This window comes from Elephas maximus, chromosome 26 (genome assembly GCF_024166365.1).
Source record: "Elephas maximus indicus isolate mEleMax1 chromosome 26, mEleMax1 primary haplotype, whole genome shotgun sequence".
NCBI lineage: Eukaryota > Metazoa > Chordata > Mammalia > Proboscidea > Elephantidae > Elephas > Elephas maximus.
The window spans coordinates 31,665,758-31,737,846 of record NC_064844.1 but is presented as its reverse complement, the minus strand read 5'-3'; positions in this window follow the sequence as shown (position 1 = coordinate 31,737,846).

The window sequence follows — 72,089 nt, the reverse complement described above, 5'->3', positions numbered from 1 at the left end:
GCACTGAAAACTCTATGGAGCAATTCTACTCTGCCCACATGGTGTCACAATGAGTTGGAAACAACTACACAGCAACTAAAAACAGCAACAAATGAGAAAGGTATCTCAGTGTAGTTTTAATTTGTATTTATTCTATTGTGAGTGATTTAAGCATGGTCAGGAGACTTTCATTTTTTTTTAATTTTTTAAATTTATATTGTAATTAAGGTGAAGGTTTACAGAATAAACTAGCTTCTCATTAGACAATTAGTACATGTATTGTTTTGTGACATTGATTGTGAAACCCACGACATGTCAACACTCTCCCCTTCTCGACCTTGGGTTGTCCATTACCAGCTTTCCTGTCCCCTCCTGCCTTCTCGTCCTTGCCCCTGGGCTGGTGTGCCAATTTAATCTCATTTTGTTTTATGAGTTTGTCTGATCTTCAGCTGAAGAATGAACCTCAGGAGTGACTTCATTACTGAGCTAAAAGGGTGTTTGGGGGCCATCCTATCTGGGTTTCGCCAGACTCTGTCAGACCAGTAAGTCTGATCTTTTTTTATAAGTCAGAATATTTTTCTCCAGCTGTGACAGGGATCCTTTATTTTGATCCCTGTCAGAGCAGTCGGTGGTGTTAACAGAACACCTTTTAGTTGCGCTGGACTCAATATGATGGAGGCTATGGTAGTTGTGGTCCATTAGTCCTTTGGATTAATCTTTCCCTTGTGTCTTTCTTTTTCTTCATTATCCCTTCCTTCAGATGGGTGAAACTAGTGGAGTATCTTAGATGGCTGTTTACAAGCTTTTAAGAGCCTGCACGCTACTCACCAAAGGTAGAATGTAGAATATTTTATTTATAAACTATATTATTACACCAGTTGAACTAGATGTTCCCATGGTCCCCATAGCCCTCAGCCCAGTAATTCAGTCCCTCAGGGAATTTGGATGTGTGTGTGGAGCTTCCATAACCTTGCTTAGAGGAGCCATTCACATTTTTTTTTTTTTTTAGAAATGCTTTCAGGCAAATGTTTACATCAGCACATTTTTTTAATTTCTTTTTTTTTTTATTGTACTTTAGACGAAGTTTTACAGAACAAACTAGCTTCTCATTAAACAGTTAGTACACATATTGTTTTATGACATTGGTTAACAACCCCATGACATGTCAACACTCTCCCCTTCTCAACCTTGGGTTCACTATTACCAGCTTTCTGGTCTCCTCCTGCCTCCTAGTCCTTGCCCCTGAGCTGGTGTGCCCCTTTAGTCTCATTTTGTTTTATGGGCTTGTCAAATCTTTGGCTGAAGGGTGAACCTCAGGAGTGACTTCATTACTGAGCTAAAAGGGTTTACAGGGGCCATACTCGTAGATTTTCTCCTGTCTTTGTCAGAGACTGGTCTTTTTTGTGAGTCCAAGTTTTGTCCTATATTTTTCTCCAGCTCAGTCTGGTACCATCTATTGTGATCCCTGTCAAAGAAGTCAGTGGTGGTAGCTGGGCAGCATCTAGTTGCACTGGACTCAGTCTGGCGGAAGCTGTGGTAGTTGTGGTCCATTAGTCCTTTGGACTAATCATTCCCTTGTGTCTTTAGTTTTCTTTATTCTCCCTAGCTCTGGAAGGAGTGAGACAAGTGGAATATCTTAGATGGCTGCTCACAGGCTTTTAAGACCCCAGATGCTGCTCGCCAAAGTAGATGTAGAACATTTTCTTTATAAACTATGCTTTGCCAATTGAGCTAGATGTTCCCCGAGACCATGGTCCCCACAGCCCTCAGTCCAGTAATTTGCTTCCTCAGGCAGTTTGGATATGTCTATGGAGCTTCCACGACTTTGCCTTCCCCATTATTGTGAACTGTCTTACCCTTCACCGAAGTTACCACATGTCTATTGTCTATTTAGTGTTTTTCCTTCCTCACCCCTCCTTTCCCTCATAACCATCAAAGATTGTTTCTTTTTGTGTGTAAACCTTTTCATGAGTTTCAATAGTAGTGGTCTTATACAATATTTGTCCTTTTGTGATTGACTTATTTCGCTAAGCATAATGCCTTCCAGATTCATCCATGTTGTGAGATTCTTCACAGATTCATCATTGTTCTTTACTGTAGTAGAGTACTCCATTGTGTGTATGTACCTGTCTTAGTCATCTAGTGCTGCTGTAACAGAAATACCACAAAAGGATGGTTTTAACAAAGAGAAATTTATTCTCTCACAGTCTAGTAGGTTACAAGTCCAAATTCAGTGTGCCAGATCCAGGGGAAGGCTTTCTCTCTCTGTCTGCTCTGGGGGAAGGTCTTTTTCCTTAATCTTCTTCTGGTCGAGGAGCTTCTCAGGCACAAAGACCCCAGGTCCAAAGAACACACTCTGCTCCTGGTGCTGCTTTCTTGGTGGTATGAGGTCCTCAGTCTCTCTGCTTGCTTCTTTCTTTTATATCTCAAGAGATTGCTTCAAGGCACAATCCAGTCTTGTAAATTGAGTCCTGTGTCACTAACAAAACTGCCTTCTCTCCTTCCTCATTAATATCATGGAGGCAGGATTTACAACTTTAGGAAAATCACACAATACCGGGAATCATGGCTCAGACTGATTGATACACACATTTTTGGGGGGACATAATTCAAACCATGACAGTACCATAGATAGTTTATCTGTTCATCTGTTGGTCTAGGTTGATTCCATCTTTTTGTGCTTGTGAACGATGCTGCAAAGAACATAGGTAAGCATATGTCTAGTCTTGTGATGGCTCTTATTTCTCTAGGATATATTTCTAAAAGTGGGATTGCTGGGTCATACGGTATTTCTATTTCTAGCTTTCTAAGGAAGCGCTATATCATTTTTTCAACATGGTTGTACCATTTTGCATCCCCACCAGCAGTGCATAAGAGTTCCAATCTCCCTCAGGCTCTCCAAATTTGTTATTTTCTGTTTTTTTGATTCTTGCCAGTAATGCCAGGGTGAGATGGTATCTTATTGTGATTTTGATTTGCATTTGTCTAATGTCTAGTGATTGCAAGCATTTCCTCATGTGTCTGTTGGCCACTTGAATATCTTCTTTGGTTAAGTGTCTGTTCATTTCATTTTCCCAATTTTTAATTGGATTATTTGTCTTTTTGTTTCAGAGCTGTTGGGTTTTCCTGTAGATTTTAGAGATTAGACCTTTGTCGGATTTATAATGGCCAAAATTTTTTTCCTAATTGTAGGCTGTTTTTTTGACTATTTTGGTGAAGTCTTTTGATGAACATAAACCCCTCCCCTAAAAAACAAACCTGCTGCCATTTAGTCAATTCCAACTCATAGTGACCCTATAGGACAGAGTAGAACTGCTCCACAGAGTTTCCAAGGAGCTTCTGGTGGATTCAAACTGCCGACCTTTTGGTTAGCAGCTGTAGCACTTAACCACTATGCCACCAGGGTTTCCTTTGATGAACGTAGGTGTTTAATTTTTAGAAGATTCAGTTATCTAGCTTATATTCTGGAGTTTATGCATTGTTAGTTATGGTTTGTATCCTATTAATGTCATGTATTAGGGCCTCTAATGTTGATCCTGTTTTTTCTTCTATGATCTTTACAGGTTTTGGCTTTATATTTAGGCCTTAGCTCCATTTTCAATTAGTTTTTGTGTATGGTGTGAGGCATGGGCCCTGTTTTTTTGCAGATGGACGTCCAGTTTTTCCAGCACAATTTGTTAAAAAAGACTGTCTTTTCCCCATTTGATGGACTTTGGGCCTTTGTTGAAGGTCAGGTGATCATTGATAGATGGATTTACATCTGGGTTCTCAATTCTGTTCCATTGGTCAGTGTATTTGTCATTGTACTAATACCAGGCCATTTTGACTACTGTAGTTATATAGCAGGTTCTGAGGTCAGGTAGTGCGAGTCCTCCTACTTTATTCTACTTCTTCAATATTGCTTTCCTTTACCGGGGCCTCTTCTCTTTCTATATAAAGTTAATGATTAGTTTTTCCATCTGTTTAAAGAATTCTGTTAGTATTTGGACCGGGATTTCATAGTATTTGTAGATTGCTTTGGGTAGAATTGCCATTTTCACAATGTTGAGTCTACCTATCCATGACCATGGTGTGTTTTTCTGTTCATGTATTTCTCTTTTGGTTTTTTGCAGTAGTTTTTTGTAGTTTTTTTTGTATAGGTCTTTTACATCTTTGGTTAGACTTATTCCTAAATATTTTAATTTTTAGAGGCCATGGTATGTCTTTCTGATTTCCTTTTTGTTGTTCTCTTTTTTGGCGTATAGGAATCCAACTGATTTTTGTATGTTTATCTTGTATCTTGTACCTCTGCTGAATCTTTCTGATACCTCTAGTAGTTTTCTCATGAAGTCTTTTGAGTTTTCTACATATAATATCATGTCATCCTCAAATAGGGACAGTTTTACTTCTTTCTTACCAATTTGGTTGCCCTTTCTTTCTTTTTCTTGCCTTATTGCTCTAGCTAGGACTTCCAGCACAGTGTTAAATAAGAGTGGTGATAAAGGGAACCCTTGTCTTGTTTCTGTTCTCAGGGAGCATGTTTTCAGCCTCTGTCCATTAAGGATGCTGTTGGCTGTTGGTTTTGTATAAACGTCTTTTAGTATGTTCAGAAATCTCCCTTCTATATTTTATTGAGTTTTTTTAAATCAGGAATGGGTGTTGGACTGTGTCGAATGCCTGTTCTGAATAGATTGAGCTGATTCTTTTATTCATGTGGTAGATTATGTTTATTGACTTCCTAATGTCGAACCATCCTTGCATACCTGATATGAATCTTGCTTGGTTGTTGTGTATTCTTTTTTTGATATGATACTGAATTCTGTTGGCGAGAATTTTGTCGAGAATATTTGCACCTCTGCTCATGAATGATACTGGTTTGTAATTTTCTTTTTTTGAGGTATCTTTGCCCAGTTTTTGTATCAGGGCTATGGTAGCTTCATAGAATGAATTCGGAAGTATCCCTTCCTTTTCTGTGTTCTGAAATAGGTTGAGTAATAGTGGTGTCAAGGATTTCATTTTATTTGGATCCCTAATCAACAGCCATGGAAGCAGCCATCAAGAAATCAAAAAACACATCGCATGGGGTAAATCTGCTGCAAAGGACCTCTTCAAAGTGTTGAAGAGCAAAGATGTCACCCTGAAGACTAAGGTGCGCCTGACCCAAGCCATGGTATTTTCAATCACATCATATGCATGTGAAAGCTGGACAATGAATAAGGAAGACCAAAGAATTGACACCTTTGAATTGTGGTGTTGGTGAAGAATATTGTATATACCATGGACTGCCAAAAGAACAAACAAATATGTCTCAGAAGAAGTACAGCCAGAATGCTCCTTAGAGGCAAGGATGACGAGACCGCATCTTACATACTTTGGACATGTTGTCAGGAGGGATCAGTCTCTGGAGAAGGACATCATGCTTGGCAGAGTACAGGGTCAGCGGAAAAGAGGAAGACCCTCAGTGAGGTGGATTGACACAGTGGCTGCAACAATGAGCTCAAGCATAACAATGATTTTAAGGATGGCTCAGGACCGGGCAGTGTTTCGTTTTGTTGTGCATAGGGTCGCTATGAGTCAGAATCGACTTGACGGCACCTAACAACAACAACAATAGAGGTGTAGGCTGTTCTCTGAATGTTTGGTGGAATTCTCTAGTGAAGCTATCTGGGCCAGGGCTTTTTTTTTGTTGTTGTTGGGAGCTTCTCTTTTTTCTTACGTTTTCTGTCTGTTCTCTTGTTATGGATCTGTTTGGATTTTCAACATCATTTTGTGTTAGGGTAGGTAGTGTGTTTCTAGAAATTTGCTCATTTCCTTTAGGTTTTCAAATTTGTTGGAGTATAGTTTTTCATAATACTCTGTTATGATCCTTTTAATATCAGTTGAGCTTTCTGTGATGTCCCCCATTTCATTTCTTATTTGGGTTATTTGCATTCCTTCCTGTTTTTCTTTTGTCATTTTGGCTAGTGGTTTGTCTATTTTGTTGATCCTTTCAAAGAATGCTTTTGGTTTTGTTGATTCTTTCAATTGTTTTTGTATTCTCTATTTTTTATTTCATTTATTTCTGCTCTGATCTTTATTATTTCCTTTCTTCTAGTGGCTGTAGGCTTCTTTTGCTGTTCTCTATCTGTTTGAGTTGTGTAACTAATGTTTTAATTTTATCCCTTTCTTCTTTTTTGATGTTTGCATCTATTGCTATAAATTGACCTCTAAGTGCTGCATTTCCTGTGTACCAAAGGTTTTGGTATGACATGTTTTCATTCTCATTTGATTCTAGGAAATTTTTTTTTTCCATCTTTGATTTCTTCTATTACCCAGTAGTTTTTAAGCAAGGTGTTATTTAGCTTTGATGCAAATGATTTCTTTTCCTTGTTCTTCCTGTTGTTAATTTCTACTTTGATGGTGTTGTAATCAGAGAAGATACTTCTTATCATCTCAGTGTTTTGGATTTTGTGTAGAGTTGCTTTGTGGCCTAAGATGAGGTCTATTCTGGAGAACGTTCCATGTGTTTGGAAAAGAATGTGTACTTTGTGGCTGCTGAGTGGAGTGTTCTATATATGTCGTATGACTTCAAGTTGACTGATTGTCTCCTTTAGATATCCTTTATGCTTGTTGAGTTTCTTTGTAGATGTTCTGTCCTGTACCGAGAGTGGTGTGTTGAAGTCTCCTACTATGGGTACATTTAGGCCATTTATGTTCAGTGTAATTTTTGATAGGTGTGAGTTTATTGCTGTCATTTTGTAGCACTTATTTTTGTGGTGCTGACCTTTTCTTTGTTCCTCTTACTCTCCTGTGCTGAATTATTGTTTGTGTATTTTTTCCATGTCTTTTGTTTTTGTAGATTTTGTTTTTACTGTGACTTTGCATTTTTATGAATAGATTGTTACTTTCTTTGTGGTTACCTTGAAATTTACCCTTATCTTTCTAGGTTTGAGCCAGTCTATTATTACTTGGTATCCCCTTGCCTTCCTCTCCATTAAAAAAAAAGAACCAAACCCAGTGCCATCCAGCCGATTCTGACTCATAGTGGCCCTACAGGACAGAGTAGAACTGCCCCATAGAGTTTCCAAGGAGCGCCTGGTGGATTCAAACTGCCGACCTCTTGAGTAGCAGCTGTAGCACTTAACCACTACACCACCAGGGTTTCCTCCTCTCCATTAGATAGTTCTATATGTATACTGTTTATTCTATTTTTATTGTTCTGGTGTTGTTGTCATTTACAGATTAACCTCTCTGGTTACCTGTTGTAAATCTTTTGGTTTTGCATAATCCTTGAGAGTTCCTTTCCTGGGCTAGTATCTGGCTGGTGCAATCTTGTGTTCTAGATTGAGGCTCTCATCTGATGTTTATTCTCAAGCCAAAGGACTCCCTTTAATCATTCTTGTAAGCCTAGTTTGGTTTTTACATATTCCCTAATTTCTGTTTATCTGGAAAAGTCCTCATTTCACCATCACATTTCAGTGAGAGTTTTTCGAGATATGTATTATTCTTGGTTGGCAATTTTTTCCTTTCAAGGTTTTATGTTTGTCATCCCGTTGCTTTCTTGCCTGCATGGTTTCTGTCAAGTAATCAGAGCTTAATCTTATTTTTTCCCAATTGTAGGTTAATTTTCATTTATCTTGAGCTGCTGTCAGTGTTCTTTCTTTGTCTTTGGTTTTAGTGAGTGTGATTATGATAAGCCTTGGTGATTTTTTGGGGGGGAGTCTCTCCTATATGGGGTTTTTTGGTCTTCTTGGAAGATCAGCTTTTCATTTTTCATCATATTAGGGAAGTTTTCTGTCAGCAATTCTTCAGTGATCCTCTCTGTGTTTTCTGTTTTCTCCTCCATTCTAGAACTCTGATCACTCACAAATTTTTGCTTTTGATTGTATCTCACATAATTCTCTGGGTTTCTTCATTGTCTTTTTTTTTTTCTGATTTGTCCTCAAAGTGGTGTCCAAGTATTTGTCTTCAATTTTGCTGATCCTGTCTCCCATTGTCTCCCATTGTTTCAAACTTGCTCCTCAGCCTTTCTGTAACAGTGTCCATTCCTGATATCATGTTTATCTTTTAGATTTTTAATTGTTGTTTTTGTATGATTTCCAGTTGTCAATTTCTTTTGACATTTTGTTCCTGTATTATTTTTCTGAATTCCTCCATTTTTTTGTTTGTATTTTCCATGAATTTGTCTGGCTTTTCCATGAATTTGTCTATTGTTTCCTCATTTTTGCCTGCTTTTTGCTTTAACTCTTGGGTGGCTCTGAATATTAGAGATTTGTATTTCCTTTTAGGTAGTTCCAGTACTTTTTCTTCTACTGGAAAGTAAAGTCATCTGGTGTTTTGTTTTGGATGCCTACTGGAAACATCCTGTCCTTTTTTCTTTTTTTAATGTTTTGATATTGCCTGCTGTCTTCAGGACATACAGTAGTTATTTTCTTTGTTTACTGATTGTAGATTTGTTTGTTTAGTCTTACTTTTTCATTTTATTTTGTTACGTCCGAGTAGGCAGGCTGTGCATTCTTTTGTGTTTGTATGCGGGCACGATACTTTTCACCTCCCTGTGCAATGGGCAGGGCCAGTCACTCAGCCGTGGTGCACCAGGGCAAATGCTGCTGAAGGGGGGTGTTGGAATGGGTTGTTTGTGGCATGCAATGGGACTGACAGGGCAGGCTGGGCATCAGTGCAGGGCAGTTTCCTGTAGGCTGTGCCTGTGCTACTCAGGGGTGTGATGTTCAGCACACAGTGCAGGTAGGCAGGAAAGAGGGGGGAGGTTGTGATATGTGGAGCTAAGTTGGGTATGGGCAAGAAGAAAGGGAGGAGAGAGAAACAGGGGCCAAAAAGAAAACAAACAAACAAAAATGTTGGAGGAGCCTGCTGCTGGAGTGGAGAGACAAGAAACTGTGAAATAAATAAAAACAAAAAGGAAAAGAGAAAAAAAATACATAAAAGATATGCCCCTGGGATCCCACTGGTGACAGGGGAAGTGGCTCCCAGGCATCAGGGCTCAGCTTGTTTATAAGAGGTGGAGATGGCACTCAGCGGCAGATCCTGAGGATACAGAAAGAAAAGAATAAAGTAGAGATAAGAAACTGAGAAATGAAGAAAAACAAAAAGGAATAAAAGAAGATAAATAAATAAAAGAAAAAGAAAAAAGAAATGGCTCCATGTATCCTACCAGCAACTGGGGAAGTGGCTCCCAGGCTCAGGGCACAGCCCATGTAGAAGGGATGGAGATGGCACACAGGACCGGGTATTCAGGAGACAGGAAAAGAAGGGAAGTAGCGATAGATGAGAAACTGAGTAACGAAGAAAAAGAGAAAGAAAAAATAAAAATATAAAAAAAGAAAGGCCCCCAAGGATACCACTGACGTGACTGTGCAGACCAGGGAAGTGGTTCCCAAGTCGTGCAGTACAGCCCAGCTAGAAGAGGTGGAGATGGCACACAGCACCAGGTATTCAGGAGACAGGAAGAGAAGGTAAGTAAAAAGAGATGAGAAACCAAGTAATGAAGAAAAACAAACAAAAAAAGGACCCAGGGTCCCAGTAGCATGGTGACGCAGACCAGGGAAGAAGTTCCTTAGCTGAGCAGCTCCTCACAACCTGTCACGAAGAAGCAAAGATGGCTCATGGAGCCAAGTGTTCCAGAAAAAAGAGGAGTAGGAAGCGAAAGGCAGAGAAGAAACCAAAAGCCGAAAAAACAACACCAGCAACAAAGAAATGGCAGCAAAGGAGCTGGCTGCTCTGGGTGGGGCGAATCTAAGCTGCACAGAGCCGGCGTCTCCCAGCTGAGTGACTGCAGCCTGCTGAGAAGCGGGGGAGGCCGAGCAAGGGGAAAAAGAGGGGGCGTGTGAAAGCATGGCTCACTGGTTACCAGGTTCTCTGTCTTCTGCTGGAAGCTCCTTGAAGCTGCTTTCCCGTACTCCCTGTCCGTCAATCTCTGACAGGCATCCCAGATGGCAAATCCATGTTGTCTTAGCTGGTAGAGTACCTCCACTCATATCTCTCCTTGCTGTCTGTTCTCTGTCAGCTTCTTATTCCATTTGTTACTTGGTTGAGTTCTTTATCTCTTCATTTGACTCATGGAGTTCCAAGATTGACGTTTGCCTCTGTTTTACTTAGTTTTTTTTTTTTTTTCTTTTTTTGGTCTTTGCTGTGGAGGGACGGTATGGTGCTTCTGTCTATAGCACCATGTTGGCTCTGCCCAACCGCCGTACACATTTTTAATGTAATTTGTTTTTATAGCTCTAGTTTAACTTTCTATAAGATTTTGGACAATTCCTTCTGTATTTTCAGAATAACTTTATGTATTAGAGATATAATCCTTTAACTGACTAATATTTTGAATAGACAGCTAATATGCTAAATTTTAAACTGAAATTCAAAATGTTCTAGTAGGGTGAAATGTTGGACTGAATCTTAAACTAGACAAAGGTTAAGCCTTGTATATCTCATTAAGCACAGAATGGGAAAAACCTGGTTTGGCAGGAGTTCCATGAGAAATATTTAGCAAAATTAGATCAAACAAAATCTCAGTATTAGATTAGATAGTGTGGCCTGGTTAAAAAATATGTGTATTTTGGGGTATTTTGTTTCTATTTTCTCGGTGGCAAATTCTAAGAAGGTCCATAATGATCATGCCATTTTGAGGTGGGCACTGAGACCTCGATACCATATAAGAGTATAAATAATAGAAGGAATCAAAAGCTTGAAAGAGAACTTAATGCAGAGGCATGATAAAGAATTGAAAATATTTAGTGGATTGTTACATAAAAGAAAATTTAGATATGTTCCCCATTGCCACACAGCGAAATCAAGACTAGTGGCTAAAACTTTAAAGGGAACCATGTTTTGACTAAAACATAAAGATTATCTTGCCATCAATATACTTGAGGCATATGGCTCTGTTTCAGCCACAGGATGGAACAAAATAAAACCCTGGAATGTACTCTTGTGGAGTTGTTACAAGATAGGGATTGTTAGGTTAAGAGAACTCTAAAGGTATCTTAACCACTCACAATCTCTGATTCTCTTGAAGCTTGTCTGAAGAAATAGGTTCTTACCACAGGGGACTCTGAGCAGCCAGGGAAGGTTAGGGAGAACAGAAAGGACTAGATAACAGAGGAGAAACAGGTGGTAGAAAGTGAAACTGATGGAAAATACACCTCCCTTAGGTCCACAGAGGTAACTCCACAAAGATATACCTTTCTGGTGGTCCATCAGGAATGTAAATAATATATTCTTCATGCTTCCCACGCCTATTTTAAAAGATGGCTCATTTTTGCAAGGCTAGTCCGTAGAAAGAAGAATAGCTATAGAAATAGAGCATTTAGGAGATGGACTGATATTAAGAAAAGAGACTTGTCTTGAACTTTCTGTGGGGCAAGACGCTCATAAAACTTTCCACCTAGAACTTTGCTCTAGTTTAATATCAATATCAGAACAGTGTCTCCATTACCATCAAAAGGCTTATATACCAGAACAATTTTAGTTGCTTTGACCAAAGAGGTATCTGTAAGCTAGTCAAAGATATAACTCTTTTATAAGAAAGTGTTCTTTTGGTTAAATAGTAAGCAGAATTTTCTTTTTCTTCCTTCATGTGAACCCTCTAATAGGATTTTTTCCCCAACACAGTGAATGAATTTGCTGGTATTCTATTTTTTGATACGAATAAATTGAAACCGAATACTTTTTTGTTTAAGGGTAACAGAGAAGATGACAATAGCTTCTCTCTGCTAAATAGCTCCATCACAATTAGGAAGACAAAAGAAACCATAGCTTTAGCAGATCATTATAATTAAATTTGATACCAATTACGCTGTCAAAAAATGAATATAATTGAACTCAAGTCAGCAAGCTCTGACTATGTTATTTATACAAAGATACTTAAAATGCAGTTTAATCAATTTTATGAAGCCTGGTCATAAATAACAGAGTTGGATCTGGCTGAACAATTCCTCCATCTAGAATTGAATTGTGTTTTCCTTTGATGTCCTGTACAATTAGGTCATTTTCAGTGCTGTGGCTTTCAGTTTTTCCCTTAAATGTTGACACTCTCATTGTGAGAGACCTAATTTGACATATTTCCAATTATTCTTCTCTTTCATGTTATCCTAAATATGTGTGACTAGCATTCAATAAATATCCTAATTAGGGATACAATGGCTTAAGCCTACTCCTGGTTGGAGGGAAGCACATGACCCTTGAAGTGGCCTAACTCAAACATCACTGACATAGAGAATGAGCTGCCCTCCCGGAAGCTGGGCCACCTACACCACTGTCCGTGTTCAGGGGCAATCTGTGTATAAATATACATTCATTCATGAAACACTTTAAGAATATAACTTTCAACAAGCAGCAGAAGTTATTATTATTATCCTTTTCTGCTGAGTTTTGACTGGAACAAATTACAAGGAAAGGATTTGCCATAATCTGCCACTAAACAAATGCTATTTCTGAAGCAGTATGGTTGCATCTGGCTGATTTTAAATTGTGACAGGTCATATGATTCTGACAGAGCACAGTTGTCTGGCTAGATCATTAGTGCTTATTATTAACTTTGTAAAAGAAAAGAAACATTCTTTAATGGATAGACTTACAGGCCATTAATATAATGCCTACCCTTAGTCCTAATGAATGAGATACATAAAAGTGAAGAGAAAGATATTTTTCCAAAAAGTAAAAAAATGCCACTTTCCACTAATGCTATTATGAAGAATTGAGTGTCACAAACCTCCAAATACATTTTTGTTACTTAACTGATCAAGCAAATGCATGACAACATAGCTTAATGCATATTTTATATCTGCTCAGTTGGTTATAACAGCAGTTTCAAATTTTTCTTGCTTTATATGCAACCAGATTTTTTTCTTTGTCAGGTGGAGAAACCAAACTATAGTTTAATATGATCTTTACAGGAGTGAGAGCCATGAGCAAGGCCCTGGACTACGTGCTGGAAGGCCCTGCTGACCAGGCACTGCAAGATGCCATTGTCAGTCAGCTATTCACAACCTCTCATCTTGTTCTCAGAGATGTGACTTCCATTCCATCAGAGCCTATCATTTGTTGACTTCCTCATAACCCACCACCTGGACTTGCAATGGAGAAAAGGCTGAAACATTAATGAAAATTTAAGGGTGACAAATTTCATTTCAAACCCACTGCTACCAGAGACTGCCATGTTGTGTTCAGCAGGTTTCTGAAGCTGGGTCAGCTGTTTTCAAGTGGTGAAGAGGATCAGAACACATTAGTGAGAGTAGCCAATGACATGGAAGTGAGGAATAGTGGTCTGTGTTCCTTGAAGGTACAGTAAAACCTGTGCAAGCTGAGCCTGTGTAAGGTGGAAACTTGTCAGAGAAGGAAAACTCAAATATCTTCCACTAAAACAAGCTATATAAAAGTGGTAAAACTGCACCCTGTCAAAGGCAGAACACTATTGAGACCTGGAAAAGGAAGACAGTTCCATCAAGTTCAAGCTGTCACAGGTTTCACTGTAGTATCATAGAGATTATTCCTGCCAGATTAGAGAAATGCGGAGTCAGAAGTGAAACAACACATCAAAGAAAATTGATGATGTAGGTTTTGAAGATATATCAAATTTCGAGTTAACTCTTAATAAAGGTCACAGATGGATAACTGGCAGGTAGGGTCGACAGGAGGACATCCAGGCTAAAGCAGAGTGAACACCTAGCATTTACTATGACAATCCTCTGGCCCTTCTAAGTGTATTCTCTGTCGTGAGCTGGTGCTTTTGAAGCGAAGGCAAAAGTTTCTATGCTTATATGAACCACTTAGCTTCAGAAGAAAAAGAATAACACAACATAAGGGAAACAAGGAAAACCGAAATTTCTCAAGAGAAACAACAAAGGAAAAGGGCTAAGAAGTAAAATTACAAAAGTAACTCAAAGTGTATGCTATGCTAACCCAAACGTATAAAACGTGTGATTTCCCTATGAGGCACAGAGATGCCTTTGTTGACTGGTATAACTGAGCGTGGTTTTCAGCATTTAAAAAATGGCTTGGAGTTCCAAACAGTGCATACTTCAGAATACCAAAGTTAGAGTACTTTACATAGCTTAAAGTAAGAGAAATAGCATTGGGTTTGGATTTGAATGGAAGTGATTTTTACTCTTTATTATGCCTTATACTATCTTGTTGGCACTGAAAATTAAGTAACCTTCCCAAGCCTCAGGTTCATCAACTGAAAATGGGGATAATATTACCTGACTCCTAGATTTGTTGTGAGGATCAAATGAAATGGTAAATGTAAAACACCTAGTTGATATTGTTGTTAGGTGCTGTTGAGTCAGTTCCAATTCATGGCAACTCTATGTACAACAGAACGAAACACTGCCCAGTTCTGCGCCATCCTCACAATCGTTGCTGTGATTGAGCCCTTTTTTGCAGCCACTTTTTTATGCCAATACATCTCATTGAGGGCCTTCCTCTTTTTTGCTAATCCTCTACTTTACCAAGCATGATGTCCTTTTTTAGGAACTGGTCCCTCCTGATAATGTGTCCAAAGTATGTGAGACCAAGTCTTTCCATCCTTGCTTCTAAGGAGCATTATAGCTGTTTTTCTTCCAAGACAAATGTGTTCATTCTTTTCACAGTCCATGGTATATTTTATACTCTTTGCCAACTCAATAATTTAAATGCATCAATTTTTATTCAGTCTTCCTTATTCATTGTCCAGCTTTTGTATGCATATAAGGAGATTGAAGACACCATGGCTTGGGTAAGGCACACCTTAGTCCTTAAAGGGACATCTTTGCTTTTTAACATTTTAAAGAAATCTTTTGCAGCAGATTTCCCCAATGCAATGGGTCATTTGATTTCTTGATTGCTGCTTCCATGGGCATTGATTGTGTATCCAAGTAAAATGAAATCCCTAACAATTTCAATCTTTTCTCCCTTTATCATGATGTTGCTTATTGGTCCAGTTGTGAGGATTTTTGTTTTCTTTATGTTGAGGTGTAATCTGTACTGAGGGCTGTAGTCTTGGATCTTCATCAATAAATGCTTCAAGTCCTCTTTTCACTTTCAGCAAGAAAGGTTGTGTCATCTGCATATTGCAGGTTGTTAACGAGTCTTCCTCCAGTCCTGATGCCATGTTCTTCTCTATTTAGTCCAGCTTCTCAGATTATTTGCTCAGTATACAGATTGAAAAAGTATGGTGAAAGAACAGAGCCCTGACACATGCCTTTTCTGATTTTTAAACCATACAGTCTTTCCTTGTTCTGTTCCAGGGACTTCTTCTTGGTCTATGTACAGATTCTTCATGAGAACAATTAAGTGTTCTGGAATTTCCATTCTTCACAGTGTTATCTGTAATTTGTTATGGTCCACACATTTGAGCGCTTTTGCATAGTCAATAAAACAGGCAAACATCCTTCTGGTATTCTCTGCTTTCAGCCAAGATCCACCTGAAATTAGCAGTGATATCCCTCATTCCATGTCCTCTTCTGAATCTGTCTTGAATTCCTGGCAGTTCTCTATCAGTGTACTGCTGTAACCATTTTTTAATTCTCCAGCAAAAATTTATTTGTGTGTGATATTAATGATAATTTCTGCATTCCATTGGATTACCTTTCTTTGGAATGCACACAAATATGGATCTCTTCCAGTTGGTTGGTCAGGCAGCTATCTTCCAAATTTCTTGGTATAGATGAGTGAGCACTTCCAGTGCTGCATCCATTTCTTGAAACATATCAATTGGTATGCTGTCAATTCCTGGAGCCTTGTTTTTTGCCAGTGTCTTCAGGACTTCTTCCTTCACTATCATCAGTTCTTGATCATATGCTACCTCCTGAAATTGTTGAACATCAACCAGTTCTTTTTTGGTCAGTGACTCTGTATTCCTTCCACCTTCTATTGATGCTTCCTGTGTTGTTCATTATTTTGCCCACAGAATCCTTTAGTATTGCAACTAGAGGCTTGAATTTTTCTTTCCATTCTTTCAGCTTGAGAATAGTTGAGTGTATTCTTCCCTTATTTCATTATAATTATATTCACATTTCATTATAATGCTTTGCATTCTCAAACCACCCTTTGAAATCTTCTTTTCAGCTCTTTACTTCATCATTTCTTCCATCTGCTTTAGCTAATCTACATTGAAGAGTAAGTTTCAGAGTGTCTTCTACGTTTGTTTTGGTCTTTGCTTTCTTTCCTGTCTTTTTAGTGACCTTTTGCTTTTTTCGTGTATGGTGTCTTTGATGTCACCCCACAGCTAATTTGGTTTTTGTTTATTAGTGTTTAGTATGTCAAATTTTTTCTTGAGATGGTCCGTAAATTCTGGTGGGATATACTCGAGGTGGTACTTTGGCTTTCATGAACTCGTTTTAATATTATTCAGCTACAACTTGAATTTGCATTTGAACTGCTGAAAGTCTGTTCTTCAATTGGCCCTTGGCCTTGTTCTGGATGATGAAATTGAACTTCTCCATTGTCTCTTTCCACAGATATAGTCAATTTGATTCCTGTGTATTCTATTTGGAGGCTCATGTGTATAGTCTCTGGTGTCATATTTTCCAACAACTGACTCTTCTTTATTCCCAAGTTTCACATTCCAATCACCAGTAATTATCAATGCACCTTGATAGCATGTTTGATGAATTTTAGATTGAAGAAGTCAATGATAGCATTTTAGTTTGTTATTTGCCACACTTTCCAAGGGATTCACTTGAAAGTGGGCAGTTTCTTTTGTTAGATTATTTCACTTTCTGCTATGATGTGGTTACCACTATACTGTTTCTTTAACTGACATACTTCTTTAGCTGAAAGTACTTTCTTCCAAATCCTTCCATATGAGACCTACTCCTTGAGAGCTTTCATTTCAATTTTTCTTCTTGCAGAGGTAAGCCTCTGTTTAATCTGCATTCAAAATCATGGGCTAAATGCCTTGCTCAAATTATAGTTTGTTCCTCTTTCTGAATATAGTGAATTTCTTGGATTTTTTAAATCTTATTTTAAACTATAGCAAACTTTATCATAAACCTATTATACTTGTTAAGTGCCAAACCTTATTTATTCTGAAGTACAATTTTTTTTAATACCATTTGACAATTCTATACTCCAAGATTCTATATGTAACACACACTCATCTAAGATAGTAACTCTTCTTATATTTTATTTTAGGGCACTCTATGATAAAAAATTAACATCTCTTTGTCTTCAAGCAAAGGAGCTTCGTTACTTTCCAAAAGCTCAAACTCATGCAACTAAACAGGAACTTTAGAACTGATGTCAATCAGTGATTCAAAATACTCTGTTAGGAAACAATTCCTTTATATATTTCTCCCACATATCTAAAGGTATTGTGCTTTCTCTGTACATAAATAATTCTATTTACATACATAATTTTATTAGATAATTCTACTAAGCTACCACAAACTGCATAGTCTGTTGACTTTCCAATAGTGAGGTTAAAGTTATAAATACTAGAAGACATAAACTGGAAGGACCCTGAAGTTGATTTAATCCATTTTAGAAGCAGCCAAGGTCCCAGAGTTTCAAAGACTTGCTCAAGGTTCCACACTGCCCATTAATACGATATTCTTTTCTTGAACCAGATTCTGTAACCCCCAGCCCAGCATTGTTTCTACATTACCTCAGATTTGAGTTGATCCACGCTGTTTCTCTCACATTTGTGAGATGACTGGCTGAGGTTGTCATCGTTTTTCTAAAGATATGTCTATCTACCCTCTTTAGCTCAACACAATCCATGTAATATTTTTTCCTGATGTCTCCTTTATTTCTGTCAGCCCTGGAAAGATGAGAAAAAATGCCAGGACCAGGCATTGCACTGACCCCATTGGAAAGCTTTTTCATCATAAACAGTAAATAGTTTTTGAACACTCACTGTAATTATGGCATACTTTGTCATTTTCTTTTCTCTCATTTCTGCTGTGTGTCTCCCTCTCAATTTGTATACCTCTTCTTTTTTTTTTTCTAGAGAGTTTCTTTTGCTTAAAATTTTCTTAGTTTTCTTACCCCCAAAGGAATAATTCCCCTGTGAGCCTGGTCTTATGTACAGGCATTTGCTTGTTGGGAAATGCAAACTTCACAGGCTGGCTGAACTTCGCATAGTTACTCCGTACTAGACTCCTCCATGATAGCAAGATAATCAAACTGCCTCTTACAAGAGAAATTTTATTTATTTAATAACAAACAAGAATTCCTATAGTTGTGTTACTTTCCATAAATAAATAATTTAAAAAGGAAACAGTCACAAATTTTCTGCTTTAGTTATCTAGCGCTGCTATAACAGAACTATCACAAGTGAATGGCTTTAACAAATAGAAGTTTATTCTTTCACAGTCTAGGAAGCTAGAAGTCTGAATTCAGGGTACCAGCTCCCAGGGAAAGCTTTCTCTCTGTGGCAGTTCTGGGGGAAGGTCCCTGTCATCAATCTTCCCCTGATTGAGGAGCTTCTCTGTGTAGGGACCCTGGGTCCAAAGGACGTGCTCCATTCCCAGCATTTCTTTCTTGGTAGTATGAGGTTCCACTCCTCTCTGCTTGCTTCTCTCTTTTATATCTCAAAAGAGATTGACTAAACATACAACCTAATCCTGTAGATTGAGCACTGCCTCATTAACATAACTGCCTGCAATCCTGCCTCATTAACATCACAGAGGTTAAAATTTATAACACATAGGATAATCATATCAGATCACAAAATGGTGGACAAACACAATATGGGAGTCATGGCCTACTCAAGTTAACACACGTTTTGGGGGACACAGTTCAATCCATAACAGTTACTCTGGCTATTGTATGTATGGTATAAATGCATATGCAAAGAAAAATCAGTTTAGTGAAAAGCAGAATCAAGCATAATGTCTACCATAGGTTTTAACGCATTGTGAAAATTGTAGTGCTATTTACTAAGACAAGAGAAGGAAAAGATTTTTGGGGGGTGAGTGTCAAGAATTTCACAATGCTTAATGGACACTCAAGTGAAGATGTCAGGTTGACTGTTGGATCTGTGGCACTGGAACTCCAAAGAAGGGATGAGAGTCATCACTGTATAGATGATATGTTGCAAATATTATGGTGTTTTTGATTTTATGTGTCAGCCTTCCTAGGTTATACCATTCACTTATTAATCAAACCATAATCTAGTTGGCGTTGTGAAGGTATTTTACATACGTGGTTTGCATCTACAACCAGGCGACTTTAAGTAAATGAGAATAACCTCAATAATATAAGTAGGCTTATTCCAATCAATTGAGGACCTTAAGAACAAAACCTGAAGGTTCCTGGAGAAGAATCTTTAAATCTTTGTTGAGCTTCTTTCTAGATATTCTGTCCTTTACTGAGAGTGATGTGTTGAAGTCTCCTACTATTATTGTGGAACTGTCAATTACTCTTTTCAATGCTGTTAGAGTTTGTTTTATGTATTTTGGAGTCCTGTCATTGGGCGCATAGATGTTTATTATGCTTAAGTTTTCAGGATGTATTGCCCCTTTAAACACTATATAGTGACCTTCTTTGTCTTTTATGGTGGATTTTGTTTTAAATTCTTTTGTCTGAGATTAGGATTGCCACTCCTGCTCTTTTTTGGTAGTTATTTGCTTGGTATGTTTTTTTTTTCCCATCCTTTGATTTTTAATAATTTTTTGTCTTTGTTTCTAAGGTGTGTCTCTTGTAGATAGCATATTGATGGATCCTGTTTTTTAATCCATTCTGTAACTCTGTGTCTCTTTATGGGTGCATTTAGGCCATTTACATTCAGTGTAATTATTGTTAGGTGTAAGTTTATTGCTGTCATTTTGTAGAGGTTTTTTTGTGGTGCTAAGATTTTCTTTGTTCCTCTTACTTTCCTGTCCTGGGTTCCTTTTTTTTTTTTTTGTGGATTTCATTTTAATTTCTTTTGTTTTTGTAGATTTTGTTTTCATTGAGACTTTATGTTTTTCTTATTTTGATGAGTAGGATTGTTAACTTTCTTTGTGGTTACCTTGAAATTAACCCTAATCTTCCTAGGTTTGAACTTGTCTATTATTACTTGGTATCACCTTGCCTTCCTCTCCATTACAAAGTTCTATACCTACACTGTTTATTCCTTCTTTAATTGTTCTTGCATTGTCGTCATATACAGATTGACATCCCTGGTTCCCTGTGGCAATTCTTTTAGTTTTGGAGGGTCCTTGAGAGTTCATTTCCTAGGATGGTATCTGGCTGGTACAATCTTCCATCCTATATTCAGGCTGTGGTCTGATGTTCTTTGTTCTCAGACCGAAGGACTCCCTTTAATAATTTTTTGTAAGTTTGGCTTGATTTTTACATATTCCCTTAATTTCTATTTATCTAGAAATGTTCTAATTTCGCCACCACATTTGAACAAAAGTTTTGCAGGATATATTATTCTTGGTTGGCAATTTTTTGTCTTTCAAGGTTTTATATATTTCATCCCATTGCCTTCTTTCCTGCATGGTTTCGGCTGGATAATCAGAGTTAGTCTTATTGTTTTTCCTCTGTATGTGACTTTTTTTTCCTTTTCTTTTTTCTTGAGCTGCTCTCAGAATTGTCTTTGGTTTTAGCAAGTGTGATTATGATAAGCCTTGGTGTTTTTCTTTTGGGATCTATTCTTAATGGGGTTTGTTGAGCTTCTTGGATGGTCAGCTTTTCATCTTTCATATTAGGGAAGTTTTCTGCCAGCAATTCTTCATTGATCCTCTCTGTGTTTTCCATTTTCTCCCCCTGTTCTGGAACTCCAATCACTCACAAATTTTTGCTTTTGACTGCATCCCACATAATTCTCAGGGTTTCTTTATTTTTCTTAGTTCCTTTTTCTGATATTTCTTCAAACAGCGCTGTATCCAAGTGTTTGTCTTCAATTTCACTGATCCTGTTTTTTTCCATCATGTCAAATCTCCTCAGCCCTTCTATGGCACTCTCCATCTCTCCATTTCTGATATCTTTTTGTTTATCTTTTGGATTTCTACCTGTTGTTTTTGTATGATTTCTAGTTGTGAATTTATTTTGACATTTTTTCCTGCATTATTTTCCTGATTTCTCCTATTTTTTGCCTGTATTTCCATGAATTTGTCCACCTTTTCCATAAATTTGTCTATTTTTTCCTCATTTTTGTCTCCTTTTTGCTTCAACTCTTGGATAGCTCTGAATATTAGAGATTTGAATTCCCTGTCTGGTAGTTCTAGTTCCTTTTCGTCTACTGGAAAGTCATCTGGTATTTTATTTTGATCACCTAGTGGAACCATCCTGTCCTATTTTTATATATGTCTTGATATTTTCTTCTATATTTGGGGATTCAGTAGTTATTGTCTTCATTTTTTGATTGTAGATTTGTTTGTTTCATCCTGCTTTTTTGTTTTATTTGGTCGTTTGAGCAGGAGGGCTGTGCATTCTTTGTCATTTGCTCACCTGTAGTCACAATAATTTTCACCTCCTTGTGCAATGGGCAGGCCCGGTCAATCAGTTTTGGTGCAGGGGAGGGGCTGGGATGGGTTGTTTGTGGGGCACGGTAGGGCTAACAGGGCAGGGCAAGAATCAGTGCTGGGCAGGTTCCAGCAGGCCATGCCTGTGCTGCTCAGGGATATGATGTTCAGTGCACGGTGCAAGTAGGCAGGAAAGAGGGGGAGGTTGTGATGTGTGAAGATAATATGGGTATGAGAAAGAGGTGAAACAGGAGAGAGAGATAGGAGACAAAAACAAAGGAAAAAGAAAAAAGGTGTGCTAAGGGAGCTTACCATTGGAGTGGAGAGATGAGAAACAGAAATGGAGAAAAGCAATAAGACAAAAATAAGAAAAAGGGAAAAAAGAAAAAAAATACCTAGATAAAAATTTGGAAAAGAAAAGCCCCCAGTGGTCCCACCAGTGTGGCCTTGAAGACTGTGGACCTGGCTCCCAGGCTGTGCAGGATATTCTGGCTGGAGGGGGTATGGATGTCACATGCACCAGGTATTCAGGAGACAGGAAAAGGAGGTAAGTATAGAGAGACATGAACTGAGAAATGAAAAAAGACAGAAAGGGGAAAATAGAGAAAAATAAAAGAATGAAAAAAAGTCCCCAGGGATCCCACCTATGCAGCTGCACAGATTAGGGGAGTGGCTCCTAAGCCATGCAGTGCAGCTGGGCTAGAAGGGGCTCCCAAACCACAAAAAAGGGAAAGAAAACATATGAACAAAACGAAACAGAGCAAAACAAGAAAAAAAAAAAAAACGGATCCCACCTGCATGGTGTTGTGGGCTGAGGCAGTGGTTCCCCAGTCAAGCAGGGCCCCACAACCTTTTGAGCAGAAACAAAGATGCCACACAGAGCCAAGTGTTTGAGAGAAAGGAGGCAGAAGTGGTTGGATGCAGGGAAGAAACTAGAAGAAACATCAGCTCAGGTAGCCACCCAGTGTGGGCGGGGCGAATCAAAGTGGCTCGGGGCCAAAGCAGTTGCCTCCTGGCCAATAGACTGCAGCTGGTGGGAAGCAAAGGAGGCCAAAGGCCGGGGGGTGGGGGGGGGGAGAAGGGTGGGGGTTGGAAAAGCATATATCGCTGGTTACCAGATGCTGGGAACTTCATGAAGCTGTTTTCTTGTAGTCCATGTCTGCTGATCTCCAATGTGTGTGGGGCAAATCTAAGCGGCAGAGATGCTGCACTTCCTGGCCAGCTGAGCCACCACAGCCAGCCTGGAAGCTTGAAGGCAGAACATCAGGGAGAGAGTGAGGGGTGGGAAAGCATGTATTGCTGGTTACCAGGTGATCTGTCTTCTGCTGGGAACTCTATGAAGCTGCTTTCCCATTCTCCTTGACTGCCAATCCCTGACAGGAGTCCAAGATGGCAAATCCACGCTGCATTAGCTGATAGGGTACCCTCACACATATCTCTCCTGGCTCTGTCTTCTCAGTTTCTTATTCTATTCGTTGTTTGGCTGAGTTCTTTATCTCTTCATTTGACACTTTGGGTTCCAGGAATGATGTTTGTCTCTGTTTTACTTAGTTTTTCAGGTCTTTGCTGTGGAGGGACAGCATGGTGCTTCTGTCTATGATGCCATGCTAACTGGAAGTGTGAATGCATTTTAGAGGGAGGAAATGGTCAGCTGTGACAAATAATAAAGAGAAGGCATAGAGTTTTTGGTAAAGTGAGGGCAGAACATTGTCCTTGGTCTTGACAACTTGCAGCTCATTGGTTATCTGATACGAAGGGTTTTAGTGGTGTGACAAGGAAGGAGGACAAATTGTGGTGGAGGTGAAGAGAGGATGGAAGCAGAGGAAAATGGCATCAGAGGGAAGAGACACCTAGTTTAAGAAGTTTGAGAAGCTTGGGAATGAAAGTAATGGGATTGTAGCTGATGAGATAATTGAGGTTAATGAAGTTAGATTTTCTTTTAAAAGATAGCTAAACAGAGGAGGGGCCAATAAGGTGGAGCAGTCAGATGCTTCCTATGGTCCCTTTTACATCAAAGACTCAAAAAAACAAGTGAATCAATTATATATGACAAGCTAAGAGCTCTGAACATCAAAGGAAAAGTTAAAGAACTGGACTGAGCAACAAGGGGAAGGAGAAATGGTTCAGAAGCAGCAAGGAGTTGCCAGACCTGACCCGGCAGGAAACAGCACCCCATAGGCTGATTCTGCTGTTGCGAGTGCCATGAGGCAAGCAGTGGCACACGGGACCCATTTTCCACATCGGGAGAGAATGAATGGCAGGGAGTCTGTTCAACCCTCCAGAACAAGCAAGAAGCAGCCTTCTATTGGCAAATAGATAAATACCTATTTCGCAGATCAAAAAATACCCTTTCAGGGAAAAAAAAATCTCTCCCACTTACAAGCTCCCTTCATGCTCATCACTAGATCCTAGCCAGCTGCATCCCCTGGTCCAGAAGAAGAACCCTGCACAAGCCTTGTACCATTTTCCTGGCCTTGTAGAGGGAACATATTAACAAAAAGAGAAAAAATAATGTCAGCTCCTGTAAGCTGAGAACTCAAGGCAGAAACAGCTCCTTTGACTAGGCACAGGCATAAGGGATCCATGGACTTTGAATGACTTTCACCCCTGCATAGGCCTGTGTGGGCCCATTTGAACAGAGTAGGCCCTCATTCACACAGTACAACAGGGTATATACCTGAAGTCTAACTTCAACTGTTTCAGCTACATGGTGGAGAGGCAGATTTGTGATATTTGACACTACTCTGCCTATTAAGCAGGGTCCTCACTTACCCACAACAGGGACCTGAGGAGCAGTGGCTCCACCCATGACATCTAGCCACCCGTGACAGGGATACAAGAATAAGTGGTGCCTTCCAGTCCTTACAGCCAACAGCATTGGGTGCCCATAGTCTGGCTGCAAAACCCATCCACCTGCACGCTTTGGGGAACAGGGAAATGCTTTCCTCACAGACACTGTTGTCAGCCCCTGCCTTGCTCAGCACATGACCCCCTACTGAAGCCAGGTACCTGTGCCTATACCAGTCACCCCTGCTTATCTAAAACTGTAGATGAAAACCTGCACCACACACTTTGTGACTGACTACCTGGACACTTGAACTGAATCCATAAAGGAAAGTGAATGGATTTTTGGGCTCACATACCTAGTAACAGCTCTAACCACTTGGAAACAGGATGTTAGAACTTCAGAGGCACCAATAATCAAACTAGCTCACTCAAGCAGCCTATTTGGGCATATCAAAACAAGAAGCTAGGACACAGTAAGCAAACATAAAATAAATAAATATAATAACTTATTGATGGCTCAGAGAAAACAGTCAATATCAAATCACATAAAAAGGCAGACCACGGTAGCTTCAGCAAGCTTCCAAAACAAAGAATCAAGAAGTCTTCTGGATGAAGAGAAATTCCTGGATTTACCAGAGGTAGAATACAAAAGACTAATATACAAAACTCTTCAAGAGATCAGGAAGGAGATCAGGAAAAACACAGAACAACCCAAGCAGCATATAACCAAAGCATTAGAGGAACTTAAGCAGATTAGACAAGAATACAATGATGAATTTAAGAGGCTGCAAGAATCCATACAGAGAAAACAAACAGAAATTCAGATGATCGACAACAAACTTTCAGAATTAGGCAATTCAACAGAAAGTCATAACAGCAGAACTGAGGCAATGGAAGTCAAAATTAATGACATTGAAGATAAAGCACTTGACACCAAATATTTGAGGAAAAATCAGATAATAGAATTAAAATTAAAGAAAAAACCCTAAGAATTATGTGGGACTCTATTGAGAGGAATAACCTACTAGTGGTTGGTGTAACAGAAAAGCAGGGAGGATAACAGAAAATACATAAAGAATTCTTAAAGATTTGTTGGCAGAAAACTTCCCTGATATTGTGAAAGATGAGAAGATATCTATCCAAGATGTTCATCAAACACGACACAAGGTAGATCCAAAAAGAAAGTCACCAGGACACAATCAGCCTTGCCAAAACCAAATATAAAGAGATAATTTTAAGAGCTGCTAGGGGTAAACTAAAAGTCACCTACAAAGAAGAGTCAGTAAGGCTAAGCTCAGACTACTCAGCAGAAACCATGCAGGCAAGAAGGCAATGGATGACATATATAAAGCCTTGGGGGAAAAAAAAAAGGCCAGCCAAGAATTATATATCCAGCAAAACAGTCTCTCAAATATGAAGACAAAATTAGGACATTTCCAGACAAACAAAAGTTTAGGAAATTTGCAAAAACCAAACTAAAATTGCAAGAAATACTAAACAGAGTCCTCCAGTTAGAAAGTCAATAAACATCAGATAACAACCCAAAACTAGAACACAGGATAGAGCAACCAGATATCAACTCAGACAGGGAAATTACAAAAATAAAACAAAGCTAAAATGCTCAAAACAGAGACATAGAGAGGTCATTATGTAAAAGATGAAAACATTAAAACAAAAAAGAGGGACAAAAAAATATAGTCATAGATCTTTCAGATGAAGAGGAAGGTAAGGCAATAAAAAAAAAAAAAGATTAAACTTAGAAAAATAGGGGTAAATATTAAGGTAACCACAAAGAAAACTAACAATCCTAAACATCAAAATGAACAGAACAAGACAAACATAAAGACTCAGCAAATACAAAATCAACAAAAAAGAAAATATCTAAAGAAAAATGACTCAGCACAGAGAATTAAATTACAGGAGGACATAACCATAATAAATATTTATGCACCCAATGACAGGGCTTCAAAATGCATAAAGCACACTCTAACAGGATTGAAAAGAGAGATAGATCTATAGTAATAGTAGGAGACTTCAACACACCACTTTTGGTGAAGGACAGAACATTCAGAAAGAAGCTCAGTAAAGATACAGAAGATCTAAATGCCACAGTGAACCAACTTGATCTCATAGACATATACAGAACACTTCAACCAACAGCAACCACGTGTACTTTCTTTTCCAACACACATGAGGCATTCTCCAGAATAGACCACATATTAGGCCATAAAGCAAGCCTTAACAGAATCCAAAACATTGAAATATTACAAACCATTATTTCTGACCATAAAGCCATAAAGGTAGAAATCAATAGCAGAAAAAGCAAGGAGAAAAAATTGAACACATGAAGACTGAACAACACCTTGCTCAAAAAGTATTGGGTTATAGAAGAAATTGAGGATGGAATAAGGAAATTCATAGAATGAAATGAGAATGAAAACACATCTTACCAGAACTTTTGGGACACAGCAAAAGCAATGCTCAGAGGTCAACTGATAGCAATAAATGCACACATCCAAAAAAGGAAAGGGCCAAAATCAAATAATTAACCCTACAACTCAAAAAAAAAAAAGAGAGAGCAGCAAAAGTATCCCTTGGGCACCAAAACAAAGCAAATAATAAAAATGAAAGCAGAATTAAATGAAATGGAGAACAGAAAAACAATTGAAAGAATTAACAAGACCAAAAGCTAGTTCTTTGAAAAGATCAATACAATTGGCCAAACTAACAAGAGAAAAACAGAAGAGTAGGCAAACACCCCAAATAAGAAATGAGATGAGTGATATCACAAGACCCAGCTGCAATCAGAATACTGTGAAAAATCGTACTCTAAGAAGTTTGAAGATTTACAGGAAATGGACAAATTTCTAGAAACACACTACCTACCTAAACTAACACAAACAGAGAAAGAACAGCTAAATAAACCTAAAAAAAGAAGAGATTGAAAAGGTAATTGAAAAACTCCCAACAACAACAATAAAAAAGCACAAGCACTGACAGTTTCACTGGAGATTTCTATCAAACTTTCAGAGAGGAGTTAAAACCACTAGTACTAAAGGTATTTCACAGCATAGAAAACTCATTCTATGAAGCCAGCATAACTTTGATTCCAAAACCAGGTAAAACCCACTGCCAATGAGTTGATTCCATCTCCTAGCGACCCTCTAGGGCAGAGTAGAAGTGCCCCATAGAGTTTCCAAGGAGCACCTGGGTGATTTGAACTGCCGACCTTTTGGTTAGCAGTCATAGCTCCTAACCATTATGCCATCAGGGTTTCCAAACCAGGTAAAGACACCACGAAAGAGAAAATTACAGACCAACATCCCTCATGATCTTAGAAGCAAAAATCCTCAACAAAATTCCAGCCAATAGAATTGAAAAACATATCAAAAAATATAATTCACCATGACTAAGCGGGATTCATACCAGGTATGTAGGGGTGGATGGAGACCCTGGTGGCATAGTGGTTAAGTGCTACAGCTGCTAACTAAAAGGTTGGCAGTTCATATCCACCAGGCACTCTTTGGAAACCCTGTGGGGCAGTTCTGCTCTGTCCTATAGGGTTGCTATGAGTCAGAATCAACTAGATGGCAATGGGGATGTAGGGGTGGTTCAAAATTAGAAAAACAATCAATGTAATCCATCACATAAATAAAGCAAAGGACAAGAATCACATGATCTTATCGATTGATGCAGAAAAGGCATTTGACAAGTCCACCATCCATTCATGATAAAAACTTGCGGCAAAATAGGAATAGAAGGCAAATTCCTCTACATAATAAAGGGCATTTATACAAGGCCAACGGCCAAGATCATCCTGAATGGAGAGAGTCTGAAAGCACCCCCTTTGAGAATGGGAACCAGACAAGGATGCCCTTTATCACTACTCTTATTCAACACTGTGCTGGAGGTCCTAGCCAGAGCAATTAGGCTAGAAAAAGAAATAAAGTGCATCCAAATTGGTAAAGAAGGGGACAAATTGTCTCTATTTGCAGATGACATGATCTAATACACAGAAAAACCTAAAGAATCCTTAAGAAAACTACTGAAAATAATATAAGGTTTCAGCAAAGTATCAGGGTACAAGATAAACATATGAAAATCAGTTAGATGCCTCTACATCAGGAAAGAGAATGTCAAAGAAGAAATCACCAAATCAATACAATTTACAATAGCCTCCAGGAAGACAAAAAATTTAGGAATAAATCTAACCAGAGATGTAAAAGACCTATACAGAGGAAACAATAAGACAATAGTGGAAGAAACCAAAAGAGACATACATAAGAGGAAAAACAAACCTTGCTCGTGGATAGGAAATCCCAACGTTGTGAAAATGTTGTTTTTAGGTGCTCCCAGTTATCTAGTTTCTTTTCTGATGTTTGTGCACTGTTGGTAATGTTTTGTATTCTGTTCATCCCATGTATAAGGGGTCCAAGTGTTGTCCCTATTTTTTCTTCCATAATCTTTGAAATTTTCTATTTTCTATTTAGGTCTTTAATCCCTTTTGAGTCAGTTTTTGTGCATAGTGTGAGGTATGGGTCTTGTTTCGTTTCTTTGAAGATGGATATCCAGCTATGCCAGCACCATTTGTTAAACATACTGTCTTTTTCCCATTTAACAAACTTTGGGCCTTTGTCAAATATCAGCAGCTCATAGGTGGATAAATTTATGTCTGGATTCTCAATTCTGTTCCATTGGTCTACATATCTGCTGTTGTACCAGTACCAGGCTGTTTGGACTACTGTGGCAGTATAATAGTTTCTAAAATTAGGTAGTATGAGGCCTCCAATTTTGTTCTTCTTTTTCACTAATGCTTTACTTATCCCAGGCCTGCCCCCTTTCCATATGAAGTTGGTGATTTGTTTCTCCATCTCATTAAAAAATACCTTTGGGATTTGGATAGGGATTGCATTGTATCTGTGGATTGCTTTTGGTAGAATAGATTCCCTGATGCTGTTCTTTGGCAAGACTGTGGCAGGGCTTATTGTAGTTCCCCAAGACATGGCAGCTTCAGAAAAAGAAGGCAAGCACAGTTGTGTGCCCCTGACTCTGTGGCGTGTCTATAGCAGGGTTGGCTGTGGCATTTAGGAAGAGGCTACTTCAGTGAAAGAAGGCAACCAAAGTGCCAGCACCCTGACCTCTGGTGTGAAGCCCGCAGGACTGGTGGTGGAGTTTAGGACACAGATGCTTCAGCAAAAGAAGGCAAGCATGGGATGCAACCCTAACCCCCTGGGGCAGTCTTGGCAAGGTTCCAACCAGCACACACAGGCTACTCACACCTCTGGATTCTGAGATAAAACGGTACTCTCGACACAAGATAAATGATTTTATCTAATTTACCATGCACAGATCTAATAATAGCTCCTTCTTTTGAAAGATCTCTATCCTGTCTATCTGATCCCTCCCTCCTCTGCCCAGCCAGCTTCATTAATAGTTGATTTCCCTGGGCCTGAGATAGAACCTGCTGTGCTCCCAGAGCCATTCTCCTAGCTTGGAAGAAGGAACAAATTAACAAAAGGGGAAAAAAATACTCCGCAGACCCCCCCCTAATCTGGAAGCTAAGAGCAGAAGCAGCTCCAGTCCAAGCATAAGTGATCCACAGGCTTTGTCTCTTACCCCTACATGGATCAAGGTGGCTATTATATTGCAAGAGCAAATCGGTTTGAGGTCTGACTGTAACTGTTTTAGCTCTGCAGGGAGAGGCAAGTTTTAGAGGTCTGATACCACTCTGCCTATTAAACAGGGGTTTTTTTTTTCACCTACCCACTGCAGGGGCCTGAGGACTGGAGGTTCCATCCACACCATCTAGCCACCCACAAAAGGATAGTGGTGCCTACCAGTCCTTACAGGTATAAACATTGGGTACCTAAGGTACAGTTGCAGAGCGTACCCACCAGAGTGCTCTAAAGAACAGGGACACTCCTTCCTCACTGATATTTGGGGGAAGGTTGTCCGTCCCCTGCCCTCCTCAGAGTGTGACCTCCTGCTGCTACCAGAAACCAGTGCATACACCCATCACCACTGCTTCTCTAAGGTAGTAGGTGAGAGCCTACACAACACATTAGGTGACCGACTATCAAGACACCTGAGCTGAATCTATACCAGAATAGTGAATGGACTTCTAGGCTTATATACCTGGTAACAGCTCTGGCCATCTGGTAACAGGACATTAGTGCTTCAAACGCTCCAATAACAAAGTGAGATCACTCTAGTAGCCTATTTGGTTATATCAAAACAAAATAAAGCAAGAAACTAGGACACAGTGAGCAAACATAAAATAAATTAATATAATAACTTATAAATGGCTTGGAGACAACAGTTGACATCAAATCACATAAAGAAGCAGACGGTGATTGCTTCAACAGACTCCCAAAACAGAGGATCAAGGAATTTCCTGGATGAAGATGTATTCCTGGAATTACCAGATGTAGGATACAAAAGATTAATATACAGAACTGTTCAAGACATCAGGAACGAGATCAGGCAACAAACATAAAAAGCCAAGGAACACGCAGATAAAGCAGTTGAGGATAATAAAAAGATTATTCAAGAACATAATGAAAATTTAATAAACTGCAAGAATCCATAGAGAGAAAACAAACAGAAATTCAGAAGATAACAATAAAATTACAGAATTAGACAATTCAGTAGAAGGAGGAGCAGAACTGAGGAAGAGGAATGCAGAATTAGTGAGATTGAAGATAAATCACTAGGCACCAATATATTTGAAGAAAAATCAGATAAAAGAATTTAAAAAATGAAGAAACCCTAAGAATCATGTGGGACTCTGTCAAGAAGAATAACTTGCGAGAGATTGGACTACCAGAACAGAAAGGGATAACAGAAAATATGGAGAGAATTGTTGAAGATTTGTTGGCAGAAATCTTCCCTGATATCGTGAAAGATGAAAGGATGTCTATCCAAGATGCTTATGGAACCCCATACAAGGTAGATCCCAAAATAAAGTCACCAAGACATATTATTATCAAACTTGCAAAAACTAAAGATAAAGAGAAAATTTTAAAAGCAGCCAGGGATAAGTGAAAAGTCACCTAAAAGGTGAATCAATAAGATTAATTTCAGACTACTCGGCAGAAACTATGCAGTCAAGAAGGCAATGGCATGACATATATAAAGCATTGAAGGAGAAAAATTGCCAGCCAAGAATCATATATCCAGTAAAACTGTCTTTCAAATATGAAGGTGAAATTAAGACATTTACAGATAAACAGAAGCTTAGGGAATTTGCAAAAACCAAAATAAAACTACAAGAAATACTATAGGGAATTCTCTGGATAGAAAATCAATAATGTCAGATATCAACCCAACACTAGAACACAGAAGAGAGCAACAAGATATAAACTCAGATAGGGAAATCAGAAAAAATAAATCAAGATTAAAAAAATGCTCAAAGCAGGGAATCAATGATGTCATTAAGTACAAGACGACAATCATCAATACAAAAAAAAAAAATAAAGTAGGCATAGAGCTTCAACATGGAGAGGAAATCAAGGTGATATAGCGAGATATAAGTTAGGTTTAAACTTAGAAAAATAGGGGTAAATATCAAGGTAGCCACAATTTTATACTTCAAAATAAAAAAAAATAAAGACTCAGCAAAAACAAATTCAATCACAAGGAAAAAGAGGAACACACAATTTACAAAGAAAAACTTAGCACAAAAAAGTGAGTGGAAAAATGAAACTGGCAACAACACACAAAAAAGGCATCAAAATGACAGCACTAAACTCATACCTATCTATAATCATGCTGAATGTAAATGGACTAAATGCACCAACAAAGAGACAAAGTGGCAGAATGGATTAAAAAAAACACAATCTGGCTATATGCTGCCTACAGGAGATGCACCTCAGACTTAAAGACACAAACAAACTAAAATTGAAAGGATGGAAAAAAATATAGCAAGAGAACAACAATCAAAATGAGCAGGAGTGGCTATACTAATTTCTGACAAAACACACTTCAAACTTAAATCTACCACAAAGGATAAGGAAGGACACTATATAATGATTAAAGTGACAGTATAAGAGGAAGATATTACCATACTTAATATTTATGCACCCAATGACAGGGCTTTAAGATACATAAAACAAGTTCTAACAGCACTGAAAAGTGAGATAGACAGCTCCACAATAACAGTAGAAGACTGCAACCACCACTTTCAGTGTAGGACAGAAATCCAGAAAGAAGTTCAATAAAGACACAGAAGGGCTAAATGCCACAATTAACCAACTTGAATTCATAGACATATACAGAACACTCCACCCAACAGCAGCCAAGTATACTTTTTTTTTTTCCAGTACACATGGGACATTTTTAAGAATAGACCACACATTAGGCTTTAAAGCAAAGCTTAACGGAATCCAAAATATCAAAATATTACAAAGCATCTTCCCTGACTGTAAGGCCATAAAAGTAGAAGTCAATAACAGAAAAAGCAGGGAAAAGAAATCAAACACTTGGAAACTGAACAATACCCTGCTCAGAAACAACTGGGTTATAGAAGACATCAAGGATGGAATAAAGAAATTCGTAGAATCCAACGAGAATGAAAACCCTTTCTATCAGAACCTTTGGGACACAGCAAAAGCAGTGCTCAGAGGTCAATTTATATCAATAAAATATACACATCCAAAAAGAAGAAAGGGCCAAAATCAAAGAATTATCCCTACAACTTGAACAAATGGAATGAGAACAACAAAAGAAACCTACAGGCACCAGAAGAAAGGAAATAATAAAAATTAGAGCAGAATTAAATGAAATAGAAAACAGAAAAACAGTTGAAAGAATTAACGAGTAAAAGCTGGTTCTTTGAAAAGATTAACAAAATTGATAAACCTTTGGCCAGACCACAAAAGAAAAACAGGAGATGAAGCAAATAACCTGAATAAGAAATGAGGTGGGTGATATCACAACAAACCAAACTGAAATTAAAAGAATCATAACAGAGTACTATGAAAAGATGTACTCTAACAAATTTGAAAACCTAGAAGAAATGGACAAATTTCTAGAAACACAATACCTACCTAACTAACACAAACAGACACAGAACAAGTAAATAAACCTATAACAACAGAAGGGATTGAAAAAGTATTCAAAAACTCCCAATGAAGAAAAGCCCTGGCCCTGACGGCTTCACTGGATAACTTTACCAAACTTTCAGAGAACTGTTAACACCACTACTACTAAAGGTATTTCAAAGCATAGAAAAGGATGGAATACCCTCAAACTCATTCTATGAAGCTAGCATAACCCTGATACCAAAACCAGGTAAAGACTCCACAAAAAAAAAGAACATTACAGGCTTATATCCCTCATGAACTTACACGCAAAAATTCTCAACAGAATTCTAGCCAATAGAATTCGAAACCATATCAAAAAAAATAATAATAATAATTCACCATGACCAAGTGAGAATCATACCAGGTATGCAGGGATGGTTCAACATTAGAAAGACAATCAGTGTAAGCCATTACATAAATAAAACAAAAGACAAGAACCACATGATCTTATCAATTGATACCAAAAAGGCATTTGACAAACTCCAACACCTATTCATGGTAAAAACTCTCAGGAAAATAGGAATAGGAGGAAAATTCCTAAACATTATTACAGGTATTTATACAAAGCAAACAGCCAACATCATCCCAAATGGAGAGAGATTGCAACCATTCCCGTTGAAAACAGGAAACACACAAGGGTGCCCTTTATCACGACTCTTATTCAACATTGTGCCGGAGGTCCTAGCCAGAGCTATAAGGCTAGATAAAGAAATAAAGTGCATCCAAATTGGCAAAGAAGAGGTAAAAGTATTTCTGTTTGCCAATGACATGATCTTATACCGAGAAAAACCTAAAGAAGCCTTAAGAAAACTACTCAAACTAATAGAATTCAGCAGAGTTTCAGGATACAAGATAAACACACATAAATCAGTTGGATTTCTCTACATCAACTAAGAGAGTGATGAAGAGAAAATCACCAAATCAATACCATTTACAATAGCCCCTAAGAAGATGAAATACTTAAGAATAAATGTAACCAGAACTGTAAAAAACCTATACAAAGAAAACTACAAGACACTACTGCAAGAAACCAAAAGAGACCTTCATAAGTGGAAAAGCATACCTTGCTCATGGATAGGCAGACTCAACATCGTAAAAATGTTCTGCCCAAAGCCATCCCGATCCAAATACCAGTGACATTTTTTAATAAGATGGAGAAACAAATCACCAACTTCATATGGAAGGGAAAGATATATGCACACCCATGTTCATTGCAGCACTGTTTACAATAGCAAAAAGATGGAAGCAACCAAGTTGCCCATCAACATATGAATGGATAAATAATGGTATATTCACACAATGGAATACTATGCATCAATAAAGAACAGGGATGAATCTGTGAAACATTTCATAACATGGAGGAACCTGGAAGGCATTATGCTGAGTGAAGGACAAATACTGTATGAGATCACTATTATAAGAACTCAAGAAATAGTTTAAACAGAGAAGAAAATATTCTTTGATGGTTACAAGAGGAGGGAGGGATAGCGAGGGAGAAGGGTTTTCACTAATTAGATAGTAGAAGAGAGCTAATTTAGGTGAAGAGATGGACAACATACAGTACAGGAGTGGTCAGCACAACCGGACTATACCAAAAGCAAAGAAGTTTCCTGAATAAACTGAATGCTTCGAAGGCCAGAGTAGCAGGGGCGGGGTTTGGGGGCCATGGGTTCAGGGGACATCTAGGTCAATTTGCATAATAAAAACTATAAGAAAACATTCTGTATCCCATTTTGGAGAGTGGCATCTGTGGTCTTAAATGCTAGCAAGTGGCCATCTAAGATACAAACTTTGGTCTCAACCCACCTGGAGCAAAAGAGAATGAAGAACACCAAAGACACAAGTATCAGCCCAAGAATCAGTATGGGCCACATAAATCAAAGACTACACCAGCCTGAGACCAGAAGAACTAGGTGGTTCCCAGCTACAACTGATGACTGCCATGACAGGAAGCATAACAGAGAATCCCTGAAGGAGTGGGAGAGCAGTGGGATGCAGACCCCAAATTGTAGTGAAAAGACCGGACTTAATGGTCTGACTGAGACCAGAGGGATCCTGGAGGTCATGATCCCCAGACTTTCTGTTAGCCCAAGGCAGGAACCATTCTCAAAGCCAACTCTTCAGACAGAGATTGGACTGGACTACAAGATAGAAGATGATACTGGTGAGGAGTGGGCTTATTGGATCAAGTAGACACATGAGACTATCTGGGCAGCTCTCCTCTGGAGGGCAGATGTCAAGGCTGAGGGGGACAGAAGCTGGCTGAATGGACATGGAAACACAGGGTGGAGAGAAGGAATGCGCTGTCTCATTAGGGGGAGAGCAACTAGGAGTATATAGCCAGGTGTGTGTACGGTTTTGTGTGGGAGACTGACTTGATTTGTAAACTTTCACTTAAAGCACAATAAAAATTTAAAAAATGGGCAATGGATGTGAACAGGCACGTCACCAAAGAAGACATTCAGGTGGCTAACAGATACATGAAGAAATGCTCACGGTGATTAGCCATTAGACAAATGTAAATCAAAAGTATAATGAGATACTATCTCACCCCAACAAAGCTGACATTAATCCAAAACACACAAAATAATAAATGTTGGAGAGGTTGTGAAAAGACTGAAACATTTACACATTCCTGGTGGGAATGTAAAATGGTACATCTACTTTGGAAATCAATTTGGTGCTTCCTTAAAAAGCTGGAAATGGAACTACCACAGGATCCAGCAATCCCACTTCTTGGAATATATCCTAGAGAAATAAGAGCCATCACATGAATAGCTTTATGCACACCCATGTTAACAGCAGCACTGTTCACAATAGCAAAAAATGGAAACAACCTAGGTGCCCATCAACTGATGAGTGAATGAACAAATTATGGTATATTCACACAGCGGAATACTACACAACGGTAAAGAACAATGATGAATCCGCGGAACACAACATTTAGGAATCTGGAAAGCATTATGCTGAGTCAAATTTGTTATTTGTAAAAGGACAAATACTATAGCAGACCACTAATATAAGAACTCAAGAAAAGGTTTAAATACAGGAGAAAACATTCTTTGATGGTTACCAGGGTGGAGAGGGTGGGGATAGGGTACATTCACTAATTAGGTAGTAGACAACAATTATCTGAGGTGAAGGGAAGGACAACACATGATACAGGGAAAGCCAGCACAACTGGACTAAACCAAAAGCTAAGAAGTTTCCTGAATACAACCAAACACTTTGAGGGAGAGAGTAACAGGGATAGGGATCTGGGGACCATGGTTTCAGAGGATATCTAGGTCAATTGGCATAACAAGATACATTAAGAAAATGTTCTGCATCCCACTTTGGGGAATGGTGTCTGGGGTTTTAAAGCTAGCAAGCAGCCATCTAAGATGCATGAATTGGTCTCAACCCATCTGGAGCAAAGGAGAATGAAGAATACCAAAGACACAAGGAAAAGAGAAAGAAAGAGACACCAGAGAAAGAAAGAGCCACATAAACCAGAGACTCCCATCAGCCTGAAACCAGAACTAAATGGTGCCTGGCTACCACCAATGACAGCCCTGACAGAGAGCGCAACAGAAAATCCCTGGTGGTGGAGGAGAAAAGTGGGATGCAATCTCAAATTCCTACAAAAAAGCAGACTTAAAGGTCTGACTGAGATTGGAGGGGCCCCAGAGGTCGTGGTCCCCGGACTCTCTGTTAGCTCAAAACTAAAACCATTCTCTAAGGCAACTTTGCAGACAAAGACTAGACTGGACTAAAAGACATAAAATGATAATGGTGAGGAGTGTGCTTCTTAGCTCAAGTAGGCACATGAGACTACGTGGTTAGCTCCTGTGTGGATGCTAAATGAGAAGGCAGAGGGGTACACAATATGGTTGAATAGACGCTGAAAATATAGGGTGAAGAGAAGGAGTGTGCTGTCACATCGTAGGGAGAGCAACTAGGGTCAGGTAACAATGTGTGTATAAGTTTTTGTATGAGATACTGATGTGAATTGTAAACTTTCACTTAAAGTACAATTTAAAAAAAATCATACATGAAGAAAGCAAGAGATCATCGAAAAGACAGGAAAGAAAGAAAAGACCAAAACAGATGTCAGAAGAGAGACAGAAAAAAAAAAGATAACTAAACAGGATCATATAATATAACTCACCCCAATTTTGTGGTGTATAAATTATATAACTTGGTTATTTTGTCTACTGCTAATCTTGCCTTTTTATTAGCCGCCACCTGCGGGCTAGAGCACAGAAAATTTAACTGAGTGTCCTTTCCGTTTTAAAGTTTAGTCTAATGTGATGATTTAAACTGTCCTACTAATTTTTTTTTTCCACACTGATATAGGGTCACTATGAGTTGGAATTGACTCACGGCACTGGGTTTGTTTTTTTGCTCTAGGGAAGAAAATGCTCAGGTTCTCTGGTTGCATTTCCCAGCTCCTGTCTAAGATGCTTCTCTCTCCTGTGTGTGGGGGTGGGGATGGGGATTGCTTCTGGATTCCTGTAATGAGGGGAAAGAGTCAGATCCTGCTGTGGTTTCTTCTTCTCTTCTAATATACTTTATGCCAGGTACTTAATGCTGGAGTCTGTGGATCCTCTAACTCATGGTGTGCTCATTCTTGCAAGTTCTTCCCCTGGCTCTCTCAACATCCACTCACTTTCTGAAGTCATTCATTGTATCCTGCCCTCTGGCCCAGTGGTGCAAACCAGCCATTGCTACAGAGTCTTTTACCCATGGGCTGTCAACACAACATCTATGCACCCACCAAATGAGGGCAAATCTAGATGTTTCAACCTCAAGGCCACCGTCTGGCAAACTATACTGCAATCCCAAGTTGGTGATGTCAGGGCTTGCTTTGGTGGCTTGGTTTGGTTCAAGACTAGTCAGATAAAAAACAGTTGTGGTTCAGTCAATTCCATCTCTTTCTGACCTTCTTTGTGTCAGAGTAGAACTCTACTCCATAAGGTTTTCAATGGATTTTTTGGAAGTAGATTGCCAGGCCTTTCTTATGTACCCTCAAACAGCTTTTCTTCCAGTGCAGAAGTGGTAGGATAACTAATAATGACAATAATAATAATAACAACAATAATAATAAGAGATCAACAATAAAGAGCAATGGTTTTGAATCGGGGACTTATATGTCCAAGGTACTTTAAGTATTCATATTCATTACATCATTTAATACTTAAAAATAACTTTTAGGAATATTAAGCAGCAGGAAGTTATCAATTAACAATTATATAGCATGTGGTTAATCAGCAGCGATGGAAACACAGAACATGCAGATCATAGAGCTATTTGTAGTTTGAGAACAGGAAGCCAAATAAGCAGTAGAAATATCTAGAGTAAGGATAGTGAAAAGGAATGTGGGGGGATTGCTGGGAAGTACTGAGTGTGGCCTCTCTGGCAGGCACTTGCACAGTCATTTTATGCCCTGGGTTACATAGCCCACACCAAGCCCTAGGAGTTAGATATCGTTATCATCATGTCATGGATGAAGATATCCAGAGGTTAGGAGGCCTTCGTGGGATCACCCAGACAGCAGGGAGAGAGTCTGTCTTTCTGCAAACCTGGCTTTTCTCTCTTTGCCACAGGCTTGGAAAAACCACAGCAGGGAGGAAATTTTTGAGGGAGACCCAGGTTCAATCCCTGGCCAATGTACCTCATGCACAGCTACCACCTGTCTATCAGTGAAGGCTTGCAGGTTGCTATGATGCCAAACAGGTGTCAGCAGAGTAGTCCAGGCTAAGATGGACTAGGAAGAAAGACCTGATGATCTACTTCCAAAAAATCAGACAGTGAAAACTCTATGGATCACAATAGTGTCACTCTGCTGCACATGGGGTTGCAATGAGTCAGAGGTCGATAAGACAGCAACTAAAAAAATTAATAAATAATAATAATAATAAGACTTCAATAGGATTTTCAAAGAGGGTAACATGAATAGAACTAAAATTGGAGAACATGTGGCTGCAAATGGAGCATGTGACAGCCACGCCGGAAGATGGAAGTAGCTAGCAAGGGATAAGAAATGATTGGAAAGGAGTAGTGCTGTGAAATGGATTGCTTTTGTGTGGCCTTTCTAGCCAAGTGATTGTGTGGAACTATGTGACAGGGTAATTGTGGCCCACCAAAGGAATTGGTCAGTTTTGCCATCCCACTGGGTTTGAAATGAGCCACCCCAGAGGCAGGAAAGATAAGATCCCACCACCACCAAGGAAGAACAGTCAGGAGCCAGCAGATCCTTTGGACCCCAGATCCCTGTGCTGAAAAACTCCTGCAACAAGGAGACAGAGAGAGAGAGAGATGTAACACTGAAGGCAGTGAGAAGTGGCGGCAGAGACCCGGCAGCAAAGACCCGGCAGAAGAAGACTGTGTGGTGAGCTTCCTGGCTGAGTGCCTTTGGGCAGAGGCCCAGGGCCAGGGAGAGGCATGCTCCCGTAGGGAAGAAAAGGCTGTCCTGATCTTGAGGATTCCTGTATCTTGAGGATTCCTGAGCCTGAATTGCAACTGTCACTTCCCTAATTAACCTCATAATTGTGAGTATTTTCAGTGAGTTCTGTGTGGCTATTGCAAAGAATAATCAAACCCAGCCAAGAATGTAGATCGTGTGGTGGGAGGGACGGTTGGTATCAGAATTAGTAAAGATGACAGAGAGAGGAAAAATGTCTGACCTCCACCTCATAGGAATCAGCCTTGGGCTGTTGATCTTGATTTTCCTTCTCCCTTCTGAAGTTAGAGGAGGTCAGACACCACGCTCAAGATGTTTTTACAGTTGGCATCAGAAGTGGGATTCTTTGCAATGGCTCTAGACTCATGGAAGCATGGGACTTCATAAGAGAAATAATTAAGGGGCTTGGGAAGTGAAGCTTTCGATTCTTAGACACTTTGGTTGCTGTTATCTGTAATGACAAAAGGAATGTTCTCCTGCATCTGGAGAGGCCTGAGGCCAAAGCTGGGCTAGATAAGCAGGATGATTGATAGGGGGTCTATAGGTTCCACTTAGCCAGAGGCCCAAGGCCACACATGCATATGAATGGGAAGATAGTTAAGGTGTCGAGAAAAGAAGACAAAACTGGAATGTTTTAGAAACGGTTATATATTTGAAATTAAGTGTTAAATTGAATGTACTATGGATATTGATGTTTCTCCTACTAGTGTTGTAAAGCAAACCTAACGTATGCTGGAAATGAATATTGGGTTAGAGATTGCAGAGAGCATGTAACTCAGCCTTCAGCCAGTATTTGATTGGACATGCTAAAAGGGGAGTTAGGGTTTGCCCAAGGGAAACACAGGCTGTTTGAATGCAGTAGCCCTGTGTATAGAGTTGGGGCTTAGGTCAAAACGTGAGCCCAACCCAGATTTTATATTTGAAAAGACAGGCAGAACCACCTAAGAACTGATGAAGGAAAGACTTGAAGAAAAAAAAAAAGGTGACTGTTTTGCTTTTTGGATTTCAAGCAAGCAGTTTGTTGTTGGATGCATCAAGGCAGGAAAAGTCAGTGCCAATCAGAAGGAACAAGAAGTTACAGGGATCTAATAAGTACACAGCTTGATCTGCTCACTTGTGGTAATCACCTGGGTCCACTCATGAGTGGAAGTGGGGGAAGTACAGCAATGAAGAGAGAACAGAGTTTGGACATGTCTTATTGGCGCCTGTTGACCTAGCACATGGGGGCTAGGGATGAGAGAAGGGTTAGCTGGTCAGAAGTAAAGGGGGTTGTGTGGACTCCTAAAGTTTATGGGTAAAACCAGTTGACCTAGCCCAAGAGGTTAGGGATGAGAGAGTGTGAAGGGGTTGTCTGAAGTGCCAAGAGATGTGTGTGAACTCTTGAGCCTGACACGGCTACCCATTCTCACCTAGCTTGGATGGGTAGGGATGAGCTGACCAGAACCCAACCAAATGAAGAGAAAGATGTTTGACACTGTGAGCTGCTGTAGATGGCTACAATTTGATGGCTTGCTCTAGACTGGACTTTGCTTATGGATGCAGATGCTCAAAGTTCCGGCTGGAACAGAACATTCTTTAAGACCAAGAAACACACTCATCTCCTCATAGTGCTGGTTTGAAAGGGACTGGCAATTTAAATATTAGCTATCTAATGGGGGGCAGGGAGAGATAAAGGCATGAAGTGGCTGGTTTACATCCTTTCATGAGTATGCTCATACTCAAAATGAGGTGGACAAGGAAGGATCCCCACTGAATAGATTCCTCTTTTCCTAATGGTTCTGGGAAAGAGAAGTTGGGGAAGATGCTGATAGGATTATATGATTCAGCTGTGATTGTGACTGTTAACAGGAATAATTTTGATTGTAAAAACTGTAATTGTAGAAGCTGTGAAAGGGTGGACGAAGGGGGAGGTACTGCTGGACTTGATTACTTTGGCCAAAGTTAAAGGCCCTTAAAGGTTTTGCTATGCTGATACTGCAAGTGAGGCTCAGAGCAAGGGAATAACCTTCTCTCAGAGGCCAGAAAAAAGTGAAGACAAGATGATGTTTGGAGAACCTAACCAGATCAAAGGGACAGCTGCAGCTGACCTTAATGGCAGGTACCTGAGTAACTTCACCCTTAGAACGCCTTGCCCTATAGAATGACTAATTGTTAATGACTGTTTTGGACTGGTAAAATGATTGGGAGGGGGCATTTTTCCTCCAAGTATGAAAGAACCATGGCTAGAAAAGCCAGGGGGTGGCCTGAGGTGTAATGGATTCCTTTTGTGGGGCCCTTCTAGCCATGGTCTTGTAACTCCCACCCAAGTGATTGTGCAGAACTGTGTGATAGGGCAGTTATGGCCCACCAAAGGGATTGGTCAGTTTTGGATCCTACTGGGTTTGAAATGAGCCACCAGAGAGACAGGAAAGAGAACATCCCACCACCACCACCAAGGACGAACAGCCAAGAGCAGAGAGTGCGTTCTTTGGAGCCGGGATCCCTGTGCTGAGAAGCTCCTGGAACCAGGAGAGAGAGAGAGATGTAACACTGAAGGCAGCAAGGTGCAGCAGCAGAGACTCAGCAGCAGGGACCAGCAGCAAACCCAGCAGCAGGAGATGGTGTGTTGGGCTTCCCAGGCCACAGAGAGAGAAAGCTGAGTGCCTTTGGGAAAAGGCCTAGGGCCAGGGAGAGGCTTGCTTGGGCTGGGAAGAGGCTGTCCTGATGAAAGAACTATATACTAGAGTTCCTGAGCCTGAATTGTAACTTTCACTTCCCTAATAAGCCCCATAATTGTATTGTTTGCGAGTTCTGTGTGACCACTACAATGAATTATCAAACCAGCAGAGAAGTAGACAATGCCGTGGAAAGATGGTTGGTGTCAGAATTGGTAAAGATGGCCGAGAAAGGAGGCATGTCTGACCACTACCTCATAGGAATCAGCCCTGGGCTGCTGATCTTGATTCACTTTCTCCCTTGTGAAGTTAGAGGAAGCCAAACACTGCCCCCATGCCATTTTTCAAGTAGTAGATTGGGTTAATTCAGCAGGCTTTAAGCACTGACCTCTACACCTCCAGCTCCAAGGCATCCATCACCTAATCTGTGTAAAAAGCTATTGAATCAAAGCTAAAACTTGCATTTGTAATGCAAGCCTATAATTGCTGAGAGATTTAATTTAACTATTAAGCCCACTAAACCCACTGCCTTCGAGTTGATTCTGACTCATAGTGACCCTATAGGACAGTAGAACTGCCCCATAGAATTTCCAAGGAGCACCTGGTGGATTTGAACTGCCGACCTCTTGGTTAACAGCTGTAGCACTTAACCAGTGTGCCACCAGGGTTTCCATTTAACTATTAGTAAATAAAAAATTATTTATAATGTGTGGTGGTTGTTATTCTTAAGCAATTGATTTTTATTAAAAACCTCAGTTTTAGAATCTAGGCATGACATAGATTATATAAAACTTCCCTTAATTTGGAATGCTTCTATGGAAATTTTGTCCAGTTAAGGAGGGAGTTTGACTGGGGATATCCATATTCCTACCTAGTGACAGAGAGTAAATGTGGTTTACAGAATTCTAACTACTTTCATTTTACCACCATCTCTCACCTGGATCCCTGCAATGGTCTACTACAGGTGTTCCTGCTTCTTTCCTTACCCCCACCCATCTATTCTCTTCTCATCAGTTAGAGTAATTGTATTAAAACATGAGATGATGTCACTCCTGTGTATAAAACCTCACAAAGGCTGTTTGTTTCATTCAGGTTAAAATCCTACAAGATGCTGCATGTTTAGACATCTATAACCTTTTGATCTTATGTTCCACTACCTTCCACTTTGTGCACACTCTTCCAACCACATTCATTCCCTTCCCATTTCTCTTACATGCCGGGCAACCTCCAGTATTAGGTCCTTTGTACTACAGGACTGTTTTCTCTGCTCAGTGGCGTCTTCCCAGGTATCTACATGATCTGCCACCTGGGACTTGGTTCCAAGGTGTTATTGTCATTTTTCCATGTGCCACTCTAGCTCCAGCTCCCTCTTATTATCTATTTATTGTAACAGTTGGGTATTGCCTACCTCCCCCATAATAAAGTAAGTTCTAGGAAGGAGGGATCTAGTCTTATTGGTTTGGTAGATGTACACCAACTGCTAGCTATATATTAGACACTCAATAAATATTTTATGAGTGACTTTTATGTCAGTTACGAGGATTTCTTTGCAGAATTCAGTCCCCTGCACACAGCTGGTACTCGATAAACACAGATGGATTAGTTTTCTAAACTTTTAGGTTCTCTCAGATCTCCCTGATCTAATTTTCCTTGGATTTACACTGACATATGCCTTTTTATTTCCCCCCTCCTTGTTTGAAAACCTCTGTCCATTCTCCTAATGTTTAGGATTAAGGCAGATAGTTAAGTGCTGTTGAGTGAAGACAGTGGTTTGGAGAGTAAGTCCACCTCGCCTTGCTTGTCTTGAACGACTGGTTGCTAATAATTTTTGTGTCTGATTGAGGGCTAAGCCACTGTATTAGATTCTTAGGACTGGTGTAACAAAGTACAGGCAGTCCCCAGGTTATAACATCAGACTTCCAGACAACTAGTACTTGCCCTTTAATGTTATGTAAATTAGTCCTCACTTTGAATGATTGAACCAACCGTTACTCCCAACAAATTCCTCATCACAATCACCTTCACTTGCTGCATGTGCAGCTTTTAAATCATTGAAAAGACTTCAAGCCTTTTCTTGCACTAAAAAAATGTTGCCATCAAATTGATTCCGACTTATAGTGACCCGTATACATGTGTTCTGACTTACCTACAAATCCTTAAAGACACACTCAGGAACAAATCACAATTGTAATCCAAGGACTGCCCCTTGGAACTGCCTGTACTATAAACTGGGTGGCTAAAAACAATTTGTTCTCTCACAGTTCTAGAGGCTGGAAGTATGAAATCAATGTGCTGGCAGAGCCATGCTCCCCCTGAAGGTTCTAGGAGAGAATCCTTCTTCCTAACTTCTGGTGTTTGCCAACAATCCTGTGATATTCCTTGGTTTGTGACAGTATAACTTCAATCTCTGTCTCTGTCATCACATGAAATTCTCCCTATGTGTCTGCCTCTTAGTATCTTCTTATAAGGAAACCAGTCATATTGGATTAGAGCCCACACTAGTCCAGTATGGCCTTAACTTGATTGCATCTGCAACGACCATATTTCCAAATCAGATCACGTTCATGGATACTGGGGGTTAGGAATTCAATATACCTTTTGAGAGGATACAATTCAATCCACAATAGATACCATGTGTCAATTCCTTATTATTTCACTAACCATGTCTCAGTGTATGTATGTATACATGTATATGTATACATATATGTGTGTATGTATATATATGTATATATAGAGAAATATATATAGATATAAAACCCATTGTCATCAAGTCTATTCCAACTCATAGCAACCTTATAGGTCAGAGTAGAGCTGCTCCATAGGTTTCCAAGGATATATATTCATACAGATAGTCCCTGGATTATGAACGAGTTCCATTCCTAAATCTGTCTTTAAGTTGAATCTGTATGTAAATCGGAAGAGTTTGGTACAGTTTGTATCTAATTTCAGTCAAATGTTCTCCTTAGTATATAGTGTACTTTTCCAGGCATAAAAAACATTAAAGAAACACTTCCAAATATACTAAAACAGCTTTAATGTAATAATAATGTTTTAATTTGCATCACAAAGTAGTGCTGATTTGTTATTACAAACCCTTGTATGTACCTTGAATTTTCCATATAATAGACTTCACAGAAATTGGTTTATAACTACAGGTTGTATGTAAGTTGGGTGTTCATAACCTGGAGATTGCCTGTATATATGTATACTTAAATAAACACTTTATTAGGGTGAGATTTATTAGTATATCGTGAGAATCATCTGGACTTGATCATAATTTTGTCATATTCACCAACATCTTCAAACTTTAATTTATCTTGGTATATGTGTTTTGTTAAGACATTGCTATTGTCCTCATTTTTCATAGGATTTCTCTCTTATATTTCTCCCTATGGTCCTCTCTTGTTCCTAACAGCAATTTTACCTCATTTTTATACTTTTTCTTTCTAGAAACTAGGCTATTTCAATAAATTCTTTTTGGGATAAAGGGAAATCACTGTGCAGAGTTATTAGATAATTCACATATCAGTTCAGACAGGACAGATATAGGATTGATGGGAAAATTTCCAGTTGGATCTACCTTACCTTCATTGCCAGTGTACATAATAACAGTTTTATAGGTCTATCAGTACCATCACTTGGCGTAATTAAGAGAAATTAGAAAAGGACTTCCATTGACAGTAATGACAGACTGCGTAATTTGAACCACCCATCTTGCCGATGATAATTTACAAACATAAAACCTTTCTAAGCATCAAAAGCTATGAAGACAGTGATAAATAACCAGATCAAGATACAGAAGAAGAAGGAATTAGAGAAGTAAACCTAGCATTTGAAACTTCTTTGACCAGGAACATTTATTGACCCAGAGAAGGCAGCTGAGAACTGAGCAGACCTTTGAAGAAGTTTCAGAGCTTTATGGACAAAAGTTGGAATCCAGGGCTTTCCAAGGTGGGGTCTGTCTTAGGCATCTAGTGCTCTACGAGATGAACCAAAGGACATAGTGAGATTTAATGCATATTTACTTAGAAGCTATGAAAACAGAAAGAGGATATAAGGCAAAATACTATTTGAAGAGATAATAATAGTTTTTCAAGACTTTTGGGAGTCATCAAGTAACATAGTCAAAAAGCTCTACAAGTGGATGACTTTAACAAATAGAAGTTTATTCTTTCACAGCCAATAGGCTAGACGTCCAAATTCAGGGCACCAGCTCCAGGGGAAGCCTTTCTCTTTCTGTCAGCTTTGAAGGGAGGTCCTTGTGATGCATCAGTCTTCCCTTGGTCTGGGAGCACCACAATGCAGGAATCTCAGATCCAAAGGAACACGCTGTGTTCCCAGCCCTGCTTTTTCGGTTGTATGAGGCCCCCATGTCTCCCTGCTTGCTTCTTTCTTTTGTATCTCAAAAGAGATTGGCTTAAGACACTACCTAATCTTGTAGACCTCGTCAATATAACTGCCACTAATCCATCTTATTACATCATAGTGATAGGATTTACAACACATAAAGAAATCACATCAGAAGATAAAATGGTAGACAGACAATCATACAGTCATAAAGGGAATCATGATCTAGCCAAGCTGACAGATGTTTCGGGGGGACACAACTCAATCCATGACAAGGTTCTCAGATGAACTTCTCTCATCTAAATTTGAGAACCCAATCTAAAACAAGATTGAAACAAAAGTAAAACCACCCTGGAACAGATTGCAACCTAACCTCAAGTCATTTCAGTCACTCAGGAAAAACTTGGATTAAGGGAATCTTGGGAAACTAGGACCTCCTCTAGGCACCTACAGAAGGAAAGAGAAATCTGTCTGGAAGACAACATCATCATCTTAGGCATAATTATCCCAATTACTGCTTCTGACATCCATGCAGTCTCTGTGTTAAAATTTCTAACTAAAGCTGAGATGAAGCTTTTAATTGCAGAGTGTAATTGTCCTCCTTGAGCTATAGACGCTGGGTGGTAACCTCAAAAATCTCCCACCGGAGGCTTAACTGGGAAACAAGTTATGAAAGGAAATAAAATAAATCTTGGCTGATTTTCAGAAACAAGCCTTCTGTCCGGCATAGGCCCATGTTGGGCTTCAGAGTGATTTTCAGAGAGACCTGGGAAGTTAAACTAAATGAACCTTCACAGCAGGGCTGGACTTCCCACAAGACAAACTGGAGAGCTTTCAGAGCAGAAGAAATGCAGGGGCTGCTGGATCTTGTTGAAGCTTGACACTGATATCCCCATCTGTCAGTGACACTGCAGCCAAACCACGCTCTCCTCCACTTACTAAGAACAGAATATTGGAGACGCAGTGTGTAGGGAATGGACGTTATGAACTATGTTCTGTTTTTAACGATATCTTTTAATGAGAGGCATTCATCTTATTTCTGTCACAAGCTAGGATGGAAATTCATTCTTTCTGAAAAGAGGGAATAGAAATTGGAAGGAAATTAGGCAGAGAAGGAAGAAAATAAGTGGAATAAAAATGGGGGGGAGGAAGAACACAGAGATAAAAATAACAAAACAAAAACAAAGGAAAAAGTATGCGGTTGAATACCCTATAAATACATGATAACTTCAAATGTTTCTTATGGAAACTACAAAGGAGAAAATCAAAGTGAGAAAATTTAGGAGAAATCCACTGTATTCCTTACGTAAACACACTCAGGAAAGCTTCAGGCTGTCCTTTATTTCCATCTTCCCTTGTTTCCTTCCTTCTCTCTTTTCTTCCTTCCTTCCTTCCTTCCCTTATCTGTCTTTCTAAAAGCTACCTTTTGAATAAAACTATAAACCTCATATCATAGACTTTTTGGAAAAAGGATACTTAATCTGGGGTCTCTAGAGAAACAAGTCCAATTAGATTGAGAGATAGATAGATACATACATAGATACGTATATAGATACATAGACACAGAGAGATAAATAGATTTCAAAGAATTGGTTCACGTGATTGTGGGCAACTGGCAAGTCTGAAATCTGTAGAAGGCAACAGGTATGCGATTCCTGCAGACTTGTGTGCCAAAATCCATAGGCCTCTTGAAGGGAAGAGTGAAGAGTGAGAGGATTATGGCAACATGTTTCTTTATAGTGTGGAGGCAGAACACAGCCTAGGGAAACTCCCCATTTGTTATGAAGGCCTTCAACTGTTTGGTTAAGGCCTACCCACATTATGAAAGGTAATCTGCTTTACTTAAGACCAGTTTATTTAATCACACATAACTACTCCATAATAGCAACTATACTAGTATTTATCAAAAAACAGGGCACCATAGCCTATCCAAGTTGACAGACAACCATCGAAGATACCTTAGTCCATCATTTAGAAAATTGTGTATTTGGTGTATGTAAATTTCTGATAGTCCTTACAATCATTTTATCTTAGAGTTTAAAGCCTTAAAGAGTCTGTATTAAATCCCTGAAATTGTCCTAAAGCTATTTAAAGTGGATTTCCTTTCAGACTTACAATAACAAAAAGTCCCTCAGAAGCAGCAGATTTTCAGGGTCTTCAAGTATGCATTCTGCAATGCCCCTGGAAAGTAGTCTTTGTCATTGTTGGTCAAAATCTTTCAAGTCTACCAGATCTCCAAAGCTGCCGCTTGAGGTCCCACTAAATGGCTTTTCATGTACCATATGGGCAGTTCCCACAGTGTGGCCTGCCTGGTTTTGGGACCAAGTTCAGGCATTTCTATCTTAATATACAAAACAGGTCTTATTTGTATGTAAAGACATTCTAGCCAGTTTGCCTGTGCTGGCGTGGGACTTGCTGGTAAAGCAACTAAAGAAGGAAGAATAGAAAAGTGAGTGATGGTGGCAAACATCAAACTCTGAAGTAGAAAATTGAAAAGGGAGGTAAGACATCTTGAAGTTGAACAACAGGTACAATAATTTGAGGATACTTCTCAAGCCAGCTCTCTTCTTAGATTATAACTTTTAGGCTGGTCTGTGTTACAAAGTAGCATGTAAGAAGGTAAAAGAACCACATAGAAATAGGTACATCGGATCACTATTCATTTTTTCCTTTTATTTAAAGGGATTTTTCTTGATCCTTATTGTGAGGAAAAAGGAATGGGGAGAGCATGTTGAAACAAGGCTAGTTTAAAAGTAGTGTAAGACTACTGGATGAGGAAGCCTTCTTGCTCTTTTTTTCCTTGAATGTCTTTTGGGACCTGTAACACCATTGCATTCTTCATCTGAGTAAGGCTATTCAAGGTCTTTTCCCTGGTGTGACCCCACTCATCCTATCCCCTCCTAGCTTATGATATGATTTTAACATGGTTTACTAAATAGCCAGTGGCTATCTGTATCAGAGAACATTGAATAGAAGTTATACTTTTCTCACATAAGGATAGGGTAAGATGATGTGAGCATGTAATATAGTCTAAGCCAATTAATGACTGTGTTTGGAGATATGGGGGTAGTGCTTACAGAATTTGAGAGAATTAACTCATTATTCCCTTGCTTTTTTCAAGGTAAATTTTTTGGAATGCTATTCTCCTTGCTGGATGAGATGTCTTAAGGGGGATGCTCAGAGAGCTGGGGATGGGGTGTGGGGAAGTTGAAAAGACCTCTCACTACATTTATGCATAGTTTTGGTGTTTATCAATGTTTTCATCTTTGCATTTGTACTTCTTGATGACCTGCATCAAAAAAAAAAAAAAAAATCATTGTCTTGGTCATCTAGTGCTGCTATAACAGAAATACCACAAGTGGATGGCTTTAATAAAGATAAGTTTATCTTCTCACAGTCCAGTAGGCTAGAAGTCCAAATTCAGGGTGCCAGCTCCAGGGGAAGGCTTTCTCTCTTTTTTGGCTCTAGAGGAAGGTCATTGTGATCTGTCTTCCCTTGGTCTGGGAGCATCTCAGCACGGGAACCTCAGGTCCAAAAGACCGGCTCTGCTCCCGGCACTGCTTTCTTGGAGGTATGAGGTCCCCCCTTCTCTGCTTGCTTCCCTTTCCTTTTCTCTTTTGTAAGGTAAAAGGTGGTGCAGGCCACACCCCAGTGAAACTCCCTATGTATTGAATTAGGGATATGACCTTAGTAAGGGAGTTACAATTTCTCTCTAATTCTCTTTAACATAAAATTACAATCACAAAATGGAGGACAACCACACAATACTGGGAATCATGACTCAGCCTAATTGATACACACTTTTTTGGCAGGACAAAATTCAATCCATGCTAATCACTAAAAGGTAAATGGAGAAGAAGAAAACGGCAAAAATAAGATTAATATAAAATAGTGAAATAAAACGTAGGTGCTTGAGAGGTTTAAAAGTCAATATGTTTAAAAAACAAAGAGAAAACAAAAATGTAAAGTTTCACAGTAAGATATTTAAATGCATTAAGGGTTTAAAAAAGGTTCAAAGCAAAAAAAAAAGGCTTAGGAGTAAGGAGATTTAAAAATAATCAAATGAGATATAAGAAACAGAAAATTGAAGACCCATGAAAGAGTGAAAAATATGAAAGTTGGATTCAGATTTAGCTATGATTAAGAAACGAACAAAGGTATGGGGCAAAAACATAAACGTTGTGAGAAAAAAGTGACAAAACATTTCAAATAAATAAAAAAAAGGTCCCTTAGAAAGAGAGAGGAAAAAAAAAAAAAGATAAAACAATTAACAACACCAATGAAATAGTGACCAAAAGCAGAGTCATAAATTTCTAAGGTTAAATCTAGTTGATTTTTTTGTTTGTTTTTTTCCAGTCTTCTGGTGCAGTTGCCCGTTTTTTATGCAAGTAATGTGCACCATCTAAGTTTGTTTGCTAACTGCACCCTCCCCCCACGAGTTATTTTCTTAAGCATACTATATTATTATTATTTTACAGCAACGTGTAAAAAAAAAATTGGCCTAGCAACACTTATGAAAATACCCAACAGAGCGGAGGGAATGGTTGGAAAAGGACTTAGAAGGTGTGGGTTATTTGAGTAAAAATACAGACATGTTGTTGTTGTTGTCATTAGGTGCTGTCCAGTTGGTTCCCACTCTTAGGGACCCTATATACAACAAAATTAAAAGCTTCCCAGTCCTGCGCCATCCTCACAATCCTTGCTATGTTTGAGCCCATTGTTACACCCACTATATAGATTCATCTCCTTGAGGGTTTTCCTCTTTTTTTGCTGATATTCTGCCTTACTAAGCATGATGTCCTTCTCAGGAACTGGTCCCTCCTAATAACATATCCAAAATATGTGAGACAAAGTCTAGCCATCCTCCCTTCCAAGGAGTACCCTGGCCGTACTTCTTCCAAGAAAGACTTATTTGTTCTTCTGGCAGCCCATGGTATCATCAATATTCTTCAACAACACCATAATTCAAAGGCATCAATTCTTCTTTGGTCTTCCTTATTCATTGTCCATAATCAGCCTTCACATGCATATGAGGCAATTGAAAATATCGTGGCTTAAGTCAAGAGCACCTTAGTCCTCAAAGTGACATCTTTGCTTTTTAACACTTTAAAGAGTTCTTTTGCAGCAAACTTGCCCAATGCAATAGGTCATTTGATTTCTTGACTGCTGCTTCCATGGGAGTTGATTATGGCCCCAAGTAAAATGAAATCCTTGACAACTTCAATCTTTTCTCCATTTATCATAATTTTGCTTATAGGCCAATTTGTGAGGATTTTTTGTTGTTGTTGTTGTTGAATTGTAATCCGTACTGAAGGCTGTAGTCTTTGATCTTCATCAATATGCACTTCAAGTTCTCTTCACTTTTAGCAGGCAAGGTTGTCATGGTTGTCAACTGCATATCATAGGTTGTTAAATGAGTCTTTCTGCAATCCTGATGCCATATTCTTCTCCCTGTCACTCAGCTTCCCAGATTGTTTGCTCAACATACAGACTGAATAAGTGTGGTGAAAGGATATAGCCCTGAACACACCATTTCTGATTTTAAACCATACAGTATTCTCATGTGCAGTTCCAACAACTGCCTCTTGGTCTATGTACAGATTCCACATGAGCACAATTAGGTGTTCCAGAATTCCCATTCTTTGCAATGTTATCAGTGATTTGTTATGATCCACACAGTCCAGTGCCTTTGCATAGTCAATAAAACACAGGTAAACATCTTTCTGATATTCTCTGCTTTCAGCAAGATCCATCTGACATCAGCAATGATGTCCCTCATTCCAGGTCCTCTTCTGAATCCAGCTTGAATTTCTAGCAGATCCCTGTTGATGTACTGCTGCAACAGTTTTTGAATTATCTTTAGCATAATTTTGCTTGCATGTGATATTAATGATATTATTTGATATTTTCTCCATTCAGTTAGATCGTCTTTCTTTATAATGGTGGGGAATACAGATCTCTTCCAGTTGTTCGGCCAGGTATCTGTCTTCCAAATTTCTTGGCATAGACAAGTGAGTGCTTCCGGGGTTGCATCCTGTTGTTGAATCATCTCAATTGCTATGTTGCCAATTCTTGGAGCCTTGTTTTTCACCAATGAATTCAGTATAACTTGGACTTCTTCCTTCAGTACCATCAGTTCTTGATCATATGCTACCTCCTGAAATGGTTGAGTATCAACCAATTCTTTTTGGTACAGTGACTTTGTGCATTCCTTCCATCTTCTGTTGATGCTTCCTGTGTCATTCATTATTTTGCTCATATTGCTGTTGTTGTTAGGTGCCATCGAGTCGGTTCTGACTTATACTGATCTATGCACAACAGAAAGAAACAGTGTCCGGTCCTGCACCATCCTTACAATTGTTATGCTTGAGTCCATAGCCACAGCCACTGTGCCAGTCCACCTTGTTGAGGGTCTTCCTCTTTTCTGCTGACCCTTTACTCTACCAAGCATGATATCCTTCTTTAGGGACTGATCCCTCCTAACAACATGTCTAAAGTATGTTAGATGCAGTCTCTCCATCCTTGCTTCTAAGGAGCATTCTGGTTGTACCTCTTCCAAGACAGAACTTTTCATTCTTTTGGCTTGGGTCAGTCTCACTTTAGTCTTTGATTAGTCTTCAAGGTGACATCTTTGCTTTTCAACACGTTAAAGAGGTCCTTTGCAGCAGATTTGCCCAATGCAATAGGTCACTTGATTTCTTGACTGCTACTTCCATGGTGTTGATTGTGGATCCAAGTAAAACAAAATCCTTGAAAACTTCAATCTTTTCTTCATTTATCATGATGTTGCTCATTGGTCCAGTTGTGAGGATTTCTGTTTTCTTTATGTTGAAGTGTATTCCATACTGAAGGCTGTGACCTTTGATCTTCATTAGTAAGTGCTTCAAGTCATCTTCACTTTCAGCAAGCAAGATTGTGTCATCTGCATAACGCAGGTTGTTAATGAGTCTTCATCCAATCCTGATGCCCCATTCTTCCTCATATAGTCCAGCTTCTTGGATTAGTTGCCCAACATATAAATTGAATAGGTATGTTGAAAGGATGCAACCCTGATGTACACCTTTTCTGACTTTAAACCACTCAGTATCCCTTTTTTCTGTCAGAACAACTGCCTCTTGATCTATGTACAGGTTCCTCATGAGCACAATTAATGAATTTTGCTCATATTGCAACTCAAAACATCAATTCTTGCCTTCCATTCTTTCAGCTTGAGAAATGTGGGCATATTCTTCCCATTTGTTTTTCTAACTCCAGAGCTTTGCACATTTCATTATAATACTTAATTTTGCCTTCTAGAGCCGCCTTTTAGAATTGTCTGTTCAGCTATTTTACTTCATCATTTCTTGTTATCTTTAGCTCTTCTGTGTTCAAAAGCAAGTTTCAGAATCTCTTCTGACGTCCATTCTGTTTTGTTTTTTATTTGTTTTCTTTTCTATCTTTTTAATGACCTTTTGCTTTCTTCATGTATGTTGTTTTTGACGTCATCCCACAACTCACCTGGTCTTCAGCCACTAGTGTTCAATGCATCAAATCTACTCTTGAGATGGTCTCTAAATTCAGGTGGGATATACTCAAGGTCTTACTTAAAGTAGGAGTAAATATTAGTGAAGTGTTACATCTTTGATGGAAATGTTCATAATTTGACTCACCTTTCCCATCATTTTTCCTTGTGTTCTCCTTTATATATCTTTTGTTGCAGTCAAACAGAAGGATTTAATGTTCCTCATGCCCAGTGACCACACAGGTTTGTTCCTTGGCTTACAATGTCTTCTTCTTGAATGCCCTCAGGCCCTTTCATATGGGCTTATCTAAAGCCTCTCCATCTTTTAAAACCAATGCAAATGCCACATTTTCTATAAAGTTTCCTTGATTTCTTCAGCTGAATGCAGTATGTTTTTTTCTTTTTCATGGAATTTTAATCTCATGGGTGCTCCAGTGCTCAGCATTCTTGGTGTTATGTTAACGTTATTTACAGAGATAATTGACTTCTACTGGGAGATCTTTCTGAAAATTTCATTTCTTAGGAAAGAGTTCGTTTCTGATTCACCCTTGAAAATTCTATAAAGCTGGCATTTTGCCTTTCCTACCTTAAGTGGTATAATTAACAGATAAATCAATACTTTTATTCATTCATTCATTTATTATTAAACAAATATTTATTGAGCATTTACTTTGTTCCAGGTATTCTTCTAGGCATGCCTGCCATGATGCCGCTTCAATCTTTCTGGGGAAGGTATTCAATAAGCAAATTAAATTAGTAAATTCTATATTATGTTAGGAGTAATATGTGCTATAGAGAAAAATCAAACAAGACAGGACGAAACAGAGTTTTGTGTTTTTTAATTTTTTTATTGAGGTGATCAAGGAAGGCCAACCTGATTGAGTCACATTTGATCAGAAACCAGAAGTCAAGGAGAAAACCATGTGGTTACCGGGAAAAGAACATTCTAGGCAGAAGGAAGAATACGTGCAAAGTGCCTGAGGCACAGGCTAGTCGGGTGTATTTTAGGGAAGGAGAGCCAATGTGACTAGGGCACAGTGACCAAGGGTTAATTGGGGATGAGATCAGGTGGTAATGGGAGCCCGATTATGGCGTTGTAGGTCATTGGAAGGTGAGATACAAACCACAGAAGAGTTTTGAGGAGAGGTGTCAGATGGTCTGACCTTTGTTTTAACAGTTGGTGTCACAAGATTGGCTTCTTTATACCCCGTAGCAGAAAAATGTGTTTGCATTGTGTTGGTAGGAATCCACCCACAGGCATGTACCCTGGTTGTGCAATGACCATTACTTTTTAATAAAGCACAACAAAGAGCAATATATGCAGGATAATCTAGCATTCAGTTATCAGCCACGTGGGTCACTGTTCCTAAAATGAATCATAGAGGGCTGGGAAGTACTGACCACTGCAATCTGTTTATTTTACCTTTGTGACTTGAGTTCACTGATTTTCTCAGGGTTACCTTTTAATAGAATTTGATACTGTAAAAGGGCCACGACTGTGTTTTTAATGCCTTTCCTGATCTCAATGATTCACCAACAATTTTCTAATAAAAAAAAAAATTATATTACACTCCCCTAAAATTGAACATTCATTTCACACTTCTACTTTGCAGAGGGGCGCACTCTAAACTTAACTTACTAACAATATCTAATTAGAAGGAAACCTAAAAAAACAAAAAAAATCCAGTTCCGCTTGTATTGTATTCCTTGTCATTCTTTTAACAAATTATCCTTGTCCATTAGCACACACAGAACACAAATTAATATTTAATTGCTGTGTATTTCCCTCTCCAAATGCAATCGAGCGTAAATGCTTTCACTGATTTAAATTTCTAATATCGCTTACAGGTAAATAGCAGTGGTAAAAATTATTAAAATAAAAACTCAACCAATTTCTTCAGCTATCTTAGGCTGTATTGCCCTGAGGAGACTTGAATTTAATTTGGAAGAAATAAAAGTAGTCCAATTTTATATTTTACTCAGATTACTTTAGATATCTGGTAACATGTAGTCTCATGCAAGGACTTTGTTACTATGACCTTGTATCAATTAGAATACAGTTCTAATAAATCAGTTTCATTTTAACTGGAATGAGTTATTACTAGTGTATTAATTTTTTAAGATAAAAAATATTTTTTAAGATAAAACTAAAAATAAGAGCCCTGATACCAAATAAACTGATAAGGATTCAAATTATAATTACTTATAACATGGATCCCCCACGTGTCTGTCAGTTTTTCATACTGTGGGGGCTTGCATGCTGCTATGATGCTGGAAGCTATGTCACTGGTGTTCATACACCAGCTGGGTCACCCATGAAGGAAAGGTTTCAGGTGAGCTTCTAGACTAAGACAGACAAGGAAGAAGGACCCAGCAGTCTGCTTCCAAAAAGAACCAGCCAGTGAAAACCTTATGAATAGAAGCAGATCATTGTCTGATATAGTGCCAGAAGATGAGTTCCCCAGGTTGGAAGGCACTCAAAAGATGACTGGGGAAGAGCTGCCTCCTCAAAGTAGAGTTGACCTTAATGACATGGATGGAGTAAGCTTTCGGGACCTTCATTTGCTGATGTGGCGTGACTCAAAATGAGAAGAAACAGCTGCAAACATCCATTAATAGTTGGAACCTAGAATGTATGAAGTATGAATCTAGGAAAATTGCAAATGGTCAAAAATGAGAAGGAACACATAAACATCGATATCCTAGGCATTAGTGAGCTGAAATGGACTGGTATTGGCCATTTCGAATCAGACAATCATATATTCTCCTATGCTGGGAAAGACAACTTGAAGAGGAATGGTGTTGCATTCATCGTCAAAAAGAACATTTCATGATCTATCCTGAAGTACAACGTTGTCAGTGATAGGATAACATCCATATGCCTACAAGGAACACTAGTTAATACAAATAATATTCAAAATTACTCACCAACCACTAAGGCTAAAGATGAAGAAATTGAAGATTTTTATTAGCTTCTGCAGTCTGAAATTGATCGAACATGCGATCAGGATGCATTGATAATTACTGCTGATTGGAATGCAAAAGTTGGAAGCAAAGAAGAAGGATCGGTAGCTGGAAAATATGGCCTTGGTGATAGAAACAATGCCAGAGGTCGAATGATAGAATTTTGCACGACTAACCACTTCTTCATTGCAAATACCTTTTTAACCACTTCTTCATTGCAAATACCTTTTTTGACCAACATAAATGGCAACTATACACATAGACCTTCCCAGATGGAATACACAGGAATCAAATCAACTACCTCTGTGGAAAGAGACGATGGAAAAGTTCAATATCATCAGTTAGAACAAGACCTGGGGCCAACTGTGGAACAGACCATCAACTACTTATGTGTAAGTTCAGGAGCAAACTGAAAAAAATCAGAGCAAGTCCACAAGAGCCAAAATATGACCTTAAGTATATCCCACCTGAATTTAGAGATCATGTCAAGAACAGATTTGACGTATTGAATGCTAATGACCGAAGACCAGACAAGTTGTGGAATGACATCAAGGACATCATACATGAAGAAAGCAAAAGGTCATTAAAAAGACAACAAAGAAAGAAAAGACCAAAATGGACGTCAGAGGATACTCTGAAACTTGAAGTTGAACGTCAAGCAGCTAAAGCAAAAGGAAGATATGATGAAGTAAAAGAACTCAACAGAAGATTTCGAAGGGTGGCTAGAGAAGACAAGGTAAAGTATAATTACATGTGCAAAGAGCTGGAGATAGAAAACAAAAAGGGAATAACACTTGAGGCACTTCTCAAGCTGAAAGAACTGAAGAAAAAATTCAAGCCTCGAGTTTCAAGAGTGAAGGTTTCTATGGGGAAAATATTAAATGATGTAGGAACCATCAAAAGAAGATGGAAGGAATACACAGAGTCATTATACCAAAAAGAATTAGTTGATGTTCAACCATTTCAAGAGGTAGCATATGATCAGGAACTGATGGTACTGAAGGAAGAACTCCAGGCTGCACTGAAGGCATTGGCAAAAAACAAGGCTCCAGGAATTGATGGAATATCAATTGAGATGTTTCAGCAAATGGATGCAATGCTGGAAGTGCTCACTCATCTATACCAAGAAATTTGGAAGGCAGCTACCTGGACAAATGGCTGGAAGAGATCCGTATTTATACTTATTCCCAAGAAAGGTGATCCAACCGAATGTGGATATTATCAAATGATATCATTAATAACACCCAAGAGCAAAATTTTGCTGAAGATCATTCAAAAGTGGCTGCAGACGTACGTAGAGCGACAGGGGACTGCCAGAAATTCAGGCCCGATTCAGAAGAGGACGTGGAACCAGGGATATCTTTGCTGATGTCAGATGGGTCCTGGCTGAAAGCAGAGAATACCAGAAGGATGTTTACCTGTGTTTTATTGACTATGCAAAGGCATTCTACTGTGCTCATCATAACAAATTATGGACAACATTGAGAAGAATGGGAATTCCAGAATGCTTAATTGTGCTCTTGAGAAACCTGCACATAGATCAAGAGGCAGTTGTCCGGACAGAACAAGGGGATACTGAGTGGTTTAAAGTCAGGAACGGTGTACATCAGGGTTGTACCCTTTCACCATACCTACTCAGTCTATATGCTGAAAAAAATAATCTGAGATGCAGGTCTGTATGAGGAAGAACAGGGCATTGGCATTGGAGAAAGACTCATTAACAACCTGCATTATGCAGATGACACAGCCTTCCTTGCTGAAAGTGAAGACAAGGTGAAGCACTTACTGATGATCAAAGATCACAGCTTCAGTATGGATTGCACCTCAACAAAAAGAAAAGAAAAATCCTCACAACTGGACCAATAAGCAACATCATGATAAACTGAGAAAAGACTGAAGCTGTAAAGGGTTTCATTTTACTTGGATCCACAATCAACACCCATGGAAGCAGCAGTCAAGAAACCAAAAAGATGCGTTGCATTGGGTAAGTCTGCTGCAAAGAACCTCTTTAAAGTGTTGAAGAGCAAAGATGACACCTTGAAGACTAAGGTGGGCCTGGCCTAAGCCACAGTATATTCAATCGCATCATACGCATGCGAAACCTGGACAATGAATAAGAAAGACCGAAGAAGAATTGACACCTTTCAATTGTGGTGTTAGTGAAGAATATTGAATATACCATGGGCTGCCAAAAGAACAAACAAATCTGTCTTGGAAGAAGTACAACCAGAATGCTCCTTAGAACCAAGGATGGCAACACTATGTCTTACATACTTTGGACATGTTGTCAGGAGGGATCAGTCCCTGAAGGACATCATGCTTGGTAAAGTACAAGGTCAGTGGAAAAGAGAAAGACTGTCAATGAGATGGATTAACCCAGTGGCTGCAACAATGGGCTGAAGCATAACAAAGAATTGTGAGCATGGAGCAGGACTGGGCAGTGTTTCGTTCTGTGGCACATAGGGTCACTATGAGTCAGAACCAACTTGACGGCACCTAACAACAACAACATAACATGGAAAACTAAAAAGTAGAGAACTAAATTGCATTTTTTTTTATTTATAACTTTTGGGTAATTAAGAAATTTCATTATAAAATGAATTCTATGGGTATAGTGTTTTTTATTTGTTTTACTTAAGAAGGAATGCCTGGAGGTGGAGACAAGATGGTGGAATAGACAGACGCTTCCATCGAGCCCTCTTTACAAGAAAGACCCCAAAAAACAAGTGAAACTAGTATATTTGTGAAAAGCTAGGAGCTCTGAGCATCAAAGGCAAGCTTAGGCAACAAACTGAGGGGCAGGGGAAGGAAGAGGCCGTTCAGAAGCAGAGAGGAGTTACCGGACCTGAATCCCGGGGAGCCCTCAGGCACCATTCCTGGAGCGGAGGCAGCGGCAGCGAGCTGGTGCTAGCGTTCAGCTGCAGTTTCCTTAGGGAGAAGCAGCCAGCCACACAGACCACTCACACCTCCGGAACCTGAGAAGAAGGGTGCTCTCGGCAAAAGCTAAGTACTTGCGTATTTTTTACCACGCCTCCCCCATCCCCGAGCCAGCTTCAGAGGCTGAATCCCTAGGCCTGAGATAGACCCTGGTGAACACCGGGAGCTGTCCTCCTGGCCTTGGGGAAGGAAAAAATTTGCAACTGGGGGGAAAAGATAATTTGCTAGCTCCATTAACTGGGGGAGCTCAGGACAGAAGCAGCTCCTGTCCAGGCATAAACCGTCCGTGCACCTTGAGCACCTTTCCCTTCTGCATGGACCTGTGTGGGCCTATTTCAGGAGAATGGGCCCTTGTTGGCAAACTCCAACCATTTCAGCAGTGCGGTGGAGAGGTGGATGTTTGAGGTTTGATATTGCTTTGCCTATTAAACAAGGTCCTCACCTACCCACAACAGGGACCTAAGGACTGGTGGCTCCAACTGGGTCACCCAGCCACCCGTGACAGGGGTCCAGGGATAACTGGTACCTCCCAGTCCTTACAACAAAAACTTTGGGTACCCATGGTCTATCTGCAGAGCCAACCCACCAGCACACTCTAGGGAACAGAGACTCATTTTCCTCAGAGACACTTGGGGGTCGGTTCTCAGTGCCCTGCCTTGTTCAGAACGTGATACCCTGCTGCCATCAGATACAGGTATATACGCCAATCAATCCTGCCCCCCTTAAGACTGTAGGACAGAGCCTATGCCACACACTTGATATCAGCTACCTGAGAACCTGAGCTGAATTCATACAAGAAAACTGAATGGACTCCTAGACTGATATACCTGATAACAGCTCTAGCCACCTGGGGACAGGACACTAGAGTTCCAAAGGTGAAAATAACCAAGCTAGCTCACTCAAGCAACCCATACGGGCATACCAAAACACAATAAAGCAAGCAACTACGACACAGTAAGGAAGCATAAACTAATACAATAACATATAGATGGCTCGGAGACAACAGTCAATATCAAGTCACATAAAGAAACAGGCCATGATCACCTCAACAGGCTCTCAGAACAAAGAATCCAGGGATCTTTTAGATGAAAGTGCATTCCTGGAGTTACCAGATGCAGAATACAAAAGTTTAATATACAGAACCCTTCAAGACATCAGGAAGGAAATGAGGCAATATGCAGAACAAGCCAAGGAACATACAGATAAAACAACTGAATAAATCAGAAAGATTATTTGGGAACATAATGAAAAATTTAATAAGCTGGCAAAATCCATAAACAGATAGCAATCAGAAATTCAGAAGATTAACAATAAAATTACAGAATTAGATAACTCAGTAGAAAGTTAGAGGAGCAGAACTGAGCAAGTAGAAGCTAGAATTTCTGAACTAGAAGATAAATCACTAGGCACTAATATATTTGAAGAAAAATCAGATAAAAGAATTTAAAAAAAAAATGAAGAAACCTTAAGAATCATGTGGGAATCTATCCAAAGAAATAACCTAGGAGTGATTGGACTACCAGAAGAGGGAGGGATAACAGAAAACACAGAGAAAATTGTTGAGGATTTGATGGCAGCAAACTTCCCTGATATTGTGAAAGATGAGAAGATATCTATCCAAGGTGCTCATGGAACACCACATAAGGTATATCATAAAAGAAAGTCATCAAGACATATCATAATCAAGCTTGCCAAAACCAAAGATAAAGAGACAATTATAAGAACAACGAGGGATAAAAGAAAAGTCACCTACAAAGGAGAGCCAATAAAAATAAGCTCGGACTGCTCAGCAGAAACCCTGCAGGCAAGAAGGCAATGGGATGACATATTTAAAAAATTGAAGGAAAAAAATTACCTGCCAAGAATCATGTATCCATCAAAACTGTCTCTTAAATATGATGGTGAAATTAAGATATTTCCAGATAAACACAAGTTGAGGGAATTCTTAAAAACCAAACCAAAACTACAAGAAATACTAAAGAGTGTTCTTTGGTTAGGAAATCAACAATATCAGGTATCGAACCAAGACTAGAACACTGGGCAGAGCATTCAGAAGTCAACCCAGACAGGGAAATCCAGAAAAAAAAAAAAAAAAAAGCCCACAGGGTAACAGCGATGTTATTATATAAAAGAAGGCAACATTACAATAGTACAGAGGGACTAAGAAATGTAATCATACACTTTCCATATGGAGAGGAAGATACGGCGATACAAATAAATCAAACTTCGTTATAAATTGAGAAATATAGGGGTAAATAATAAGGTAACCATAAAGGAGACAAACTATGCTACTCATCAAAATAAAATACAAGGGAAAAATACAGACTCAGCAGAAACAAAATCAACAACAGATATGAGGAAAGGATAATATACAAAGAAAGTCTACTCAGCACATAAAATCAAGTGGAAAAAAGAAGCTGTCAACACACAAAAAGGACACCAAAATGATAGCACTAAATTCATAAACATACCTATCCATAATTACCCTGAATGTAAATGGACTAAATGCACCAATAAAGAGACAGAGAGTGGCAGAATGGATTAAAAAACAAGATCTGTCTATATGCTGCCTACAAGAGACACACCTTAGGCTTAGAGACACAAACTAAAACTCAAAGGACAGAAAAAAATCTATCAAGCAAACAATAATCAAAAAAGAACAGGAGTGGCAATATTAATTTCTGACAAAATAGACTTTCAAGTTAAATCCATCAGAAACGATAAGGAAGGACATTACATAATGATTAAAGGGACCATACACCAAGAAGATACAACCGTATTAAATATTTATGCACCCAATGACAGGGCTGCAAGATACATAAAACAAACTCTATCAGCATTGAAAAGTGAGATAGACAGCTCCACAATAATAGTAGGAGACTTCAACACATCACCTTCGGTGAAGGGCAGGAAAACCAGAAAGAAGCTCAATAAAGACACGGAAGATCTAAATGCCACAATCAGCCAACTTGACCTCATAGACCTATATAGTACATTCCACCCAATAGCAACCAAGTATACTTTCTTTTACAGTGTACATGGAACATTCTCTAGAATAGACCACATATTAGGTCATAAAGCAAGCCTTAGCAGAATCCAAAACATTAAAATATTACAAAGCATCTTCTCTGATCATAAGGCCATAAAAGTGGAAATCAATAACAGGAAAAGCAGGGAAAAGAAATCAAACACTTGAAAACTGAACAATACCCTGCTCAAAAAAGACTGGATTATAAAAGACATTAAGGGTGGAATTAAGAAATTCATAGAATCCAATGAGAATGAAAATACTTCCTAGCAGAATCTTTGGGACACAGCAAAAGCGGTGCTCAGAGGCCAATTTATATCAATAAATGCACACATCCAAAAAGAAGACAGGGCCAAAATCAAAGAACTATGCCTACAGCTTGAATAAATAGAAAGAGAGCAACAAAAGAAACCCACAGGTACCAGAAGAAAAGAAATAATAAAAATTAGAGCTGAACTAAATGTAATAGAAAACAGAAAAACAATTGAAAGAATTAACAAGACCAAAAGCTGGTTTTTTTAAAACTCAACAAAATTGATAAACCACTGGCCAAACTGACAGAAGAAAAACAGGAGAGGAAACAAATAACCCAAATAAGAAATGAGATGGGTGATATTACAACAGACCCAACTGAAATTAAAAGAATCATATCAGATTACTATGAAAAACTATACTCAAAAAAAATTGAAAACCTAGAAGAAATGGATGAATTCCTAGAAACACACTACCTACCTAAACTAACAGAAACAGAGGTAGAACAACTAAATAGACCCATAACAATAGAAGAGATTGAAAAGGTAATCAAAAAACTCCAAACAAAAAAAAAGTCCTGGTCTGGACAGCTTCACTGCAGAGTTCTACCAAACTTTCAGAGAAGAGTTAACACCACTACTACTAAAGGTATTTCAGAGCATAGAAAAGGATGGAATACTACCAAATTCATTCTGTGAAGCCACCATATCCCTGATACCAAAACCAAGTAAAGACACCACAAGAAAAGAAAATTATAGACCTATATCCCTCGTGAATGTAGATGCGAAAATCCTCAACAAAACTCTAGCCAATAGAATTCAACAACATATCAAAAAAATAATTCACCATGACCAAGTGGGATTCATCCCAGGTATGCAGGGATGGTTGAACATTAGAAAAACAATTTTGTAATCCGCCACATAAATAAAACAAAAGACAAGAATCACATGATTTTATCAATTGATGGAGAAAAGGCATTTGACAAAGTTCAACACTCATTTATGATAAAAAACTCTCAGCAAAATACAAACAGAAGGAAAATTTCTGAACATAATAAAGGGCGTTTATACAAAGCCAACAGCCAACATCATCCTAAATGGAGAGAGTCTGAAAACATTCCCATTGAGGCTGGGAACCAGACAAGGATGTCCTTTATCACCACTCTTATTCAACATTGTTCTGGAAGTCCTAGCCAGAGCAATTAGGCTAGATAAAGAAATAAAGGGCATCCAGATTGGCAAGGAGGAAGTAAAAGTATCTTTATTTGCAGATGACATGATCTTATACACAGAAAACCCTAAGGAATCCTCAAGAAAAGTACTGAAACTAATAGAAGAGTTCAGCAGATTATTCAGATTATTGGGATACAAGATAAACACACAAAATCAGTTGGATTCCTCTACAGCAACAAAAAGAATATCGAAGAGGAAATCACCAAATCAATGCCATTTACAGTAGCCCCCAAGAAGATAAAATACTCAGGAATAAATCTTACCAGAGATGTGAAAACTTATACAGAGAAAACTACAGTACATTTCTGCAAGAAACCAAAAGAGACCTACATAAGTGGAAGAACGTACCTTGCTCATGGATAGGAAGACTTAACATTATAAAAATGTCTATTCTACCAAAAGTGATCTGTACATTTAATGCAGTTCCGATCCAAATCCCAAGGACATTCTTTAATGCGTTGGAGAAACAAATCACCAATTTCATATGGAAGGGAAAGAGGCCCCCAGATAAATAAGGCATTACTGAAAAAGAACAAAGTGGAAGGCCTTACTTTACCTGATTTTAGAACCTATTATAGCTCCACAGTAGTCAAAACAGCCTGATATTGGTACAACAACAGATACATGGACCATTGTAACAGAATTGAGAATCCAGACATAAATCCATCCACATATGAGCAGCTGATATTTGACAAAGGCCGCAAAACAGTTAAATGGGGAAAAGACAGTCTGTTTAACAAACGGTGCTGGCATAACTGGATATCCATCTGCAAAAAAATGGATAAAGACCTGTACCTCACTCCATGCACAAAAACGAACTCCAAATGGATCAAAGACCTAAATATAAAATCTAAAATGATAAAGATCATGGAAGATAAAATAGGGACAATGTTTGGAGCCCTAATACGTGGCATAAACAGTACAGAAAACATTGTAAAGAACATAGAAGAAAAACTAGATAACTGGGAGCTCCTAAAAATCAAACACTTATGCTCATCCAAAAACTTCACCAAAAGAGTAAAAAGTACCTAAAGACTGGGAAAAAGTTTTTAGCTATGACATTTCTAATCAGCACCTGATTTCTAAAATCTATGTGATATTGCAAAAACTTAACTGCAGAAAGACAAATAACCCAATTAAAAAATGGGCAGAAGTTATGAGTAGACACTTCACTAAAGAAGACATTCAGGTAGCTAACACATGCATGAGGAAATGCGCAGAATCATTAGCCATTAGAGAAATGCATATCAAAACTACAATGAGATTTCATCTCACTCCAACAAGGCCGGCATTAATCCAAAAAACACAAAATCATAAATGCTGGAGAGGCTGTGGAGAGATTGGAACACTTTTACACTGCTGGCGGGAATGTCAAATGGTACAACCACTTTGGAAATCGATTTGGAGCTTCCTTAAAAAGTTAGAAATAGAACTACCATACGATCCAGCAATCCCACTCCTTGAATATATCCTAAAGAAATAAGAGCCTTTACAGGAACAGATACATGCACACCCGTGTTTATTGCAGCACTGTTTACAATAGCAAAAAGCTGGAAGCAACCAAGGTACCCATCAATGGATGAATGGTTAAATAAATTATGGTATTTTCAAAGGATGGAATACTTCGCATCGATGAAGAACAGTGAGGAATCTGTGAAACATTTCATAACATGGAGGAACCTGGAAGGCATTATGCTGAGTGAAATTAGTCAGTTGCAAAAGGACAAATATTGTATAAGACCACTAGTGTAAGAACTTGAGAAATAGTTTAAACTGAGAAGAAAACCTTCTTTTGTGGTTAAGAGAGGAGGCAGGGAGGGAGGGAGGATGGGAGAGGGGTATTCACTAATTAGATAGTAGATAATAACTTTTTTATGGTGATGGGAAATGCAGCACACACTACAGGGGAGGTCAGCACAATTGGACTAAACCAAAAGCAAAGAAGTTTCCTGAATAAACTGAATGCTTCGAAGGCCAGTGTAGCAGGAGCAGGGGTCGGGAGACGATGGTTTCAGGGGACATCTAAGTTAATTGGCATAATAAAACCTATTAACAAAACATTCTGCATCCCACTTTGAAGAGTGGCGTTTGCGGTCTTAAACGCTAGCAAGCAGCCATCTAAGATGCGTCAATTGGTCTCAATCCACCTGGATCAAAGGAAAATGAAGAACACCAAGGACACAAGGTGATTACGAGCCCAAGAGACAGAAAGGGCCACATGAACCAGCAACTACATCATCCTGAGACCTGAAGAACTAGATGGTGCCTGGCTACAACCAATGACTGCCCTGACAGGGAACACAACAGAGAACCCCTGAGGGAGCAGGAGAGCAGTAGGGTGCAGACCCCAAATTCTCATAAGACCAGACTTAATGGTCTGACTGAGACTGAAAGGACCCTGGTGGTCATGGCCCCCAAACCTTCTGTTGCCCCAGGACAGGAACCATTCCCGAAGCCAACTCTTCAGACGTGGATTGGACTGGACAATGGGTTGGAGAGGGATGCTGGTGAGGAGTGAGCTTCTTGGATCAAGTGGATACTTGAGACTAGGTTGGCATCTCCTGCCTGGAGGGGAGATGAGAGGGTGGAGGGGGTTAGAAGCTGGGGAAAAGGACACGAAAAGAGAGAGTGGTGAGAGAACAGGCTGTCTCATTAGGGGGAGAGTAATGGGGAATGTGTAACAAGGTTGTATATGGGTTTTTGTGTGAGAGACTGACTTGATTTGTAAACTTTCACTTAAAGCACAATAAAAATTATTAAAAAAAGAAGGAATGCCTGTAAAGATAATGATTCTTATGAGCTATATGTTTATTCTGAGAATCTGCCTTAATCGTTTTATCGTACTTTAGATCTGGGTTTACAGAACAAGTTAGTTTCTGATTAAACAATTAGTACACATATTGTTTTATGACATTGGCCACCAACACTCTCTTCTTCTTGTCCTTAGGTTCCCCTTAACAGCTTTACTAACCCCTCCTGCCTTCTCGTCCTTGCCCCTGAGCTGGTGTGCCCATGTAGTCTTGTTTTGTTTTATGGACTTATCTAACCTTTGACTGAAGGGTGAACCTCAGGAGTGACTTCAGTACTGATTTGAATGGTGTCTGGGAGCCATACTCTTTGTGTGTGCGTGTGTATGTTAGACTATTGTTCTATATTTTTCTGGGGCCCTCTATTATGATTCCCTTTCAGAGCAGATGGTGGTGATAGCCAGGCACCATATAGTTGTGCTAGACTCAGTCCGGTGGAGGCTGTGGTACTTGTGGTCCATTAGTCCTTTGGACTAACCTTTCCCTTGTATCTTTTGTTTTCTTCATTCTCCCTTCCTCCAGACAGGTTGGGACTAGTGGAGTATCTTAGATGGAGCCTCACAAGCTTTTAAAATGCCAGACACTACTCACCAAAGTAGGATGCAGAACATTCTCCTTATAAACTGTTATGCCAACTGAGCTAGATATACCAAGAGACCATGGTCTTTAGCCCTCAGCCCAATAATTCAGTCCCTGAGGGAGTTTGGATGTGTCTATGAAGTTTCCATGACCTTGCATCGGTCAAGTTGCCCTGACTTCCTGCATATTGTGTACTGTCTTACCCTTCACTGAAGTTACCACTTATCTATTGTCTAGTTTTTTTTCCCTCTTCCCCCTCCTCTCCACAGTAACTATCAAAGATTGTTTCTTTCTGTGTGTAAACCTTTTCATGAGCTTTTATAATAGTGATCTCATGCAGCATTTGTCCTTTTGTGATTGACTTATTTCACTTCACATGATGCCCTCCAGATTCAGGCATGTGATGATTTGCAGATTCATCATTGTTCTTTATTGTTGCATAGTATTTCAGTGTGTGTATGTACAATAACAGTCATCTGTTGGTGGGCACTTCGGCTGTCCCCATATTTTTGCTATTGTGAATAATGCTTCAATGAACATGGGTGTGCATATGTCTATTCCTGAGATGGCTCTTTGTTCTCAAGGATATATTCTTAGGAGCGGGATTGCTGGATCATATGGTATTTCTACTTCTAGCTTTTTAAGGAAATGCTATATTGTTTTCCAAAATGGTTGTACCATTTTACATTGCCCCCAGCAGGGCATAAGAGTTCTAGTCATCCTGCAGCCTCTCCAACATTTGCATTTTCTATTTTTTTGTTTGTTTCATGCCATTAATGTTGGGGTGAGATGGTATCTCATTGTAGTTTTGATTTACATTTTTTTTTAATGGCTAGTGATCACGAGCATTTCCTCATGTGTCTGTTAGTTGCCTCAATGTCTTCTTTGATGAAATGTCTGTTCATATCCTTTGGCCATTTGTGAACTGGATTATTTTTCCTTTTGTTGTAGAGGGTTTGGGTTTTCTTACAGATTTTAGAGATTAGAACCTTTGCCAGATTTGTCATAACCAAACATTTTTATCCAGTGTGTAGGTTCTCTTTTTAGTCTTTTGGTGAAGTCTTTTCCTGGGCATAAATGTTCAAGTTTTAGAAGATCCCAGTTATCTAGCTTATCTTCTGATGTTTTTATATTGTTAGTTATGGTTTGTATCCTATTTATGCTGTGTATGGGGTTGCTATGAGTTGGAACTGACTCAATGGCCTCTAGCATTACCCTATTTTTCTTCTATTGTCTTTATAGTTTTTGGTATTATATTTATGTCTTTGATCCATTTTGATTTAGTGTTTGTGTCTGGTGTGAGGTATGGGTCCTATTTCATTTTTTCAAAGATAGACATCCAGTTTTGACAGAACTGTTTGTTAAAAAGACTGTTTTTTCCCCATTTAATGGACTTTGGGCCCTTGTCGAAGATTAGGTGACCATAGGTGGATGAGTTTACCCCTGGGTTCTCGATTTTGTTCCATTGGTCAATGTGTCTGTGGTTGTACCAGTACCAGGCTTTGTTGACTACCATAGTTATATAAGACGTTCTGAGGTCAGGTAGTGTGAGCCCTACTTAATTCTTCTTAAATAGTGCTTTACTTATCTGGGGCCTCTTTCCATATAAAACTAAAGATTAGTTTCTCCATTTCATTAAAGAATGCTGTTGGTATTAAGATCAGGATTGCATTATATTTGTAGATTGCTTTGGGTTTTTTTTTTTTATTATTGGGGTATAATCGACATTTTTATAATGTTTTGTCTACCTATCCAGGAGCATGGTATGTTTTTCCATTCATGTAGGTCTCTTCTGGTTTCTCGCAGTAGTGTTTTATAGTTTCCTTTGTATAGGTCTTTTACATCCCTGGCAAGATTTATTCTTAAGTATTTCATTTTTTTAGGTGCTATGATAAATTGTATTGTTTTTCTGATTTCCATTGTGTATTTCTCTTTAATGGTGTATAGGAATCCAAATGATTTTTGTGTTTATCTTGTATCCTGTTACTCTGCTGAATTTTTGTATTAGTTCTGGTAGGTTTCATGTGGAGTCTTTTGGGTTCTCTATGTATAGTATCATATCATCCACAAATAGGGATGATTTTTCTTCTTCCTTACCAATTTGGATACCTTTTATTTCTTTGGTTTTTGTATAGTTGCCCTTTATTATGTTGAGGAATTTCCCTTCTATACCTATTTTATTGAGAGTTTTTATCAGGAATGGGTGTTGGACTTTGTCAAATGCCTTTTCTGTGTCAATTGAGATCATGTGATTCATTTTTTTTTGTTTTATTTGTATGGTGGATTACATTGATTTTCTAATATTGAGCCATTCTTGCATACCTGGTATGAATCCCATTTGGCCATGGTGTATTATTTTTTTAATATGATGCTGAATTCTATTGGCTAGAATTTTGTTGAGGATTTTTGCATCTATATTCATAAAAGATATCGGTCTGTATTTTTTTTTTTTTTTGGTGTCTTTGTGTAGTTTTGATATTACAGTTATGCTGCCTTCATTGAATGGATTTGGAAGTATCCCGTCCTTTACTGTGTTCTGAAATAATTTGAGTAGTGCTGGTGTGAGCTCTTCTCTGGTTGTTTGGTAGAATTCTCCAGTGAAGCCATCTGGATCAGGGTTTTTGTTGTTGTTGTTGGAAGATTTTTTAATTACATTTTCAATCTCTTCTCAGTTTGTGTTAGTTTAGGTAGTTAGCGTGTTTCTAGAAATTTGTCCACTTTCTCTAAATTTTCTAATTCGTAGGAGTATAGTTTTTCATAGTACTATGTTTTTTTTTTTTTTTTCCTATGTTATGATCCTTTTTATTTCAGTTGGGTCTGTTGTAATGCCCCCCATTTCCTTTCTTGTTTGGGTTATTTGCATCATTTCCTGATTTTCATTTGGCCAATTTTGTTGATCCTTTCAAACAACCAACTTTTGTTTTTGTAGATTCTCTTGTTTTTCTATTCTCTATTTCATTTATTTCTGCTCTAATCTGTATTATTTCCTTTCTTCTATTGGCTGTGGTCTTCTTTTGCTGTTTTCTATATGTTCGAGTTGTATAGCTTATGTTTTGATTTTGTCACTTTCTACTTTCTTAATGTATTCATGTATTGGTATAAATTGACGTCTGAGCACTGCATTTGCTGTTTCCCAAAGATTTTGGTATGATATGTTTTCATTTTTGTTTGATTACAGGAATTTTTGATGCCGTCTTTGATTTCTTCTCTTACCCAGTGGTTTTTCAACAAGGTGTTAATGAGTTTTGATAATCTGATTTTTTCCCCCTCACTCTTCCTGTTATTAATTTCTATTTTTATGGCATTTGATCAGGGAAGATGCTTTATATTATCTGTGTTTTGGATTTTTGTTGAGGGTTACTTGTGGCCTAAGATATGGTCTCTTGTAGAGAATGTTCCAAGTTGGAAAAGAATGTGTACTATGCGGCTTGTTATTGGGTCAAACTTGTATATATGTCTATGAAGTCAAACTGGTTCATTGTGGCCTTTAGATCTTCTGTATCTTTGTTGAGTTTCTTTCTAGATGCTCTGTCTTTTACCGAGAGTGGTGTGTTGAAGTCTCCTACTTATTGTGAAACTGTCAATTTCTCTTTTCAATGCTGTTACAGTTTGTTTCATGTATCTTGGAGCCCTATCTTTGTGTGTGTAGATATTTGTTATGGTTATGTTCTCATGGTGGATTGTCCCTTTAATCATTATACAATGTCCTTCCTTGTCTTTTATGGTGGATTTTGATTTAAAGTATATTTTATTTAAGATTAGTATTGTCACTCCTGCTCTTTTTTTGGTTGCTGCTTGATTGATTTATATAGTTTTTTCTATCCTTTGATTTTTAATATATTCATGTCTTTCTAATGTGTGTCTCTTGTAGACAGCGTATTGATGGATTTTTTTTAATCCATTCTGTCACTCTCTGTCTCTTTATGGGTGCATTTAAGCTGTTTATGTTCAATGTGATTATAGGTTTATTGCTGTCATTTTGTAGTCCTTTTTTTTTTTTCCTGTGGTGCTGATGTTTTCTTTGTTCCTCTTACTTTCCTGTGCTAAATTCCATTTGTTTGTGGATTACTTGTTTGTTCATTTGTTGCTTTTATTTTTGTAGATTTTGTGTTTTCTGAGGCTTTATGTTTTTTTTTCTTTATTT